This window comes from Quercus suber, unplaced genomic scaffold, assembly GCF_002906115.3.
Source record: "Quercus suber isolate HL8 unplaced genomic scaffold, Cork oak 2.0 scaffold_787, whole genome shotgun sequence".
Lineage (NCBI taxonomy): Eukaryota > Viridiplantae > Streptophyta > Magnoliopsida > Fagales > Fagaceae > Quercus > Quercus suber.
Window position 1 is genome coordinate 89,579 of NW_027070223.1, and position 72,089 is coordinate 161,667.

At 33.8% G+C, this 72,089-nt stretch overlaps 6 protein-coding genes and 1 long non-coding RNA gene across 7 annotated transcripts; 3 read left to right on the plus strand and 4 right to left on the minus strand.

The window, feature by feature from the left end:
* Positions 1-1,925: 1,925 nt before the first annotated feature.
* LOC111987171 (heavy metal-associated isoprenylated plant protein 46) lies at positions 1,926-2,952 on the plus strand. The gene is made up of 3 exons (XM_024018878.2): positions 1,926-2,084; positions 2,187-2,271; positions 2,370-2,952. The coding sequence occupies exons 1-3, from the start codon at positions 2,079-2,081 to the stop codon at positions 2,657-2,659; spliced, it is 381 nt and encodes a 126-aa protein (XP_023874646.2). The 5' UTR covers positions 1,926-2,078; the 3' UTR covers positions 2,660-2,952.
* A 4,382-nt stretch (positions 2,953-7,334) lies between these two features.
* On the minus strand, positions 7,335-10,966 carry LOC111987162 (uncharacterized). The gene is made up of 3 exons (XM_024018865.2): positions 10,707-10,966; positions 9,502-9,700; positions 7,335-8,917 (listed from the first exon to the last, which is right to left on the minus strand). Exons 1-3 carry the CDS (start codon positions 10,897-10,899, stop codon positions 7,639-7,641), a joined length of 1,671 nt encoding a protein of 556 aa, XP_023874633.1. The 5' UTR covers positions 10,900-10,966; the 3' UTR covers positions 7,335-7,638.
* A 3,040-nt stretch (positions 10,967-14,006) lies between these two features.
* LOC136064870 (uncharacterized) lies at positions 14,007-16,143 on the plus strand. The gene is made up of 2 exons (XR_010626524.1): positions 14,007-15,391; positions 15,474-16,143. It is a non-coding gene; the product is annotated as an uncharacterized LOC136064870 (long non-coding RNA).
* Positions 16,144-24,127: 7,984 nt separating this feature from the next.
* LOC111987155 (uncharacterized) lies at positions 24,128-27,667 on the minus strand. Its single transcript, XM_024018858.1, has one exon. The coding sequence runs from the start codon at positions 27,665-27,667 to the stop codon at positions 24,128-24,130; it is 3,540 nt and encodes a 1,179-aa protein (XP_023874626.1).
* An 815-nt stretch (positions 27,668-28,482) lies between these two features.
* LOC111987156 (heavy metal-associated isoprenylated plant protein 41-like) lies at positions 28,483-31,877 on the minus strand. The gene is given in 4 exon segments (XM_065767259.1): positions 28,483-28,589; positions 29,751-30,013; positions 30,848-31,046; positions 31,685-31,877. Coding segments are annotated over 4 exon segments (762 nt in total).
* A 16,366-nt stretch (positions 31,878-48,243) lies between these two features.
* On the plus strand, positions 48,244-64,817 carry LOC111987157 (TMV resistance protein N-like). Its single transcript, XM_024018860.2, is given in 10 exon segments — positions 48,244-48,422; positions 48,516-48,589; positions 50,696-51,278; positions 59,776-60,466; positions 60,469-60,716; positions 61,795-62,079; positions 62,294-63,298; positions 63,403-63,993; positions 64,211-64,239; positions 64,542-64,817. Coding segments are annotated over 7 exon segments (3,426 nt in total). The 5' UTR covers positions 48,244-48,422; positions 48,516-48,560; the 3' UTR covers positions 63,988-63,993; positions 64,211-64,239; positions 64,542-64,817.
* A 4,188-nt stretch (positions 64,818-69,005) lies between these two features.
* On the minus strand, positions 69,006-70,338 carry LOC111987161 (thaumatin-like protein 1). Its single transcript, XM_024018864.2, has 2 exons — positions 70,045-70,338; positions 69,006-69,868 (listed from the first exon to the last, which is right to left on the minus strand). Exons 1-2 carry the CDS (start codon positions 70,094-70,096, stop codon positions 69,186-69,188), a joined length of 735 nt encoding a protein of 244 aa, XP_023874632.1. The 5' UTR covers positions 70,097-70,338; the 3' UTR covers positions 69,006-69,185.
* Positions 70,339-72,089: the final 1,751 nt, after the last annotated feature.

The following is a 72,089-nucleotide window of genomic DNA, read 5'->3' on the forward strand; positions in this document are numbered from 1 at the left end:
TTTAACCTTGGAATAGGGAGATTTTTTTTTTTTTATGTATTTCACATTTTGCACACCAAAATTATCCTAATTGTGGTTTGACCTTCTTCCCATAATACCAACTTGTCGTTGTATCAACGTTGCTTGTTGCAATACCATAGCATTTCACATATCTTACAATAAACTTTGAAGTTAATATGAATTTTTTAAAATGTAAATAGTATGATGTATTATTATTTTTTCAAGTAAATGATGAGTATAATTTGAAATGATTAATAAACTTGTTTCGTAGGATCCCGTTCAATGCATTTGATCTCTTTTATTGTCTTCATATTCTTTAAAGATAAATCCCCCTATGAAAATTGTTTTGCACGTATTTTTTATCATTCTTGTATAGAATCATGTTTTTGACCATTCCTATCTTTAAATTTTTTTTTTAAAAGAAAATATTATGTAAATGGCATTTTGTGAGATAATATATGCTATTTATCCAAAAAAAAAATGTTATTAATAATTTTTAAATATGCATCTGTCAATTATTTCATTAACCTCAGGAATCTCAAGATTTATATACATATATATATATATATATATATTTTGCACTGGTCAATGACAAAGAGAATTTTCTTGCATAAATTGCATAGACATGCTTTCATGAGCATGAGATTTACTAGAAGTATCATTTACATGTGGGAGAGGCAAAACATTGTTTGTAAGTGGGTAAGGATTTTGGCTTTCATCTACACGTAGGAAGGATCAGATATCTAGGTCATAATATGTAAAGCAATAATTGGGCTTGGGCTTTTTATAAGGTTTAGTTTGTTTTTAAAAGGTAACCCATTTTGTAGAGAATAACATTTGGTCTAATTGTTAAGAGTAGCTCATATTTTTATATAAAAGTAAAAAAAAAAAAAAAAGTTATTGTAATCTATTAGGTAACAGTAAAAAAGACTTAATAAAAAGATATTAAAAAAACTAAATGCAAAATTAGAGTGTCACATAGCAAGACCTCATACACTCCCGCACGAGGTCTCTACTATTATATATACTAGCTTGTAACCTCATATATATGCATGGATCCACTTAAAAATATACAAAAAGATGGATAGTATAATTCCTATATATATATATATATATATACTATTAATAGTCATTCTAATATTTTGTTAACTTTTTAAAAAGTCTTGTAGGAATATTATTAGGTATAAAATATAAATTGTCCATTTTTTTTAATTACTTCTTAATTTTTGTTATTGTGAAGCACTTTTTTTTAACAATTCATTCACTGTAAACTCTTGGTTTTTATACTCAATAACTCATTTGAATTAATATTTATAATGTGGTCTCACATTTAATTCTAAAATTAAAAAATAAAACTCTCTTTAAAAATATTTAGTTTAGGACACATGATGCAAAATTGGATTGTAATTTGAAATTTGCCTATATATATATATATGTATATATATATTGATTGATGAGAAAATTATTGAAATGTATAAAACTACGATATTATTCCTCTAAAATGACAAACAAATGAAAATTAAAAAAAAAAAAAAAAAAAAAAAAAAAAAAAAAAAAAAAAAAAAAAAAAAAGAAAAAAAAAAAAGAAGAAGAAGGAGAGAGAGAGAGAGAGAAGTAAATGGATTATCATGTGATGTGACAACTTATCATCTTAGAATTTGAAGTGAAATAGATCCAGTACAAACTTCAGTCCACACAAATTGTGACGGTCCATATCTTTGGATTTGACCTCGTTAACTATAAGTCAAGCAAACCATACAATTCATTGGCTTTCATAAAGAAACCGCGTGCAAGCCGCATCTAGTAGACCAAAAAAGGTAGTAAACCAAACTTTCTGGACAGGACAAACAAAAGGCTGTTCCGAGTGTAAGTGTGAACTTAAGCTTTCCACCTATATATATTAGCTACCTAAACACACTTTGCTCACAGATAAGATTTTGAACTCTAGCATATATCCCTTCCTTTTTCTTTTTTTTCTTTTTTTGTTTGTGACATTAAGCAACAACACCCAGACTTAGCTAGCTAAACAGAGAACCGTGCAGCTCCCTGATAAGTATTTGAACTCTCTGACCAAGAAAATGAAGGTAATGATGAATACCATGCTCAACAATTATTTAAAAGTTCTGTCTCTTATGTACTTCCAAGCCTTTTATGTCATTAATTGACACTACTAAACTCTATTGCAGCAAAAGGTAGTGATCAAAGTCACCTTAAATAATGGCAAAAAGAATGCTCGGTCCAAGGCCATGCAGATTGCAGTTGGTCTACAAGGTACTCATTTTTTTTTTTATCTTTTATTCTGATTATTGTTAAAATTGATTAGGAATTTAAAACTAATGATCATATTGTTTTTGTTTTGGGTTCTTAAGGTGTGGAATCAGTCTCTCTACAAGGTGAGGACAGTAGTCAGATTGTTGTTGTTGGGGATGGCATTGATTCAGTCAACTTGACATCTTTGCTGAGGAAGAAAGTTGGATTTGCTGAGTTAACGAGTGTCTCGCCAGTCAGTACTGAGGAGACCAAACCCAGTGAATCTGGAATACAATCAATGATTTGGCCAACTTATCAAGCTGGTGTGCCATATTATTATCAACCTAGTGTGCCATATTATGCATATGATGTCACGGGTTACAACCAGAACTCTTGCACTATTATGTGACCTATGGGTAGGAATTATTTGATGGCTAAAACTTGGGTAGAGTTTCTTAGGTGCCTTAACTTAGATTCTACACATGGTTCTTGAGATTGAATTTATTTTAAGAATCTAAAGTAAGAGCACTTAAGTATAGACAAGTGTAGGAAGTGTGGATTGATTTTCTATGGTTCGCATTCAATTGAGAAGCGAAAATTTTGTCTAAAAGCATGATATGAAGTGACAATAAAATTATAGAAAAGAGTGTTGTTGAATAAGAAATTATATTCATGTAATGGGAAAATGATTTGTTGTTGAAATTTATTTCTTCAATATAGCATCAACGAAAATTCTTTAAACTGAGCAATTGCTGAAAAATGGACCTCTAATTAAGCCTCCAAGTCAACCACAAAATATCTAATAAAGCGGGGATAAGGAGTTCAAAATTCCAATTCTCATTCAATCCCAAGTTATTTACTAAATAAAATTTAAAATTTCTTAAAACTTCATACTTTATAGGAAGGACGTTTTTTGCACATCTTTGGGTTTTGATCATACTTATCTTAAAAAATAGACAAAACCCAAAATCCATTATTTTAGCCATAATACTGACAAAATTCAGTCCACAAAATCAGCTAAACTTAGGCTCATGAAGTTTTGCCAAAAACCCATGATATAACCCATCGAGTTCATGAGGCCAGTGAACAAGATTGATCAACTCAGGCTCACAAAGTCAATTTATTAAGATTGACACAAAACTAGGCCAAGTTAAGGCCATATTAGGGATTGATCATCATAAGGGACCCAACACCATAGAGTGCTTATTTTTCGTCGTCTAATAATTTTCATGGAATCCTGTCTTATTATTTGTGAGATTTGTTCTATTTTGGATGCTTATATATATATATATATATAAACAAAATAAAAATTCTACTCTAGTTTAATCTAAGTGTATATATGTGTGAAACTCTCTCTTAGAGGCTTAAACCGCAATCTTTACTCCCTATACCCCCACAACCACTTACACTCATATATGAATTTATAAATGAAAGCTAATTGTATTTTTTTTTTTAATCTTTTGTGTTTAATTTGAAACGTAAAACGAATCAATTTCAACAATTAAGATATTATTTGTTATACTTAATAGTATACATGTTACATTAATTTAAAACTTTTAAACGACGTAACACTATATATATACACGCTTCTCTCTCTCTCTCTCTCTCCTCCACCGCAAGTTTCTCTCTGCTCTCTCTCTCCTCCATCGCTCTTCCACATCCATTGCCCATAGGGTTCCACCTCTACAGCCAAGTCACTGGCAACAACCAAAAAAAAAAAAAAGCCAAGAAATCAGTGACTTATTCTAGAAGTCTGGAGGACTCAACTCATATTCATTTCATTCCTTATATTTGTTTGTCCTGACAAGTGCATATTATCCCATGCTTAACCTTTGTTCATGTGGTTTTTGTACGAAAATCATTAACTAATTGTATTGAGAAAATGCAATGGCTATGTGCTATGAAATTATTTGATCGCTTAATTAACAAAGGATTGTATCGTAAATCAGAAGTAATGGTTAAAATTAATTATTTGTAAAAGTTTTATCTATTATGCTTTTGGGTTCAATGGGTAATGCAATGTCAAATACCGTTGTTAAGCTACTTTCGTGATGGTGGAGTTGATATGGTAAATATTCTTCATTTGTTTGGAATTGTGCTTCATTATGCTTTTTGCCTTTTTGTGAACTTTGTGGGAGGAGAGAAATCATTGTGCTTTTGAAGGTGTAGATGCGTTTTTGACGATAGCTAGAATTGTCTTTATTAGAACCTTGTTTGAACGTTCTCATGTTTTGGGCCGTGGTGACATATATTCTATTATTGACTTCATTGGTTCTTTTCTAGCAGGATCTTAGATTCATCCTGTTTTGGACAAAAGTTGACCTGATAATGTCCTAGTAATGGAAACAAATGGCAGTGAAGGAGAGAGAGTGAGAGAAATGTATACTTTTTTTTTTTCTTTTTTCCTTTTTTGGTTTAGAGATGGGTAAGTGAATGTCATAAATAAAAAATAATAAATGTGATCCTAATTAGGATATCAGCATTAATGAGTGTTTTTTTTTACTATTAAATCTACTTAAATTCTTGATATAAAATTTATTTTCTATTTTCCAAAATAAGTTTTATATGAGTGTTGTGAGTACTTAAAAAAAAACATAACTACAATGGCTTAAGCTTGACTCTAGAATAAAGTAATTGGTTTAATAAATAGATTACATCCACTGGTCGATTCATAATATGAAACCGATCAATAAAATAACGTAACACAATTTACACTATCTAAGTATAACAAATAAAATTTATGACTAATGCTAGAGATATAAACTATTTTACAAACTGCTAATATGATGAGTAATTATTGATAAATAAAAATATGATATTAATTGTGGGCCTAGATGAAAACTAATAAGAGATTGGCCACATCAACATTTTGTAAAAATATTGTAGAATAATTTGTGACTGTAGCATTACTCAAAATTTATTCTAGAAGCTTAAAATGAAATATAGAAGATTCTCTTTAAAATACAATTACTTGTTTCATTTATAGAAAAACAAACTATTTTACAAAAAAATTTATAAACAGTTGATGTGATGAGTAATTATTAGTAAATGAAAAAGTGATATTAATGGTGGGTTTAGATGAAAACCAATAAGAGGTTAGCCATATCAACATTTTGTAAAAATATTGTAAAATAATTTGTGACTGTAGCATTACTCAAAATTTATTGTGGAAGCTTAAAATGAAATATAGAAGATTCTCTTTAAAATACAATTACCTGTTTCATTTATAAATCCATAAATGGGCATTTAGTTAGTATATTGGTTCAAGCATCCAAAATAGAAAAGATCTCTCAAAGAATATGATAAGATTCAACAAAAATGAAATTTTCATCAGGAATATTTACTTTTAATTTTTGTCTGCAAACGTGTGTCAATCTAATACAAATCTTTCCATGTATTAACAAAAAATGGTTTTCTTTCCTTCATTTTTTTTTTTTCCTTTTACAAACAGGTAAATTAAAACATTGATAATAGACATCTCTAAAATTGGAAACCAACTGCTTTTGTCATTTGTGAAAAAAAAAAAAAAAGTTTGCACAGTTAATATGCTTGGTTTTCTTTTTCTTTTTTTTGTGGAAACCAGCCAATCCGATTGGGCCTTTATCAAATTTATAAGAATGCTTCAAGGAACATCAAAATCAGCTAACTGGGAAATGTCTGTAGGTAAGTCACCCAACCATTCCCGATACCCGGCCAAACATTTGGCCGCCAAGAACTCTTGTAGCAGGTTACAAGCCAACAGGTTAATGTTTGTAATAGGCTGCACTTGACGCCCAAAGTGAAGGGCATTTCGCCGGTTCCATAAACACCAAGCAGCTACTGCAAAGATTTCCTTCCTGAAATCATCCGTTACCTGCCAAAAATTGGTTGACAGAAGAGAAAAGTATAAGAATAGAAAATACAGAAATGATGGAAAAGTGAACAATTGAAAAATTTTCAGTTTTCCATCATGATTCATTTAATTGAGAAGAAAAATGAAACGATAAAAAAGGTAATTTATATCACTTCACTATTACACTCTTATTATATAAGAAATCATTTTCTATTATTATTTGAAAATTAATTTTTTCTGCTCTTGTATAAGAAAAAAAAATACATTATCAAGTAAATTAATAGAGATGAACACAATACAGTTTATTTATTTTCCTATCCATTTTATATAAAACAAATGTGATTAACTTGATTAAATATAATGACATCATATAAAAAGATAGAATTTTTCTCACAATCATACTCCTTGTAGACTTCTTGTTACAAGTTTCCAAAAAATACACATTTAAATAATAATAATAATAAAAGATTATATCTAAAAGGAGAAAAATAGTAAACTACATGAAAAACTACATTTCTCTCAATGTTTTTCTAAGAACTTTGGTGGGCTTGAGTAGAAAATCAAAATTCCCACCAACACCATTTTCCTTTCTTCCTACTTTCTCTTCAACCAAAATAATGTAAAATGCCAATGACCCAATTGGTCTAAAGCTTAAGAGATTTCTAACCATTTCAAAAAATAATAACAGGGGAAAACTTTCATCTGTCCTTCATTTTCATATCCCCTTTCCCATTCTCTATCTTTCAAGTTTCAAATAGGAATTATTTTCTCCTAAATGTAAGTTTCAACATACTAATTTCTCAATAAATTGATATAGTTTATATAATCCACAGAATTACTCTAAAAATTATAGCGGATTTTATTCCGTTATCCTAAAGCTTGGGGCACATCATGAGCCAGAAATTATACCCCCTGAAATGGATAATGGTCTTCCTTGATTTCCTTTTCTAATGGTTTTAATTTTTGTGAATAGCTATAGAGGTTTTGGTTTTCTTTAAAATAATGGCAAGCAAAGCATTGTCACAGAAAACGGAAAACCACTGTTATACTTTGTAAACTTGGAGTGCAGCAGCTAGGTATTTTGAGTTTTCTAACTAGTTTGTTTCATTTTTTTTTTTTTTTTTAATTACTGTTTAACTTTATAGTTTATTCTGGTCACTTTTTCCTCTACTCTCCCATCCTCCAAACATAGAGTTCGGGTGAATGGGAAGCCCAACAAACATAAAAAAAAATTAACAATGACCAATGAAAGTAACTTTTGTGTCTAATGCATAGGCAGTGCTCTCGTTTTCTAAAGCTGGCAATACCATTACAGGTAGCAATGCTACTTTCCGAAGGCAACCTGTTACAGCTTAAGTAAATAAGCACAACCCATTTTTCCCAGAAAGGTTTAAACCATAACATCTAACCAGAATGTAAGTTTGGATGTTGGAAAAAGATCAGCTTTCAAAGTAAAACTTGGCAGAATATACAATCACAGAGCTTCAAAAGTCCTAATCACCACTTCTTCACAAATATACTTCAAATAACCAACACAAAGACTAAACCTATGGTAGTCACCTGTACTCCAATCGCTGTTCATCACTTTCATTCAACTGGTGATCATGACCCAACAACCTTTTCAGCCGCATCAAACTCATGCGGATACGATGATGCTCACGCAAAGCATACATGTCGCCATTCAAGGTTCTTCCTGTCATTGCTGCACAGTCTCTCACAAAATTAGGCCTAGGTGCATGATAGGAGTGTCTTAAATCATTATTGGTTCCTCCAAATGCTTCTGTAGAATTAATCGAGTGCCCATCAGTCATCCTAGAGAATGAATTTCCAATGTTGCTTGGTAATGGAAAACTCACATGCTGTGAAGTTTGTTCCATATTTGTTAAGTGACTTGCTCGAGAACTGAATTTAATTGAAGGTGACCACTGCTGCATTTGAATAGGATTCCCCTGAATAGCAGGCCTAGGAGTGTGAAAGGAGTGTCTTAAATCATGATTGGTTCCTCCAAATGTTATTGTAGGATTGATCAAGTGCCCATCATTCATCCCAGAGAATGAATTTCCAGTGCTGCTTGTTAATGGAAAACTCACATGCTGTGAAGTTTGTTCCATATTTGTTAAGTGACCTACTCGAGAACTGAATTTAATTGAAGGTGACCACTGCTGCATTTGAACAGGATTCCCCTGAATATCAGGCCCTGCTCGAGAACTGAATTTAATAGAAGGTGACCACTGCTGCATTTGAACAGGATTCCCCTGAATATCAGGCCTAGGAGTGTGAAAGGAGTGTCTTAAATCATGATTGGTTCCTCCAAATGTTACTGTAGGATTGATCAAGTGCCCATCATCCATCCCAGAGAATGAATTTCCAGTGCTGCTTGTTAATGGAAAACTCACATGCTGTGAAGTTTGTTCCATATTTGTTAAGTGACCTGCTCGAGAACTGAATTTTATTGAAGACGACCACTGCTGCATTTGCATTGGAATCCTCTGAAATTGCAGAGGTCTTTCACGCATTGATGCAAACATACTTGTTATCCCAGTATGCAACCTTTTGGTTGTAGGGGACAATCTGAACTTAAAGGTGCTGCACTCACCCAAAGGAAATGGTTCATCACATCTCCAACCATCCCCTCTTTTGTTGTGATAACCTGGGTAGTCTTCTTTCTTGAAATCAACACACTCAATCAATACCAAACAGTTCTTTAAACCAAGTTCCGTTATATTCCAATGGCAAAATGGAGCTGTAGCTTTGTGGTTCACATGAATTTCACCATCTGCTCGAAGCATCCCTATTGCGTTATGGAAGAAGCCGTGCACAAGATTTCTATGCATGCTGTAGGTAACAAATTACAACAGTATTAGATCTCTGCAATGAATCGAAAATTTCCACAAAGAGCCCTTGGACATAAGCATGGAGAAAACGCTTCATGCGAACTAAGATGCCCAATGAAGGACTCTTCCAGATACCAACACCCTACATCAAGAAGACTCAGCAGTGTGGTTCTTTTAAGAACCAAGAATCATTTGACTTGCTTCATAACTTTGCAAAAATGGAATGTCATATGTGAATAACATTCCAGACCCCAAAACCGAGTTCACAATTCATTTTTCATTTCATAGCTACACATTCCCAAAAACAAAAATTGGGGCTTTCAATTTTGATATAGAAATGACACCAATGTCTATTACTATTTATAATGCCTATGCAAATGAGGTTTATCTGAATAAAGTTGAACAGGTAGTTAAAATAAAATGGATTTACGACATTGCTCATTCATAATCCCCTATTAAACATACAAGAACTACAATGACTTCAATTCCAACACATGAGGTTTCCATATCAACAATTATATCATTCAGGAAGGGACAAGGATATTAGGAGACAAAATCAATACAAATTACAAAATACAAACTTACTTAACCACATGTGCATGATCTTCCTTTCCATGAAACCCGGCATGAGGAAAGTTAAAAATAATCCTATCGAATTTCCACCATCTCAGATCACTATGAAGCTTCATTTTAGTTGCATCCACTCCATGTAAGAGGGATGCCCCGAGCTTTTCTAAATTTTCCAAATTCAATTTTGCTTCCTTGTATTTCTTGATCAACACGTCTAATTCAGCATAGAAGCATTGACAATATTATTAGAATATTCACTTAATAACTCTACCTCCAATTTAAAATGTTGAATAATCTCACATGTTAGACCCACTTATCAAGGGGCAGTTGGGCCCACATGTAAGAGGAAGTGTTAGGATAATAATTAAAAGCTATTCTCATCATTTTGTATATGCTTTAGCTTTTGGAACAAAAGTAATTTATCAAATATCATAACTTGGCCAAAAGATAAAAACATAAAAAAGGAAGACTTGAAACATCTATCTTTAACATAACTGTCAAGTCCAAGTTAAAAATTGCAACACTTACATAAATGGCATGAACAAATTTTCTTTCTAAATTTATCAAGAAAAAAAAAAGTGGTTCTAACTGTGATATAAACTCACTTAATCCCTGCCACTGATCATAAACTCTAATGTGTTTTTTTTTTTTTTGATACATAACTAAACATCATGACAAGAACATAGTTTTATATATTTATAATTTGATATTTGGGAAAAGGGGGATTTGAACCCCGGCAGTTAATACATAAGAAATTTTGCTATTAAAACCTTGTACTCAACTGCCAAGTGGAGATTCAAAAGTAGTACATTCTGCTTAATTACTCTGTTCCATAAACTATTAGTATATCAAATTCACCAAAATAAACAAGTAAATGCAATAACATATACTAAACTGACAGATATAGAACCATCACATATCCCCAAAACTATTTCTCTTTACCCTTTCTTAACAAAAAAAATGGCAGCTTGAAATGCAAACAGAAAAGTGTCAAACAAACCCAACCATCCAAAGATTACACCCAAAAAAAAAAAAAAAAAACAGGTAACAAACCCTTTAGTTAGAAGAACGAGTAAAAAAAATGGGAAATTTCTTTACATAAAAAAACAACGTTCATAAACACAAAAACACTGAACACATGCATAGACTTTGTCACATTGATATGTACAGCTTGAACAAAAATGATATACACAGAAAGAGAGAGAGAGAGAGAAATATACCATAAGGGTCGAGAGAGGAAGCGAGAATGTTGGAAGCAGAGCCAAAAGAGTTGGCCAAACTCAGAGAGAAAGAGAAATCTCCCTCACCCACCAACAGTATTTGGTGATTAGACGAATAATGCTTCGCCCATTTCTCTTCTTCATCTTCTTCATCAACACCTACTTGCTTCTCTTCATTTTGATGATTTGACATTGCAGCTTTCTCTGTATGTTTGCACAGAGAGAGAGAGAGAGAGAGAGAGAGAGAGATGAAAACTTGTAGAAGAAGAGACACTGAACGGGCATGGCCCTTTTGTAAGTGAGAGGTGTTTATTTTCAAGAGAAGTACCCTGCAGTTGGGGTTTTATAACGAGTGTGCCACCATCATGTAGAAGTAATTTTATACTTTTATTTTTGGTAAAGTTTTTTTTTTTTTTTTTTTAATCTTTATTTTTGGTAAAGTTAGAAACCTGCAGGCATGCAACTTAAATGCTTAATTTGAAATTTCAAGTTTCTTGTGTTTCCAAGGTAAATATTAAGTTCCCTAATTTAAATTCAAACTACTAATTGTATTTACTATTTAACTTTAAACATTAAAACACAAATAATTTTATCATTTTAAATAACAATTAAATTCTTCTTTTTTTTAGAAAAACAACAACTAAATTAAATGTAGTTATATACTACTACGTTTTAATTTAATTAGGAAATCAATGAATTGCATCTAAAATACTGAACCTATGTTCTACCCATAAAATATTAGAAAAATATAACATATGGGTAAAACTAGGGATGGCAATTCGTGTTCACGTATCGGATTCGTATCGTATCAACTCATGAGTATTCAACTATATATATATCAACACTAATCCAATATGTTTATTAAACGGGTCAAGATTCCTCAACCCGAACACAACTCATTTATTAAACGAGTCAGTCGTGTCAACATGTTTATTAGATTTTATCAAAATGAAAAATAAAATTTATGAAAAACTAACAAATAAATATTTTTAATATAAAAATTAGAACTAGCGAGTAACTACATCACAAATAATTATTCAAGACTAAAACATATCCCAATATCACAAAATAATCAATCATAATATGTCAAAGAAAATAAATTACAACAACTAATAAATTTATATACCTAAAGCTTGAAAAGTATATTGGTAAAATGTCATTTAATTAAACGGGTCAGATGGGTCAAACGGGTTCTATATGTTGAATACTAACTCAACCCATTTATTAAACAGGTCAGTTAGTCAATCCGAATATGACACGAACCCATTAAGCCTTAACCCATTACTTGCTAATTTCATGTCGTGTCGTGTTGGGTTTGTGAGTCGTGTCCAATTTTGCCACTCCTAGATAAAACAACATTAGGTTCAATAGAATGTACATTAGGTTCTCTAATTATATTTAAATATTTTGGTGAATTTCCTTTAAAAAGACAACACTATTAATGTTTTATTGGTTCATATGTTTGAATTTAATTACAAAATCTAATGTATTGCACCTAAGACAATATACCCAAATTTTATGCAACATTTACATGTTTTTTATTTCCACTCCTTTATTGGTAAAAGGCACATATTTGTATTATGTGTGTCGGGGACGTTTTTGCGACAAGGGCCAAAAATGTGAAAACAGCCCAAATCTCCCCTTGGGTTCTTTAGAAGTGTTTGTTTATGGAGAATCAAGCCCAAAATTCACAATGTATAAAAAAACAAAGGCTAATGGTGCTTTGACAAGAGAGAATCAAAATGCTAACAACAAAAGTGCAGAAAAGCATAAAAACATAACAGGTCTGAAACTTCGACCCGCTGTCACACAAAAGAGGGAATTGAGGGAGGTTGTGAGGAAGAGAGGGAAGGTTCCACTGTACCCATATTTCCACCCCTAAGGTTCATATTTGTGAGATTGTTGACTGGCTAAATGGGTTTTTGCTTTGAAGTTTTAGGTCTCTAAGTAGAATGTGGCTGGTTGTTTTTTTAGTTGAAGAAAGACTCTTGTATTGAGCTTGGGGTGTTGCTTCTAGAGTAAAACATCCTCCTTTGTTTTGAGTCTGATTGTGGAATTTATATTGAGTTTAGGGTGCTCTAAGTGACTGGTTTTTAGTCAATAGAAAAGGCTTTCGACCCCCAAGGTGTTAAGCAAGGAGTTATTTTCAAGTTTGCTTTTGTTTGGATAAAGAAAGGATTACTTTTATCATCATTAAGGTAAAGCTTGACTAAACCCTCATTGGCTCCTCATTATCAGTTGTTTCAAACTATTGGAAAGCTTAACTAGATGAGAGCTAGCAGCTGAAGTTGGCCAATGAGAGCCAACCATTTTTAAAGGAAAAAAAAGGTTCGAACATAAACTTTGGGCCACAGTCACATAGAGCATAACAGTTGTTTTGGGGTGAAAATTTTGGATACAAGACCTCCTCCATGAGCCTGAAGTGCTACCAGTGTCCCTTGCCCACTTGGTAGCACGCATGGGCTAGGCTCATGTAAAAGGTCCGAAAGGAACCGACCCATACCCTCCAAACCACACTTCCTCAATTTTCTCCATAAGTCACATGGGTTTGGGCCATGCTTAAAAGAATAAAATAAAATAAAATACATGAATTGAGCCCACAAAGAAGTCGGGCTTAAGTTGAATCAAGCTTGTACGAAATGTGTCGTGAAAATAGGTATCAACATTAGCCCCCCGAGCATGCGTGGTGCTTGCGGCATGTGTGTAAGTAGTTGATATTTCCCATTACTTGTAGATGTTGTGGTTTTGGGAATTAGTTTACCCAAACGCTCTATTTTTTGTTGAGATGTCATGGATCGCGAAGCCAATCTTGCATAAAGACATTAGGTTGAAGAAGTCCGCTTGTAGAGATGTCGTGGTCACGAGTCCAAGAAAGTTGAGTTGTAACCCAGTGATAGGTCCAACATGAAATGCTCCTTGATTTTTATGTCCACATGTAGCTTTAGAATATATATATATATATATATTTTTTAATTGGTCTTTCTTTTCATACTTGCAATGGTAACTTTAGCATTTACCATAGGAACTTTCACTTCCTTGACACCTTGGTGACTTTGACTTTCCTCCTTTGCATCTTTTGACTTTCATACTACATAGGTGGCTTTAGCATTTTTTTCTATTAAAGCCTTGGCCTTTCACGCCACTTGCTTTAGTTTTGCATCAGGTAACTTTTCTTTCATATAGGATTTACCCAACACATCATTTGCTTCTTCCTTGTCTCTTTTCTTCTCATTTTTAGTGGCCTTCACGCCACTTTGCTTCAGTAGGCCCCCCCCCCCCCATTTTTTTTTTTTTTTTTTTTTTTTTTTTTTTTTTTTTTTGTGGAGATCATAAATTTGAAGAGCCCAACACCATCCACTGTTCAAAATGTCGGGATTTGGGTGGGACAAAGTGCTGCTGTTGAAGAAGAGAGGGAACCCAATAATATGAAGCAAGGAAACTTTGCCGACGATGACCAAAGAAGGTCCGCGGCAGCCCGCTACCCATGGCCACGAGCTCGTTGGTACCAATGGTGATGGAGCGGTGCCTTGGTGAGTTGATTTGTTCATTGTGGCTATCTCTTGCTTGTGCTTGCTGATATGTTGAACAAATTATTCAAATAAATTTGTAAAGTGGCTTTTCTTTAGAAAAATGATAGTCCCATTGTGTCGATTCATAAGGTTGAGCCCCTTCTTTTTTCTTTTTTCTTTTTTAATTTATTGAAGCCAAAAGCTCATGCTGAAGCTAATTTCCATTGATTCTAATAGTCGCAAGGCATGGAACTTAGTTTTGCAATGTGGCTATGCTTGACTTTGAGTTGACCATCGTGTTGGAAGTAGAATGAGTCAATAACTTACTGCAATTTTGACTTGGGCACATAGGGGAAAATGATGATGAATGAGAGACCATCTTGAACCTCTATACAAATTGGACCACCATGATGCTTCAATATTTGAGTTGCTTGATTGTTGATAAATTTGGTGAGATTGTGTTTGCCAAGATTAGTTTTGACAAGTCCGCAATCATGAGCGATGAGCGATATTGCTGCCTGCCTTGGGGTAGCATATTTGAGGTGGAATTGAGCGAAGATATCACTTGCCGATGTAGTATAGAGATAAGGCATAGCCATTATGTGGGCATGGTAGCCCCCTGTATCGCGTCCTCGTGACAAATGCAATCAGAAGATACAGCCACTAGTTGTTGCTTTGTGCTTGTTATAATGATGAGGAGATAGTGTTAGTGAAACCATTATTGATGTTTCCATAGAGTGTCTGTTATTTTATCGTGATATTGCCCATCCATAACAGCCTTCACGTCTTGGGCCTTGATAGGAACAGATTGGCCATGATAGCATGAGAGGTTGCCTTGTAAAATTGTTGTTGTATACGCTAAAATGATGAATGGCGTAACTTGTGAGCAAGTAGGAGATTCCGCTTTGTTGCGTGGCTATATAAAAAAAAATGTTCAATGAAATGTTGTTATGTCGAGATGCTTTCACTTATAGTAATGTCGCAGCTCCATTTGTTTAAGAATGAAGCCGCAAATTTCTTTGGCAACATAAAATCTATTGTGGGAAGTCAAAACTCATTGCCAACCCCTTTTCATACCAATAGGGATTATTGAGTGCGCCACATTGCCGTCTTGCATATAATAAGTGTACTTTGGGAGAGACACCATTGTTGAGCGGGAACTTTGTAACTCACTTGGTAAGTCACATATCTTCTTCATTTTCTTTTCTTGATTGCATATAATAGTATATTGAGCGAGCCGTGCTATGGTTTCTTGTAGGATGACTTTGGCTTAGAGAATTGTGGAGCTGTCGTTGGGACTTTCATCCACGAGGCCAATCTCATTACCAATGCATCATTTTCTAAGGTTAAAGCTACTGCGGACAGCAACATAGAGCTACAATAGATGGAATCACGGCTGCCATTAGTAACTTTGAACCATTTTGGTCCGTCTCTCACTAGTGCCTTTGAAGTAAAGAAGAGAGTGACTGCAAGCCAATGTCCCAAAGATGGTGACATTGGATGGGGACTACGACATTGCTTCAACTTTTTCCTTCGCCACCGTTCTTGCTTTCCATTTTTTTTTTTCCCGATTGTCTTGTATTAAGCCCCAAGCTTTGAAATTTCAAACTAGTTGAATTGCGTAATATGGGCTGCTGCCTTGGAGACAATTTCTCTTGTATTTCACCCTTGTGGACAAACCACTTATGTATACAGCAACTCCTATCTAGTTGTATTGGTGCCACTTTGAATTTGTACTGTCATGGTTAGTATGCACAATTTGCATTTTGTACAAAGCAAACATATATGACATTTGGATGTAAATTTTGTATTTTGGAATGAAAAAAAATTATTTGTAACTCAAGGATGTGAATAGTTTGTATTTTGTACCTTGAGAATGAGCTTGTACCTTTCTTTGATAAGCTATGAGCATGTTTTTGCTGCGAAAACAGCTCTTGTATGACTATGAGCATTTGAGTATGTTAAGAACAGCTTGCTTGGAAGGGTCGAGTGCACCTTGCAATTAAGTAGCATAATTTTGATAGATCATATGCACTTAGTCTTTTGAAGATTACTTGTGCTTGATTGGATAGCTCGTGAATGTGGCTTTGCCTTTGCAAGGACAAGTTAGTAGACATCTTGCTTGGTTGTCACGCCTTTGCGAAAAGGTTTTGGCTAAGTGCACGTCTCACTGCTTGTGCACCATTTTTCAACGCTCTATTGACGGACAGATTTGGTTTCATATATAGCACCTCATATATATTGAAGCTTGGCTCGTCATTTGGTAGTCGGCTTATTCTCGACATATATTAGGTTGCTATTTCGTTAGCTTCAAGAAGCCCCCACATATGGGTTGCGTTTGCGCATGCTGCGACTCATGGTGCACTTGTTTGTCACCGTTTCATAGAGGCAATCACGTTCTCACATACATAGGCTTGCTAATTTCTTAAGGAAGGATTTTATCCTCACGTATAGCAAATTACCATGTGGCAATGAGATAGTAATTTGTTGCGTTGATTTTCCCATAATGTTTTAGGGATGATTATGTCCACCATGTAATGGACTGCTATGCTCGAATTATAAGATATTGTGTTGGTTTAAATACCGCTTCGTAAGGCTTGCCATTAAGAAAATGTTGGCTTTCCCTACTTTGTCGAGGGTATTGCATCCTCGCAAGTAGGGGTCTTACCACATATGAATGATATGACATCTCACTGGCTTCCTAATCATTTGGTAGAGATTTCCTTTTGAGGATGCATTGGCTTTCCTACCTTGTCGAGGGCTAGTCGTGCCCTCACAAGTAGGGGTATCGCCATAATAAAACGTCTAATTGGCTTTCTAGCCATTTGATAAGGCTTACCATTGAGAGAGTATGTGTTTGGCCTTCCCTACCTTATTGAGAGTATTTTTACCCTCGCATGTAGAGGCTTTGCCATAAGAGTAATTTGTTGGTTTTCTTGCGCTTCACAAGGTTTCTCATTGAAAGAAAACTTTGGCTTTCCCTACCTTATTGAGAGTATTTTTTACCCTCGCATATAGAGGCTTTGCCGTAGGAGTAATTTGTTGGTTTTCTTGCCACTTCGCAAGGTTTCTCATTAGAAGAAAGCATTGGCTTTCCCTACCTTATTGAAGGCATTACACCTTCGCATGTAGGGATCTCACCATGCTTCGATAACATGATAGTTTGTCGGCTTTCTAGTATTTCATAGGGCTTGCCTTCGAAAATTGGTATAAGTGAGATGTATTGTTGTCGCTTATGAATGAGATGTCAAAGCGACAAATAATATACTTCTTGATGAGTTTGGCTACAAGCATTCCCATCGCTTTTCTTGAATGCAATTGCTTCCGCCTACTTAGTGAACTATTTAGTGGCGGCAAAGACCTGAATGTACTCATTCAAGGGTGAATGGATAGGTCCAATGAGTTCAAGCCCCTGAGTATAAAAGGCTATGGAGCGCTCATGTCTTGAAGGCTTATATGGTGTGTGCGTATAAGCTTGGAGTGTACTTAAAAGTCTGGCGACTTTAGCGAATTTGGTTATGCCAAACCAATGGTATCCTATCACCAAGAGTTGTTGGTAGGATTTATTCCTCCCTTAGTATTCACCATATTCCTCCAAAATGAATTCCAAAAATGGGGTTTCTCATTTGCTATATAAAGGGCAGAATATAATTCCTCTTTGTTGAAGATTTGTTGTGCCGCAGACAGCGTCTCCATACTCAGCTAACTTGGCTTCTAATTTTGAGACAATGATAAGCTAAGCATCGGAGATGTCGATATAGGGTTGTTTCATTCTCAGCACAGCAATTTTTCTCCCACACTTCGGTTAGCCTATTTGTCGAAGATACATGGTACCACAGACAGCAGTTCCATACTTTGCTTGCTTGGCTTCTAACTTTCGGACAATGATGGGCTAAGCATTAGAGACGTCGGTATAGGGTTACCGCATCCCTAGCACAACAATTTTTCTCATCTGCCTCTATGCCGCTTATACCGAGCTTTCACATCAATACTAAGATTCCACTTGAAAATCTTTGGAATGGATTTCTAGCAACTAGCTTGTGATTTTTGAGTTGTTTAACATCAATGTTTAGAGCAAGCTCTAGTGAAGCATTCTTCAAAGGTGAGCGCAAACTTTCCTTATTAGTTGGCTTGGCCGTGGATTTCAATTGCAAGAATTGAGTGACAAGAACAATTTTCTTGATGATGGCAACGTTTGAACTTCCCTCTTCATGTATAATCTCAAATTCAAAAAGGATTAAGGCGTTTTCATGGCTTAGAATGCACGCGCTTATCATGACTTGAGATATATGAACATGCCATGGCTTGGCGTGCGCGGATCAACTAAGATTTTGGATGCGTGCGCTCATCATAGCTTAGCGTTCATGAGCGTGTCACAGCTTCAGTGAAAGGGAATTGAGTTCGGATTTTCTTTGTTGTTGGGTGCTCCGAGAAGGTTTCCGTTTCACCCTAAGTGCAAATGTGATTTATATTAGTAAGCGATAGTCATGGCCAAGCGAAGTAACATAAACGACTTATAAAAAATATTTTGATTAAAAATTTGAAAAATTAAATGGTTTAAACGATATGTATAAAAAAAATGAATTAGCGAAGAGAGTACTCGAGAGTCTTAGCTTAAGCGTGCTTTAAACGATAGTATGTTGCTCGTATGACTTCAAACTTGGCTTATGAAACGTCGCTTCTTAAAGACTTGATGTATGGTGTGTCGCAACCTCAAGGCTTGGTGCATGGAATATCTAGCGCTTTGCGGTGGGCCATTTAGCTATGGCCTTTAGCTATTTGGTGAAGACTTCGTTCAGCGGTGATGCCAAAAATATTTAGCTACGAAGGGTTGCACACAGTAACAATTGTTGTTGTACCAAAATAATTTAGTCACCTGTGGCAGCCCCTATATACTTGGCGCTAACTCAGTAACAATACAACTTGATGTATGGTATGTCGCTACCTTAATGCTTGGTTTATGGAATATCTAGCGCCTTGCGGTGGGCCATTTAGCTATGGCCTTTAGCTATTTGGTGAAGACTTCATTCAGCAGTGACGCCAAAAATATTTAGCTGCGAAGGGTCGCACACAGCAGCGATTATTGTTATGCCAAAATGAGTCAATCACCCGCGGCTCCATATGCTCAGCGCGTGAGGGGTTCTTGGTTTTGAAATTGATGTTTAGAGATTTGCATTGTTGATTATTGGTTGGAACCATCATTCCCTTCGCGATTGGATATCTGGTTCGCCATTTTTGCATTTTCAAGCTATAACAAAAATTTTCACAAATATCATGTAAAGCAAGAGATATATGATGATTCATCCATAAGAATGATAGCTAAAAAATAATAATATAGATGAGTGGAAGATTTTTTTTTTTTCTTGAATAAGAAAGTTGATTCTCCCTCCATCCTTCACTTCTTGGATGGCTTCCGGAGGTTGGAGCGATTTTGTCACATGATTTGGAACATCTCTAGTAGCTTAATGAGCTAAGGATAGAACTTTTTCAAGCTCAACTTCACAATGCTCTTCTTGCGCGGTAAAGCATGATACAGTTTCCCTTGGAATGACAAGTTGGTGTGAGAAACACCATCTCTTTGCTGGTTCCACACCTTTGGAGGCACCATTTCTCTTGTGTCAGTTGCTTGACTCCCCAGCGGAGTCACCAAAATGTCGGGGACGTTTTTACGACAAGGGCCAAAAATGCGAAAACAGCCCAAATCTCCCCTTGGGTTCTTTAGAAGTGTTTGTTTATGGAGAATGAAGCCCAAAATTCACAATGTATAAAAACAAAGGCTAATGGTGCTTTGACAAGAGAGAATCAAAATGCTAACAACAAAAGTGCAGAAAAGCATAAAAACATAATAGGTCTGAAACTTCGACCCGCAGTCACACAGAAGAGGGAATTAAGGGAGGTCATGAGGAAGAGAGGGAAGGTTCCCCTATACCCATATTTCCACCCCTAAGGTTCGGATTTGTGAGATTGTTAACTGGCTAAATGGGTTTTTGCTTTGAAGTTTCAGGTCTCTAGGTAGAACGTAGCTGGTTGTTTTTTTAGTTGAAGAAAGACTCTTGTATTGAGTTTGGGGTGTTGCTTCCAGAGTAAAACGTCCTCCTTTGTTTTGAATCTGATTGTGGAATTTATATTAAGTTTGGGGTGCTCTAAGTGACTGGTTTTTAGTCAATAGAAAAGGCTTTGGACCCCGAGGTGTTAAGCAAGGAGTGATTTTCAGGTTTGCTTTTGTTTGGATAAAAGGAAGGATTACTTTTATCATCATTAAGGGAAAGCTTGACTAAACCCTCATTGGCTCCTCATTTTCAGTTGTTTCAGACTATTGGGAAGCTTAACTAGATGAAAGCTAGCAGCTGAAGTTGGCCAATGAGAGCCAATCATTTTTAAAGGAAAAAAAAGGTTCGGACAGAAACTTTGGGCCACAGTCACACAGAGCATAAAAGCTGTTTTGGGGTGAAAATTTTGGATACAAGACCTCCTCCATGAGCCTGAGGTGCTACCAGTGTCCCTTGCCTACTTGGTAGCACGCATGGGGTAGGCTCATGTAAAAGGTCCGAAAGGAACCGACCCATACCCTCCAAACCACACTTCCTCAATTTTTCCCATAAGTCACATGGGCTTGGGCCATACTTAAAAGAATAAAATAAAATAAAATGCATGAATTGAGCTCACAAAGAAGTCGGGCTTAGTTGAATCAGGCTTGTACGAAATGTGTCGTGAAAATGGGTATCAACAATGTGTATATTTTAGGTATAGTTTTCAAGTGTTGTATCTTAAATTTCATAATTGATTCAATCACATAGTTGTATTAAACCAAGTAATAAGAAAAGTGTTGGATTTATTGGTCAATATAGCCACATTGTTATATTTTATTGGAGAACTTAAAATGCAACACTTAAAAAATTGTACCAAAATTTCATACTAACTGATGACTATCATTGTATACAAATGGGCCAAAATTTTTGGCACTTGCTCCAACCATGCGTGAAATACGCTTTAGGTAATCAACATGTTGGGATAGGGACCACCTAAGGAGGTGACCTAATGGTAAGAAGTTTTTATGACCTATCACACCTTTGTGTCCAAGATTTGTGGGTTCAAATTGTGACAAGTTCTAATAGTACTCAAGCAGTTTTATACCATAATGGAATGCAAGGATTAAAATGGTGCAAGGCAATGACTAAACTTATTATGAGCCTCTTTTTCTATTCATTAAAAAAATTATGAGAATTACATCTTTTCATTTATGCATGTAATCTTATATATGATCATAGAATTCAGCTAGTCTATCATTATGAAGCTTTATACATTTGAAATACTATCATATCTATAATAATAACAAAAAAAATAAAAAATTGGCCAACCTTGTCTATGACAATATGAGTTGATCTCAACTCAAGCACTGCATCCTCGATGCTCAACTCACTTGCAAAACTAGGGGATTGAGGGGAAAAGGAGGGAGAGTGGAGTAGAATTGGTTAAAAATAGGCTAATTTTGGGCAAAAATCTATTGTACCCTACTCCCCGTCAATCCAAATGGACCATAAGTACTGCAAGGACATGCATCTCAAGTTCCTAATAACAATCCCATTTCTAGTGCACTCAGCCTTCCCTCCTATGTGATGAAATAATAACACAATGTCATTTTGTTAAAAATGTTTTTGGTTAATAACATCATTACTAATGACTAATGAGTGTATAATTTATTTCCAGGAAAAAAAATGTATAATTTAAATTGAAACATTTTGGAAGTTTAATTTGAAACTTCTAATTATGTATGTCTAATTTGAGACCATTTTTTCCCTATAAAAAATGGGTAAATTACATATTTGGTCTCTAACGTTTACATTATGTGTTCATTTAATCCCTAACATTTCAAATATATCAATTTAGTTCTTAACATTTTGGTATTGTGTCAAAATAATCTCTGTCATTAAGTAATGAATGAAAAATGTTGATGTGACTACTAGCTAAAATAATAATTTTTATTTATGCCACTTTGGATGCCATGTGTACTACCACGTGGACTCAACTTCAAACTTGAAAAAAAAAAAAAAAAAAAAAAAAAAAAAAAAAAAAAAAAAAAAAACCTGCTTAAACCTCCGAAGGAATCAGTTTCTCTTCTCCCACCTCAACCTTTTTAATCCCTTTACTGTAGTTTTTAGTATCATATCATATCATCATTTACAAAAAGTTCCATATTTTAAATGCATATCATAAGTACTCATGCATCGCATGATACATAGGTGTGTATCGTATCATATCATATCATTGAATCATAAAATACATAGATATGGGAGTTTAAAATGAGTTTTTTTTTTTAGGGGGGTAAAATTTGTGGTTTCATTTGATTTAAAAAAGTTGTTAGACTTTTTTTTAATACAAAATTATTGGAATGCTTAATTGAGTCCAATAAAATAACATGTCCGTGAGTTTTTTTTTTTTTTCTTCTATAAAATATGGACTACACACTTGACACTTCACTTTCATATTTGCAAATTTGTTTTCTAAGCTACGAACAATGTATTAAATGAAAATATATATATATATATATACATATTTTTTGATGCTATATATTTGTATAAGTCTAAGAAGCTAAAATGCCAGAAAGAAATATAAAGAAAAAATTATTAGAATAAAAGAACAATAAAAGAGATAGTAAATGTTGATAATGAAGAAGAAAATGTCAATGAAAAAATAATTTTCCAAGATGAAGAACATGATGATAACATTAACTTTGATGGAGTTAATTAGGCAACATGATTAAAAGAAATTATTATTTTGGCGTATATATCATGTACTATCACTTATGAGTTTAATCAATATGAATGTGTATCTTATAAACATGTGTTAATTTGATTTATTTACTTAGTTGTGTTAAATACTATTATATATAAGTAATTATTTAATTAGTTATTAATCAAATATATTCCAAATTTATAATAAATAAATATATATTATACATATAATTTTATTAGGTATTTATATGTCTTATAATATACTGTACATAATAAAATAAAATAAAAATCATAATCAACATAATTCATATTTTAGACAACTACGCCCTTTAGTCTCGAGCCTAGACCGAATCTTTTAAAGGATTTTTGGTCTTCTCCTCTTGAACTAAGCCCCAGTGGGCTCATCAATCATCATTGTCCGAATCTTTTCTTGGACCCACACATCTTATCATGCCTCCATTGTGGTTATGGAAATCCCCAATTAGACCCCTTAAACCTAGACCACCTTCAATGCCCAAATCAGCATACAACAATCTTAAATACGATTATACGAACCATAACCCTCCATTTCTCTATCACCAAAAAGAAAAAAAAAAAAAAAAAATCGAATATTAAGAAAATCAATAATAACCAAATATCCCAATAGTTGTCACAATGTAGCTATTCATAAATAAGAGTTTGTTTGGTTAGACATCTTGAGAGATTAAAAGAACATTTTTAAAATTCAAAATTCAGTTTTACAACTATAACTTCTCATAACTTTTTTACAAACATTTATTATAAACTCAGAACACAGTTTTCCAACAGCTTATACAAATGCACCCTAAATCAAGCAATTACTATTATTTATCTGTTATAAGGCAAGTGTTGTCAATGGCTTTTCTTAGTTATAAGAAAACAAAAATAAATGAATCAAAGCCCTACAGTGTTTTTAATAGAATGACTAAGCCCTACATGCAAAGAAAGTAAAGAGAGAGAGATTGGGGCTTTCATTATGCTAAGTGCTAACTACTAAGTGGATGGGTTGGTGAAACACTGAACTAATTCCTTCCTCTTATATATATATATATATATATTTTAATCCACGTTGCAACCTAAGTGGCATAAACATAATTTTGTATTCTAGCCACTAGCCACATTAGTATTTTTTTTTTTTGATATCCAACAGAAACATCTAACATTAAACTGAACTGAAGTTCAAAAGATACATATCGTGCTGCACAAGAGCAGCAATTAAGGGAGGAGTATCCTCCACCCAAATAATACAATCTGTGACTGACTTGGCATATTTTGCCATAACATGAGCCGCAGAGTTTCCACTCCTACGGGTGTGGGAAATATCCCACTCATCAAAACAACAAAGCTCTAGCCTTGTACCTTCAACCACTTTTAGAATGCTGCTTGGAGACAAACTGGGCACGCGTACTGCATTGACCACAGACAATGAATCACTTTCAAGAACAATCTTCTTAAGGCCGAGATCCCACGCCAAACGGACCCCCTCTTCCACTGCTCTGGCTTCGACTTCCAGCGCTCCAAGAGGCATATCAATCATCTTACTCATAGCCCCCATGAGAAGGCCTCTCTCGTTCCTAATAACCACACCAATACCGCAGCTTCCCATCTCACTGAACACTGCACCATCAGTGTTAATTTTATACCAGCCGTTGTGTGGAGGTAACCAAGGGCAGTTAGGGAGGGAGGGATGAGAAGGACCAAGTCTTGGTGGTCTTACTGACTTGATTTCCTCCACGTACTCCCTCGCAGCCTTGATAAGCGCCCCCTGCCCTTTACACTGGCCACCGAAAGTCAAAGTGTTCCTGTTGTTCCATAAACTCCACGCTGTAACCGCAAACACCACCCAATCTATAGAAGGTCGCGCTTCCAAAATTTCCCAAACTACATCCACGAACTCCCTTGATGAAGTTGGAACAACAGGCAGCTTAATTTTCGTGTCACGCCACACCATTTCAGCATAACCACAACCCCACAGAATATGCCCAGATGTTTCACTTCCGCCACACAGAATGCATCCATCCTCCTTCCCCACCCCTCTACTTAACAGCCGGTTCTTTGTAGGAAGGATGTCCTTACACGCGCGCCACAAGAAATGTTTAATTTTACTTGGACAATGCAGCTGCCAAACCACCTTCCAGATGGCTTTCATTTTGGAATTATCAGAGCAGCTACCAAACTCGGGTCTCCTGCTGTCTTCCTTCAACCACTTCAAAGCTACACCATATGCGCTTCTAACGGAGAATCTACCGTTGGGAGTGCACCCCCATATGACAGAGTCGTCCGGTAAGCGAGGACTGATCGGGATGCTAAAAACTGATGCAGCTTCATGGGAGAGGAAGGTTCGCGCCACCAGCTCAGCATTCCACCCCCTCTTCACCGGGTCAATCAAGTCCGACACCATTTCAACCTCTCCTTGGTACCTTCTTGGGCTGGTCACTCTAAATGAATCCATCTTTGGAAGCCACCGATCCTTCCAAATATGGACTTTACTCCCATTCCCAATGCACCACCTCGAACCTTTCTCAATAATCCCTCTTGCAGCCATAATACTCCTCCAGGCGAATGATGGTTTTTTACCCAGTTGAGCTTGCCCAAAAGAGCTCTTAGCAAAGTATTTCGCTTTATACACTCTATGAACCAGCGAGTTAGGATTCTGTTGTAGTCTCCAGGCTTGTTTAGCGAGAAGCGCCAAATTGAAAGCCTTAAGGTCCCTAAACCCCAAGCCCCCCTCCTTCTTCGGTACACAAAGTTTCTCCCACGAAACCCATGCTAATTTCCTCTCTTTTTCTTTTTGTCCCCACCAGAAATTGCTCATCATGGAATTCAACTCCTTACATAATGTTTCCGGAAGCTTAAACACGCTCATAGTGTATGTTGGTGTAGCTTGAGCAACGGCTTTGATGAGGATTTCTCTACCCGCATTAGATAATAGTTTACCTTTCCACCCCGCTATTCTCCTCCCCACTTGGTCTTTAATGCGGTTGAACGCTTTCCTCTTCCCCTTGCCTACCATTGGAGGAAGCCCTAAGTATTTCTCGTGGTGTTTAATGATTTCCGCCCCAAATTTCAGCTTCACATGACGCTGAACCTCTTCCTTAGTGTTCTTGCTAAAAAATAAGGAAGTTTTCTCCTTATTAAGTTTCTGCCCCGAATCAGTTTCGTAGTCCTCTAGAATCTGGATCACCCTATCACAATCTTCAACAGAGGCTCTACAAAAGATAATGCTATCGTCCGCAAAAAGAAGGTGTGAAACTCTTGGAGCTCCTCTACTCACCGCGACTCCCTTTAGGTTACCCAAACACTCCTCCTTTTTTAGCATTGCCGACAAGCCTTCCGCACACAATAAGAAGAGATATGGCGAGATAGGGTCCCCTTGCCTAAGGCCCCTTGAAGGAACAATCTTGCCTTTTGGTTCGCCGTTAACTAGGACTGAGTAGGTAACCGTACTCACACACATCATCATTAAAGCAATCCATTTCTCATGAAATCCCAATTTCCTCAATATGGCTTCAAGGTACGACCACTCGACCCGATCATACGCCTTGCTCATATCGAGCTTCACCGCCATAAGAGCTTCTTTTCCCTTCTTTCTTTGGCCAATGTAATGCATTGTTTCGAAGGCAACCAATACATTGTCTATAATCGATCTACCAGGCACAAATGCACTTTGAGACTCATCAATCACCTCCTTAAGGACCCCTTTGAGCCTATTTGCAAGAACTTTAGAGATAATTTTGTATACTACGTTACAAAGACTTATAGGCCTAAATTCAGTAATTTTTTGGGGAGAATGGACCTTCGGAATGAGGCAAATATAAGTTTCATTAATACCACATGGCAGTACACCCGAGTTTAAGACAGCCAGCACGCACTCAATAACATCAGGATCGACAATTTCCCAATACTTTTGATAAAAAATAGGAGACATACCGTCGGGGCCAGGTGCTTTTGTGGGATGCATCTGTTGGAGGGCTACACGAACTTCCTCTGCCTTGAACACTGCTAACAAATCCCCATTCATCTCCTCAGACACCCGACTAGAGATTGCACTCAAACTCTTGTCAAAGCTTGAAGGGTTTCCGGACTTAAAAATAGTAGAAAAATAATCCAGAATGATTCTGTCTATACCTTCTTGGTCTTCAACCCAAACCCCCTGATCATTTAGCAAACCACCAATCCTATTTTTTCTACGCCTTTGACTAGCTGTGGCGTGAAAAAACTTCGTATTGCGATCTCCCGACTCAAGCCACAGAGCCCTCGACCTCTGTTTCCACATGATTTCCTCCTTAGTAAGGGTTTCATTAATCTCCTTCTTCAAAGTTTTGATTTCCATTGCCTTATCCAGCATTCCATCAATGATTTCCAATTGCTGGAGCTGGTCCTGTTTCTGCCTTAGGATTTTGTTGACATTCCCAAACACGCTCCTATTCCATCTTTGCAGGCTTTCTTTACAACTTCTCAGTCTATCCGAGAGCCTAAATTCAGGTTCTCTCCTCAACGGGTCCCAAGCTTCCTCAATTACCTCCCTACACCTCTCTTCCCTAGTCCACATAGCCTCGAAGAAAAACCTCCTTCTTACCGGTTTTTGCGGCTGGTGCCGCCGGAGAAACAAAGTTAGCAGACAGTGATCCGAAATAGACATTGCATAGTGGTGCACTCTAGCATCCGGGAACTTCTCCCACCAACTCTCGTTAGCCACCATACGATCAAGTCGGAGTTTTATTTTGATTACTTAAATGGTAAAGATTGTTTTAATACAATACCAAAAGTTAAGAATTAAACTACATTTAAGTAGGGGTGGCAATTTGTGTCGTATCAACTTATAAGTATCCGACTATACGAGTTAACACTAACCTGACATAGTTATTAAATGGGTCAAGATTCCTCAATCCTAACATGACTCATTTATTAAACGGGTCAATAATGTCGACCTGTTTATCAAATTTTATCAACAAAAAAAAAAAAAACTGAAAAATAAAAAAAATTATATGTTTTTAATATAAAATTTAGAACTAATGAGTAACTCCATTATAAATAATCATTCAAAACTAAATCATATCTCAATATTACAAAATATCAATCATAATGTGTTAAAGAAAATAAACCACAACAACTAATAAATTTATAAATGGGTCAAATGAATTCCATGGGTTAAACACTAACCCAATCTATTTATTAAATTGGCCAGTTGTGTTAATTGGAATATGATATTAACTCATTAAGTTTTAACTCATAATCTGCTTATATATTGTGTCGTGTCAGATTTGCAGTTCATAAAAAGAAAACATTAGGAATTTAGGATTATAAAAGGAAGTGCAATCAGCCATTAACATTTAAATAAGCTTGGGACATGTGTCAAGTTTGCTCCTTGGCTTCGGTGAATGGTTCAGAGGAAAAAGTAAGGCACTCCCTTGTGAACATAATCCCTAGGAACTTTCCCTTCATTCGCTTGCTTAGATATTTGGACAAGTCTGCGACAATTAGCCATAATCATAAATGCCCATCTTGGGATGTGCCTCATTTGAATATAAATATTCCCCCATTTTCAACCATAGAAGGAATAGCCAAACATGTGAAACTTTTAGGTACGAAATAAGACTATGGGCTATGGTATAAAAGAAAACCTTGAACTACATGAAAAAGAGTTCTGGAGAGCTTGAGAAAGTTGTGCTTGAGGTTGCTGTGCCATCCGCCCTCTAAAGCCACTACTAATGTTCCGTTTGATACATGTAAAGATCCAGTGTGATTCAAGAGGGCACTAGAAGTCGTGGACAGAAGATTCGCAAGGAACACTCCATAATTGAAAAAGTTCATGAATTCAGAGCTGGATTGGATAACATTAGTAATTTTTACTAGGAATTGCTTATTTGATTTGAAAAACTTCATTCAGTTGGTACTAAATCTGTTTTGCCTTAGGGTTGGTGAGGTCAAGCCCTTTCAATGGTTTTTATTTTAGAATTTTTATGCCATTGGTTTTCCCTCAACATATTGGTGTTTTAGTTATTTACGTGGCCTTCAGTTTTGCACAATATTGTTGATTGATTTCACAACCATTGACCATTTATAATTGGAGAAAGCTAACGAATATCTTAAGCACATTAGTTTAAGAAATATTTTAAAAAATTTTTAACGGGAAAAGAAAAAAAAATTAATTTTTTAATAACTTTTTATATTCCCCGTTCAAATTATATCAAAATTTACTTAAAATAGTTTATTAATAATTATCCTAAAAGCATCCGTTAACAGATTCCTTTATAATTTAACTTAGTAATAACTTGGACTTAAAAAACTTTGTCAGGGTTAAAAAATTAATAATTACAAGAAGTAGCATGGCTACTTTCAAAGGCAACTCGTTCGGGCTTATGTAAATAAGTACACCCCATTCTGCATAGTAAAGTTAAATTATAACATTCAACCAGAATGTAAGTTAATTTATATTCTAGCAAAAGATCAGCTCCCAACATTAAACTCGGCTGATATATACAATAACACAGCTTCAAAAGTCCTAATCACTAGTGATTCACTACGGCTTCACTAATATACTTAAAAAAAACCAACACAAATACAAAACATATGGTAGTCACCAGTACTGTAATTGCTGTGCATCACTTGCATTCAACTCGTGATCATGACTCAACAAGAAGTGAAATTAAGTGACGGTGACCACTGCTGCATTTGGACAGGAGTCTCATGAAATGACCGAGATCTTTCATGTCCTACTACAACCATACAGCATTGTTAAAATGAACTTGAGGGTGCTATCCCTCTAGCTGTAGGGGACAATCTGAATTCAAACGTACTGCACTCACCCAAAGGAAATGATTCATCACATCTTGAACCATCCCCTCTTTTGTTGTTATAACCTGGGTAGTCTTCTTTCTTGAAATCAACACACCCAATCAAAACTAACCAGTTCTTCGAAGCAAGTTCCCTTATATTCCAGTGGCAGAATGGAGCAGTAGTTTTGTGGTTCACATGAATTTCACCATCTGCTCGAAGCATGCCTCTTGCGCAACTAAAGAAGCCATGAACAAGATTTCTATGCATCCTGTAGGCACCAGATTATGAAATTAAAACATAGTATTAGATCCCTGAAATAAATAGAAAATTCCAGAGAGCCCTTGGACATAAGCATTGTCAAACAATTACAAATAACTCTTAATGCAGCAATGTTTCACATATTTTAACATCATTTTGATTAATGCACGCCAAGATGCCCAATGAAGGACTTCCAAATAGCAACGTTCTACTTCAAGATGACTCAGCAATATGGATCTTGTAAGAATCATTTAAATTGCTTCGCAACTTTTCATAAAATGTAATGTCGACAAACATGTTAATAACATTCAACATTTTTCATTTAAAAGCTATACATTCCCATATCAAGAGTTATGCTCTTGTCACAACTTGTACCACAACCTGTTCACGTGGCAAGTTATGAGTGGTGGAGGGGTCTCCCTACATGGACCCTCCATCACCCCTCCACTACTCACAACTCGTCACGTGGACAAGTTGTGGTACAAATTGTGCAACAAGTTATGACACCAGCATAACTCTCATACCAACAAGTTTCCAGACACCTAGACAATATGCTCATTACACAATGGTTAAATTCAGAACAGCAAATAGAGGATTTCAATTTTGATATATATGCCAAGGTCTATTACTAAATTTCATGCCTATGCAACTGAGATTTATCAAAATTAACTTTAATAGGTAGTTAAAAGCAAATGGATTTATAGTATTACTTGTTCATAATCCTAATAAACTTGCAATAATTAAAATGACTTCATTGCCAAACATGAAGTTGAAATATCAACAATTACATTTTTCAGAAAGGGATAAGAATTTTAAGACACAAAATTACTATACAACAACTTACTTAATCACACGTGTGTGGGCTTCATTTCCATGGTACCCTGCATGAGGAAAGTTAAAGATGATCCTATCGAATTTCCGCCACCTAAGATCACTATGAAGCTTCAATTTAGTTGCATCCACTCCATGTAAGAGGGATGCTCCCAGCTTCTCTAAATTTTCCAAATTCCATTTCGCATCCTCGTAGTTTTCCATCAAGACATCTAATTCAACAGAGAAGCATTGACAAAATCATAACTTGGCCAAAAGCTAAAATGGCATGACCAACTTAAAAATTGCAATACTTGCATAAATGGTATGACCAACTTTTCCTTGTAACACTAAAATAATCTCACTTAAACCTTGTCATTGAACATAAACCCTGATACTTTGTTTGGATACTATGAAAAGAATATAAAAAATAAAAAGTAAGGAATTTTGCAATTAAATCACCAAGTGGAGACTCAAACGTACAACATTCTGCTTTAATTATTAGGTTCCATAAATGATCAGAATATCAAATTCACCAAAATATACGAGTGAGTAGCAGCAAATTTCCTCTCAAACATAAATGCAATAACATAAATTAAAATGACATATATACCATCATAACATATCACAAAAACCTTTTCTCTTTTACTTTTGTTAACAAAAAAAAAAAAATGGAAGCTTGAAATGGAAACAGAGAAGTGAAAAACAAAAACCCAATTTCCCAAAGATTACAAACACAAGAAAACAAACAAGTAACAAGGCCTTTTATTAATAAAAGACCAAGATTTTTTTTTTTTTTTTTTTGACATTTACATAAAAGAACAACGTGAACATGTGCATAGACATAGATTCATGCAACATGAACACATACCATAAGGGTCGAGAGAGGAAGCGAGAATGTTGGAAGCAGAGCCAAAAGAGTGAGCTAAGCTCAAAGAGAAAGAGAAATCTCCCTCACCCACCAACAGTATTTGGTGATTAGACGAATAATTCTTCACCCATTTCTCTTCTTCTTCTTCATCAACATCCACTTCCCACTCTTCATTTTGATAATAATAAGACATTAAAGATTTCTTTGTCTACTTGCAGAGAGAGAGAGAGTGAGAGAGAGAAATGAAAACTTGTAGAAGTAGTTACACAGGGAAGGTGTGGCCTTTGTACAGGAGAGCGGTTTTATTACAAGCGTGCCACTTCTGACTTTACACAAAAATATCAAATCAAATTGGCTTTAATTTGATATTTTTTTTTAAAAAAAAATAATAGGATCACAGTTTTTTGATATAATTTTTGTGTGTTATGAGTGACAGTCACGTAGATCCACCACTTTTATTTTACTGTTTATAATTTATTTTTAACTTTTGTTTTACTGTTTATAACTTATTATAAAAATAAGTCGTAATAAAAATTGTGATAAAAATTATGTCTTAGCATTTTTTTTATCTTTAAAAAAACTTGGAAAAACACTAGAAAAACATCAAAGAGGTACTGGATAATAAGGATTTTCATTAAACTCTACGAGAAAATGAAGAAATTGTTTGCCTTAACGCGTGTTGTACTTCCTTGAGAATTTGTTGAATTTTGATTTGAGATTTAGTTGATTTTAATTTTTTTTTTAATTCAATAGTTAGAAGTTGAGAATCTAAACTTTAAATGCTTTCAATAAAAATATCTAAAAGATACAAATTAGTTAAGCTAAAAGTCTCTAATCAAAATTTGTGTGATTTATTGTTAAATGAAGGAAAATTATGTTTTTTACATTTACAAATGATACGTACACTTTACATTGTCAAATAAATAAAAATGTATATCATGTGTACACATTTGCATGAATAATATACAATATTGTATATTGTGCATTGTTCAGGCAAACGAGTACAATTGTGTGTGGTTCATTTGGATAAGATTGTTGAAGCTGCCCAGATTTTTTGCTCTCATTTTAAGACTAATTTGATAGAGCCATTTTTGAGGAGTCTGATGAAGGCGGTATAGGTGTAGAGTATAATGGTCCGAAATTCAAAGGGTGAAGTTATGGCTTCTCTAGCAGAAAAAATTCCAAAGGCCTTCTGTGACTGTCTTGGAGCTGTTAGCGGCTCAGCGTGCAGTTTAGTTTGTTCATGAAATTGATATTGGTTAATCAACAATTTCGAAGGTGATTATGAAATGGTTATCAACTTCCTTAAGTCTACTGATAAACTTCGATCTGCCTATGGGTACCTGGTTAGAGACATTCTTTTCTGTGTAAACTCTTTGCAGAGTTGGTTTTTTTTTTTTTTTTTTTTTTTTTAATATTTATAGGCGAGTTAATGTTGTACTACATGCCTTAACAAAGAAAGCTAAATTCAACTAGTTTGGATGGAAAGTGTATCTCCTGTTATTGACATTTTTATTTTAGCTAATTTACTAGCAATTTGATAAAATTATTAGGCCGTCTTGTTTTTCAAAGAAAATTAAAAAAATTAAAAAAAAAAAAAAAACTTGAACTACGAAGGTAAACATATAAGAGTTTAATAAATTACTTTTAAAAATTTTTTATATTATTTTTATAAAAGAAAATATATAAAATATCGTTAAAAAATTATTATTTTTATTTTTTTAATATAAAATTTTTAAAGATATCTCCTATGCCCATGTTCTTGAACGTCCGGTAACTTTTCCACTGTCGGGTTAATAGAATTATTAAGATTTTGAAAGACGTGCAATCAGCAAATTAATGACATATATGTCATTGATAATGTCAAGATTGCAGCCTGGCTTCAGTGAATGGGACAGAGCGGAAAAACGAGGTTATCAAAAAAGCGTTCCCTTCTTCTTCTTCTTCTTCTTATTATTATTATTATTATTAGAGGTTTATTAATGTATGTGTTTTTAAGGTATATATTAGTAAATTATTTTTTAAAAAAGTTTATAAGAAAATAAAAAAATAATTCACAATTTTGAAAATTTTGAAAATTTTCATAAATTTCTTTTCAAAATATATAGTTAAAGACAATTTTATTATTATTATTATGTACATAATCCCCAGGAGCTTTCTTGCTGAGATATTTGGACAAGTCTGCCACAATTAGCTGTAATCATAAGCGCCCAAATCTTGGGATGTGCCTCATTTTTATCAGGAGTCAAGACACAACATAGGATATTTTCAAAAAAAAAAAATTTCTTTTTGATTGAGATATTTTCAATTTTAGATATAGATGAAAAGAGATCTGATTAGTTAGCCTAACTAAATTACTTTTGTGGGTAAAAAACCAAATTACTACTCAATTAACCCTAGCCACAACAACCAAGCAAGCAACCCTCCAAACTTAAAAAGCTTTTTTTTTTTTTTTTGGGGAAACATTCAACTTATAAACAAAACAAAACAAAGCATTGAGAGAAATAATACAAAGCTTCTGACCAGACTGCATTGCCCCCATCAATCAACAAAGAAGAGGATAAAATTATCAAGAAAAAACCAAGTTACCCAGTTACCCCCAGTGAATGTTTATTATTTAAATATTTAATATACAATTTTCAAAATAAAAGGCTATGGTGAAATAATTAACAGGAAAAGGCAATAATAAGAGAGGATGACCGTGTTATAATCCTTTAATATTATTTTAAAAATAATTATAAATATCTCATTTTATAATCAGACTAAGATTTAAATTTCTCAAAAACCTTGCTCTAGGGGAAATTAATATTGTCATTTCACAAATTTCAAGGGTAAAAATTGAAAAAAAAATGTCATTTCATGCAATCTCAAGGCTTGAGAACTTAGAATTTCCAAAGATACTAAAACAATCACTTTTCATATAGGAAATCAAAACTCTATATTGAAAATACTGAAGAATTAAATATCATTAATTGAAAAATATCCTTGAAATGGACTAGAATGCAGACAATTAAAGGGTAATTGATTTTAATTGGTCTTTTAAATAGAAAAAAAAAAAAAAAATCACCTAAAATTCTCATTGGTCCAATCAAATAAAGGATGAACATATATGCATGGAATGATAATTTAGATCATAATTGAGAATTTAAATTTATAAATTAATTATTCCTTTTCACAAATGAATAATTAATTTGATAATTTGAAAACCTAGTCTCTTTTAATTGGGATCATCACCCTACTCATATGATGGGTTAATTTAATTAGAATAAAAATAATTAAATTATCCCTTAAAAATATTTAATAAATACTAAAATAAAATAGTTAAAAATGAAATGTCAAACTATCAAAATGTCGATTGGCATTTTGACCACAAGTTAAAGTGTTGAATGATTTTTTATTTATTTAATCCCAATTGGCAGAATATTAGAAAGCCCATTTCAACGGTTTGATGACAGGGCATCACATGTTCCTTTTTTTTTACTTTTTCTTTTTTTTTTTGGCCAAACTTAGGTTTTAGACTTTTAGTTATCTTAATTAAAAATAAACACATAATTTCATTGACTAATAAAATACAAATAATATTATCATTTAATTTTAATGTATCTACATGTTTAAATTCGATTGTAGATCCTAATATTAAGATCATTTGGAGTTTCCTTACGGATTCAGATTCTCTAAAGTTCCTATGATACCCTACCAAATAATTTAAAGAAAGCTATTAATAGAGTATCCTAGGAATTCTAGAGGACCTGAATCCATTCGAGATATGGTAGAGCCTACCTTTATAATTCTTATCAATAGGCAATCAAATTTTAACAAGGTAGATCCATGGACATTAGTTTCTCTTCAACAATTTCTTTTTTCCGTAATAGTAAATAATGTAAACCCTTTAATATTAATATACCATTGTAATATATAAATAATCAAGTGTGATTGTGTTTCAAGGTTTGTCAAGTTTACAAAATATGTTATCCGTATATAGTTTGATACAAATACCAAAAATAAATGATTTTAGAATCTATAGACATGTAGCTCTATAATATGCATATATATATATATATATATATGCATGTGAGGTATGTGACGCTCTTGGATAAGTGGCACATTCATGTGCGATCAAGATCAAATAGCGATTTTCTATTTTATTAACATAAAATGGGATGCATTAGATCATAATCCGTAAAAGTTTTTATCTAATACAAAATAATTGATTTTTAAAAGATAATTGTCTTTTAGGCCTATATCATACACAATTTTAGAAAGAAATTCTGTTAAAATGAAACTGATACTGGGAAGGAATTTGAGAGTGTTGGGGTGAGATTTAACTATTTAAGCCATCTGTTCAAAAAGGGGCTATTCTGGATGTTCAAATGCATATTGAACAAGGCCTAGATGGGATTTGGAAGGTTTTATGGCCCAATAGAGGTGAAGATTCAGTTCTTCACCCAAGAAAACTTCATGAAAAAATTGGTTTGGAAGCCCAAACATTCTATTACTCTTTAACCCCAAGCCCATATCTTNTAGTAAATAATGTAAACCCTTTAATATTAATATACCATTGTAATATATAAATAATCAAGTGTGATTGTGTTTCAAGGTTTGTCAAGTTTACAAAATATGTTATCCGTATATAGTTTGATACAAATACCAAAAATAAATGATTTTAGAATCTATAGACATGTAGCTCTATAATATGCATATATATATATATATATATATGCATGTGAGGTATGTGACGCTCTTGGATAAGTGGCACATTCATGTGCGATCAAGATCAAATAGCGATTTTCTATTTTATTAACATAAAATGGGATGCATTAGATCATAATCCGTAAAAGTTTTTATCTAATACAAAATAATTGATTTTTAAAAGATAATTGTCTTTTAGGCCTATATCATACACAATTTTAGAAAGAAATTCTGTTAAAATGAAACTGATACTGGGAAGGAATTTGAGAGTGTTGGGGTGAGATTTAACTATTTAAGCCATCTGTTCAAAAAGGGGCTATTCTGGATGTTCAAATGCATATTGAACAAGGCCTAGATGGGATTTGGAAGGTTTTATGGCCCAATAGAGGTGAAGATTCAGTTCTTCAACCCAAGAAAACTTCATGAAAAAATTGGTTTGGAAGCCCAAACATTCTAATACTCTTTAACCCCAAGCCCATATCTTTTTCAAAACCCAACATCACCCAAATCCAAACCCACACACAAAACCCAACTCCTTAGCTTACACAAAACTCACATCCTTTAAGCCCAACTCCTCTCAAATCTCAACCAACACCTTCATTCACTACAACTAAGCCTTTTACCGTACCAAGTCAGGTGAAGGACCTTTAGAGGGCCAAAATAGGTATTTAATTTTTTTTTTCTAATTATCTAGTTAGTAGTTATAGTTTCTAAACTATATTATTTAATAGTATCTCGAGTCTAAGAGACTCGATTTTAGTCCATAAATCGAGTCTTAAAGACTCGATTTTTATGGTCTGATGTGGCATCTTTTTCCACATGGAGACCACCTGAAAATCGAGTCTTAGAGACTCGATTTACAAACCAAAAAAATTTGAAAAAATTTCAAGTATTCAAGTCCCTCATGTACAAGCCAAAATACCAAACAAAACAAAAAAATAAAAACAATCAGATCACAGAAGAGAAAAAACCCATATATGTGTCCATCATAAAAAATAAAAAATAAAAAAATAAAAACCAAAAACCCAGAAATCGCGCGCGGCCTGCACAACCTGGGTTGCCTGGGGACCCCTGGGTCGCATTGCGACCCGGATCACAGTCGCGCGGCTACCTCTAGGTCGCGCTGTGACCCGGATCGCGGTCCCGCGGCGACCTGGGTTGCGCACAGCCCAGGTCGCGCTGGTGTAGGGCTCGCCGGCGTGGGGCTGTTTCTGGGTTTTTTTTTTTTTTTCTTCTTCTGGCTTTCGGCTTCTTCCCTTCTTCTTAGAGTTTTTTTTTTTTCTTCTGGCTGTGATTTCTTTTTTTTTTTTGGCTATGATTTCTTTTTTGTTGGTGCTGCTATTGTTTTATATATGGGCTTATAAATCGAGTGTTATAGACTCGATTTCCAGGTGGTCTCCACGTGGAAAAAGATGCCACATCATACCATGAAAATCGAGTCTTTAAGACTCGATTTATAGGCCAAAATCGACTCTCTTAAACTTGAGATGCTAGTAAATAATATAGTTTGGAAACTGGAACTACTAACTAGATAGTTAGAAAAAAAAATTAATTACCTATTTTGGCCCCTTTAGAACCTCTGAATGTTGGAACTTAACGCCTTTTTCTAAGCCATTGGGGGACACAGTTAGTTCTTCTGATAGGACATACTTCTGAATGGTTCCAGAGTAGATTTAACAATTTTGATGAGTTTTTTAGGACATCTTTCAAAGGATTTACAGGAGAGGGCTTTTGAAGCTAATAAACAGAAAAATGGGATGAAGCCAGGAGGCAAAGGGATAAGGGAGTTGAAGGGTTTATTCAGCTCCAACAATTATGGTGAATCATCGGCAAAACGTCAAAGATCTGATAGGGATAGGGTTTTGATTATTTCTCAATGAATTTGGAGATTTTATCATGGAATGTAAGAGATTTGAATGAGAAAGATAAAAGACTTCAAATTAAAAAATTGTTGCACACATGGTGGATATTGTTTTTTTGCTAGAGACAAAATTGGAGTGGATTACAAAGAGGATTGGCATTTGGGGTTGTCCTTACGTAGATTGGTTATATTTGGACTCTGAAGGTGTCTCAAGTGGAATTTTGAATATGTGGAATTTTAAGGTGGTAGAAAAAGCGAAAGAAGCAGTCGGTCTGTATTTGGTGTCTTGAAGATTTAGAAATGTTGGTGATTAGCTTGAGTGGGCTTTTACCAGTGTTTATGGTCCAAACTTAGATAGGATGCGGCACCTGATGTGGGAGGAATTGGCTGGCATTTTAAGTTGGTGGAATCTGCCATGGGTGGTGGGTGGAGATTTTAATGTAGTCCAATTTCCTTTAGAGAGAATGGGAGCTGATAGTTTCACCTAGGCTATGCATAATTTCTCTGATATCATTTCATATCATGGTTATCAGGGGGTGCCCTTTAAAGTTGGCCTTTATGTGTCTTATCTGCCTCTGTGCTTCTCCAAAAACATGTAGATAGAAAAAGTTATTAAGAATGCACAAGGCTCTAGAAGCTGAGTTTTATCTATTTTCTGTATATCAACTTAACAATTATAATTATCTAAAATCCATAATAAATTACTGTGTTTAAACAAATGATCGATAAAAACACTTTTGAACATTTTTTAATACCAAAAAGACTTTTTCTAATTAAAAAAAAAAAGATTATTTGTTTCCTTTGGTTCAACTTTTCAAGGATTTTATTTCTCTCTCTCTCTCTCTCTCTCTCTCTCTCTCTCTCTCTCTCTCTCTCTCTCTCTCTCTCTCTCTCTCTCTCTCTCTCTCTCAAAACTCTTTGCATTTCAATTCATTTTGTTCACCTCTTGCACTTCTACTCTTTTATGTCCAGCTACTCATAACCCTCCATGCCATCTCATTTAAAAATACACCCAAATCGAGAACGATGTCATTTACGTTTAACTTTTCAATGACACCTACCTAGCTCTAACTCTGTTATCTCCTTTAATCGTAACACATATTAGTTGGTTACAACCACAGAAGGGGACTTGCATTTTATATTAAGTCACAGTGACTTACAATTTTGATATTGAAGTTGGACATTGTGGATTTTGTGAAGATTGTGACTGGCTATGGGTGTTTTGGACGTTGATGTGGGAAAACCATAAATGTATTTTGTTTTAGAACTCCAAATTTATAAGTTTCTTTGTAGTTTTTTTATTGCTATTTAGTGCAATATCGGTATGAGCTACGACGATAGAAGTAAAAGAGTGTCTTCTTCTTTTTTCCTTTTTATTTTTATTTTTTATTTTTTTTAAGGATATGGAAGCCCAACTAAAGGCAATTAAATCTTGATAAATGGAAATGTTTTTATCCAATTTTTCTTTGTTTGATTGAATTCTCTTTATGGTGATACAATGATTTCCTTTAGTTGAGATAATGAAATGGGTGTTTGACATCGAGGTCTTGATATTTGGTTGTGAGAAAGGACTAATTGAGAAATTATTTTGAAGGTTGCTTGAATTTCTATACTTTTAAGATATAAACATTCTTTATGCTTTAAATTGTCATCATTAGATTTTAAAATCATTTAATCATTTTAAAAAATAAAGTATATATTTTGTAGTAAATATTATAATCTATACTATTAATAATAGGATTCCCTGTTTGGGTTTTATCATTTTGTGTACTAAAATATCCTCACACAAATTCTTAAATTCACAAAAATACCCTTATCATTTAGTTAAATAATTTTAAATTTGAAAACACAAATGGGTGGAAAGAGTAATTTACTATTTTTTTAAAAAGTTCCTAAGTTTTTTTAGGCTTTTTCCCTTCTCACGCACAAATAACTAATTAGAATTCTATATATATATATATATATAACTCAATATGGAAAGATTCTAAAAATTAGGACACTATCTTTATCTAATTTTTAAACATTATGACACTAAACCAAAAAATAATAATAATAAAAAGAGCCTCATCGCATGTGCAAACCATGTGTGATGAGGCTAGTATGTTATAATATTCTAGAAATGTAAAAAAACAAGGCAGTTCCAACCTTAGAAATCTAGATTAGTAAAAAAATTCCACTTAATATTAGAAACCAATTTTAGGACCAAAAAAATTAGAAAATATGAATTAAATGATTGAGCTTCAAAACATTAAACAATATTGTGGAAAAACATAAATATTGTACATAGAATTAGTATTATAGATAGGTATTAAAAATGTAAAAATTATTTCAAATGAAATTAAAAAGTATCCATGTATCGCGTGGGATATCATATAGTCTATATCTATATATATTTAAAAGATGAAGCGTAGCATTTATTGTTATTACACTCCAGATGAGCCACATCATCCCCTATTTCCAACATTTTGCCTCTCCTTTTTAATATTTTTTCTCTTTATTAATTTCTCACCTTACAATTACACTTCTTCCAACATTTTCCCTCTATTTTTACTTTTTTATCTCCCCATTACTCTATATCTTAACATTACAATTCCTTTATCACTTCATCTTCCTTTTATTTTGACTATTATTCTTCTATTTTATTTACTTTAAAGTTTTGTTATTCTCTCTTCCATTTAGTCCATATTTTTCCTTCTTGTTTTGGTGGATTATTAATTCTTTATTGCATATCTATTTTAGGTTGATGAATTTTTGTGTTGAACTCTACTTTAGCTTGTTGCGATTTGGTTGTATTTTAATTTGTTATCTTTTCTCTTTTTCTTTTCTTTAATTGATAGATGTTATCCTATATAATGTTATTCTATTACGTGTCATGACTTAGATAATTTGCAATTTACATCTATACATTTTCTTTTTAGTATTCTTTTACTCATCTTCTTTTATATAAACTAGAGTGTAATCTCGTGCACATGCACGCGTACATTTAAAAACAATTACAATTACATATATATATATATATACACACAGACACACACACTTTAATTGAGTAATATACTTTAATTAAGTAATAAAATAGTAATTTGTTGAAAAAGTACTTTAATTGAGTAATATATGTGTAATCTAATTATCTATTATCTATTAACTAATATTTATTGAGATTTAAAATTAATATATAAAAAAAAAACTTATTTTGGAACCATAATTAAATACATTACAATTAGAAAAGAAGCTTGAAAGTCATTTTATTTTTTTACACTTTTTTGACACATGAAATATAAATTGTACACATAACAATAAATTGTAAGCATCATTCTCCTAACTTTTAGTTTTTGATGTTATTTATTTTTTTTTTTTACACAAAGGTGTGTGTGTGTGCACGCACGCATGTGTCTATATATATATATATATATGCTTTAGGTACTGATAGGAAGTGATTTTTCTTTTATATCACATCATTCTCCTAACTTTTAGTTTTTTATGTTATTTTTTTTTTTTACACAAAGTTGTGTCTGTGTGCACGCACACATGTGTCTATATATATATGTATATATATGCTTTAGGTACTGGTAGGAAGTGATTTTTCTTTTATATCACATCATTATTTTAGAAATTACATTTACTTCAATTATCTACATATATAATGTTTCATCATCTGCCCAAACCTGTCATCTTCCTCATCCCTTATTTTTTAGTGAATAAATTTCATTTCCTTCTCCCCCTCAATATTTTTAGATATAAATATGTTCTCTCTTTAACTCTCTTATAACCAACAAGCTTAGGAATTTTCAATGAGAAATTTGTTTCACAATTGCAATTTTGTTTTTGTTCTCCACTTTCGAGGTCTCTCTCTCTCTCTCTCTCTCCCCCCCCCCCCCCCCCCCCCCCCCCCACACACACACATTTTGCTATTACTCTCTGGACAAAGTTTAGCTACAAAATTGATTGTACCCTAAAATTACAATCTTACTCAATAAAATAAATATTACTATATATTTGAAAATCTTACCGTTGAATTATATGTTCTTTATGCGCTTAATACACATGTCAAACTTTGTGTCAATTGGATATTATTTACTATATAATCTATAAGCTTATATTTTATGCATAATTTTTAATTACAAAAACTTGCAATTTAAACAATTTATTAATGACATAACTATTGATCTTTAATTTTCTAGAAATTTTGCTAGCATGGATGATATAATAAGAAAATGCAATTCAATGATAGTTTTGTCAAAATTCACATACAATAAAAAATATTGAGTAAGGTTGTAGTCTAAAATTATAATTAATTTTGTAGCTAAACTTCGTCATTAATCTCTAACCTTATTCTCATATTTATTTTAATACTTTCATTTTACATATTGTTTTTTGTATATGGAATTCAAGATTGAATGATATTTGAGGCAAAAGATTGATTTATGTATTTTTAATTTTTAAAATTTTTTGTTATTATTTTGATTTTAATGCAAATATCTTTTCTTTTGATGTTTTGATTAGTGGGTGTTTTGTTTTTTTGGAGAATTAATTAGTGGGTGATATTCAATTTTGTTATTTCATATAACTTTTGTCTAGTAGTGATCCAAATGTTTATTTGTATTTCACGAATGAGGAATTCGTTGTGTATATGAAAGCTTGTAATAGTTATGTCAACATTTTTGTATCCAATATTTATAATAGTATAATGACATATAACATAGACTTTCCTGGAGTATAAAGACCAGTATATGGTTTTACTCAATGGCAGGGAAAATATATTTTCAGTAATGAAAAACAAAAAGCTCTCAATTCTTCTCAGAAGGAGCAGACTAGATTAAGGAAAACTTCCTTCACCAGTTCAGCTTTCCCTTCAAACACCCCCACAACAGAGACAACAGAGACAAAAACAAAACTGACAAACTTCACGGGTTACTACCCACCCCAATACACACCCCAAAATGTCAACTGCATAAATTAAAATATAAGTATATGAACATAACTTAATAGCTGGTCACCGGCAAGTTACTCTGTCCTTTTCTGTCGTTATAACGAGATGATTATTGTCCTTTGTTAAAGGAATGGTGGCAAGAAGATGAGAAAAGAATGACACAAGATTCCTCACCTTCCCAGAATATGAACTGAAAGTGTAGAACCGTTGCTCATCCCCTGTTTTCTTCATTGACACGGCCACAATATTATATTTTTAGTCAGGTATAAACTTGTTCTACCGAAGCCGGCTAAGTTCAAATTGAGTTAGTAATTAGTAGCATTTTTTCTATTCTATTGGATAATTAAATTTTTGGAGAGGGCAATAAAAATGACTTACTACCCACCCCGATACACACTCCAAAATGTCAATTGAATGAACTAAAATATATGTATATGAACATAACAACACCCCAAAACGTTCCATTTTAGCCTTCGTTGTATACTGAAGAGGTAAATGCCTTGAGATCAGATTATCAATAGGGTCTATTGTACAAACATTTCTGCTTCGTTGTATACTAAAAAGCTCTTTGTCTCTATTTCTTCCAATTTCCACCAAAACCAATTGCCAGTTGGACAATCAACCCAAACTGCATAGTTGCCTCTCTTTGGTCGACGGTGGGTCTCATTTTCTGCCACTCAACGAGATTAAGTTGAGTATAGTTTGAGTACAAAATTGACTCGATTAGACCCGTAGACTGTTAGGATTAGTGCTCTTAAATCCTATTGTATGATATTATATATGACATTATGTTATGATTAATAAAGTTTTTATTATTATTATCTAAAACAATGGTAATATGAATATTTGAACATTATCATACAGTCCATGAGATGTATAATATGTGATTTATTCACAGAAGATACAAATCACAAATTCTTTATAAATTCAGAATTTTAGTTCGTAGTCAGTGATGAAATTGGGCATTTCATCTGCGAAGACTATAACATATCAATTAAGATGATTTGTCTTGATCATGGAAGTGGAAACTTCTAGTTGATATGTTGATATGCTTTAAGAATTAAGACATATTGAACTGGACCGCTATGAGATTTATTATTCTCCTAATGACTGTCAAATGAATAATAAATCTCACGACTTCTATTTACACCAACACTTAATCTTGAGAGAATAATGAACCTGATCATGAAGTGTAGGTTGCTTTGATATATCAGGAGTGAGATTTAAAGTAATGACCAAAACCTCAGTATGTTGAGCAGCCACGTTTAGTGTTGATGGAACATATATTCTCAAGATGAAATTCATAATATCTTAATGGAGATATAAAATATTCATTTGAAATTAGATTTCATAAGTATATGATGAATAACTTAAATGATTAAACTGAGTACTCAAGGATTAAGATGTAGTAATCTTCAAAGTGGCAGTCAACCTACATAACTTTGTATTACTATGAATATTTTATGAAGGGGTTGCATGTACAATAAAGTCTTGGGATATAATTTATTAATAAGGTCTAGAGTGTAATTATATTTATAAAGTGGTATTAAATATAATTAATGGTAACTTTGGACTTGTCAAGAGTTGACAAAAAAGCCCAAGGCCCATTGGAGCTAGTGTCTTATTTGTTCCCTTTTGGTCCCACTCTAAGCCACATATTAAAGCCAAATTGGAATGGCCCAATAGGCTAGCCCAATTAAATAATTAGTTACAAGGAGAGAAATATACAGAATTTTAAAAGAGAATGAAATAGTTTGTATGTGAGTGTTGGACACTTTTTTATTCTCCCTTGAACACACATATATAAACTGATTGAGAGACCACTTTTTTGGGCACAAATAGAATTGGTGTGAAGATTAAAAGTGTTTTTAAATATTTCTAATCTTTGGTTTTGAATTTTACCGCACCAAGGTACACTCTCTTGTTCTTATATTCTGAAATTTACATAGAACATGTTATCAATTGCGAATGAAGTAGATTCGTTAATTTTCCGCTGTGTATATTTTGTATGCGATACAAACATGTGTTTTCCAACATAGACACTCTTACCAACCACCCTGCAGGGCCGGCTGAACCATATAAGCAATTGATGCAATTGCTTAAGGCCCTCAAATAAAAAAAGGCCCCCACTTGTAAAAAAAAAAAAATTTATATATATAATATATTTATCTATATATTTTAATTACAAAAAAAAAATATTTTAGGTATTTTTATTGGTCAATAAAATGCATTAAAAAATCCACATTGTATCTTAAATTCCAGTATACTGCACAACAACAATGCACATAACTTGATAGGATAAGACTGTACAATGCACATAGCACTGTGCAGTCTTGTCCATGAGCCCTAACACATCACAAGGCCTAAACTAAGTTGGCCCCCACACGACCCCATACTAATTAATAAGTTATCACATTTTTTTAATGCAGACTCTTACTTTATCAATTATTATAAATCATCACATCAATTAATTATTTGATGTATATTATATCAACTTATTTGTATTATAGTAATACTAATTTATTGAACCAAATAATAAATTAATTTTTATTTGTACAAATTTAGACTTTAAAGTTAAAAAAAGAATCCACTTAAAATTTTTGCCTAAGGCCTCCAAAATTGTTGAGCCGGCCCTGCCACCCTGCCCCTACGTGAATACTCTTTTAGTCTTTAACTATTGTCCATCCATGCACATTAAGGCTTCATCCCTGGCATGAATAGCCATTCTCTGGCTGTAGTGGCTAACATGTTCCACTGGGTCTGTTCGACCATTATAAATGGTGAACACAGGCTGGTGGAATCGCCGAGGAAGACTAGCGTCCTCAATATGTCGCGTGAAGGGCGACTTAGAGACCTGATCCAAAGCCTTGTTCAAGGCATCATTCCCCTGACCCTGGCGAGTCGGGCTCTTATTTCTTCGCCCACGGTGGTACTCCTCCTCACACGAAAAAGATTCGCTGGGTGGAGTTCTCGACCTTTGCCTGTAATTGGTGTCATCCGACTCCTCAGAGGAGTGCCTAGAGTTACGAGCCTTACGCCTTCGTCGCTCATATCGCAATTCCCTCTTCAACTTGTTAATCTCACGCTGCAAATTTTCTCCGCTCTTTACAGGAGAAGCATGGCCTTTCCCCCGAGAGCGGCTTCTATCTGTACGGGTTGTTCGGGTACTCCCCTCATGATCCCCCCCGGGTTCGTGGTCTACCAACGGATTACTATGCTGAGAGCCCCTAGACTCTGCTTGGTGCTGATTAGCATCTGCCTGTTGCGGGCCCGTCAATGGTTGTTGCGGTACTCCCTCTTCCATCGTGAGTATCACACCTGCCCTTCCTTCTCAACAGATCAAGTTCTTCCCACAAACGGTGCCAATTGTAGGGACTCAATTTGGATTTGACCTTGAGTATGAATGGGTTTTCAGCCCAACAAGCCCAAACAATAAATTTTTAGAGCATGGGTACAAGAACTAGTGTTGTTTGACAGGAAAGGTTATACTCATCAAGTAACAAGGGATATTTTAGGTTCATTCCTTGAGAAAAACTCTCCTCGGCTTTTTGTCAGTCCGTCTCTCTTTTTTCTTCTTTCTTTCTCTTTTTTTATCCAGAGTCCTCTCCTTCAATTTCATTCGTTTCTATATTATATACTCCGTTCTCCCCTCCGTTTCCATTGTACACGTGTAGTTCTTATCGTGGGAGCTCCTTTTTGTCCCATCCAGCACCTACCGGAACGTTCTGCTTAGTGGCCATAAAGCTGCTTAGTCACTGTTCAGGTATCACCTCCACATTAATGAGGCCAGAGGGTTAGCTGGAAAGCATTTAATGTGGATGTGATGGCCTTGGAAGATATTTGATACCTTCCCCGACTCCCCCATAGGTCTATACCCAATTTCCAGTTCAGATACAACTTAGCGGAGTCTCCTCAATAAAACAAAAGTTACATTCACCTCGGACTTTGGCGTCCTCGGACGTACGTTATGCCGCTATATACAATATCCACTTCTTTCTCCTATATTATCCATTTAATGATAATTAAACTTTTTTAGGCTATCCTCGGATAATTAAGCGTCCTCGAATTGGGCCGTTGGGCCCCGAGCCCACTTCTGAGAATTACTATATCTTTTTAACCAACAGGCCCTATAAATATATATATATATATATATATGAGAGAGAGAGAGAGAGAGAGAGAGAGAGAGTTTAGTTTTCTCGTACTATATTTAAAAAATTAATCTACAACTTCTATATATAAAGTTATATCTATTAAGTATCAAATTAAGTCCAATAAAATAAATCAAATTAACCATAGATAATAACAAAGTAGTAGGCTCTCTTTGCAACTCAATGGTTTGACTACTTATAATGAGTATCCTTTTTTTTTTTTTGCTAAACACTTATATATAATGAGTATCAGGTCTTGTTTTATTTAGTACTTATATAAAATTATTTGGTTACTCCCACTGTTTGTATTTTTCTTTTAATCGGGTGTTGTAGACTAGTGTTGTGGTTATTTAGGAGCGCCATGCAAATAATGAGCTATAAAGTAACGTGGGTATCTAGTTCTAGGAAGTAGAAAGAAAAAAAAAAAGTAGCTGTTCATCACCGTCATGAAATTACTGTCCTTTTCTATTTCTATCTATTTGTATTACCGATACAGAAAGTGCAAATGAGCTTGTGGATATGGCTTTGTCGAGTACCTTGCTTGGTTATTTGGTGTTTAAATAATTTACGGCCACGCTACGGACAATGGCCAGTAATAGTATGCTAGAGAGAAGAAGAATGCTAGAGAAAATGGTGCGTGATATTAGAGAGAAATGAGAAGAAATAATTATATCCGATTACGTATAAAATATAAGTTTATAGACTATATAGTAAATAATATTTGATTAATATAAAATTTAACATTTATATTAAGAGCATCTAAAATTAAATAAGATTATAATTTTAAAATACAACTAATTGTGTATCTAAATTTTGTCATAAAAAATTTGGGTTGGTTTGTTGTGTGTAAATAAATTTACACTTTTATCCATAATTTTTTTTCTTTTTAATTTGAACAGCAACAGAGCGTGGGCTCTATCTTACTTGATCTTAATATTATATCTTTGTTAACTTTTTGGGTCAGCCATGACATGAGCATGAGAGAGAGAGAAAAAAAAGAAAAGAAAAAAGTCAACCATGAGCCCGCTAAAGAAAAAGGTGCGTGATTTTCATTTGGAGAAGAAGAATTCTAGAGAAATTGTTGCGTGATATTAGAGAGAAACCAGAAGAAAAGTAAGCCATCTTTCTCTCTTTCTTTCAATTAGGCTCTCTTTCCTTTGAATGGGTTTGGGTTTTGATGCTCTGATTTCCATTCATTTTACCAAGAACCAATTACTATCTAATAGGAACTGAATCCGGCCTTGTTTCAAGATGAGTATCATCGACGACGACGACTCTGTGTAAGTTCCCATTTCTCACTCTTTAATTTCTTTCCTTTCACTTCCTCCCTGAAATTAAAAGATCTACATATCAAATCGTTTTCTTCTTCCTAATATTTTTCTCCAGTTTGAATTGAATTTGAATATACTACTTTTTAACGTTTTTTTTTTTTTTTTTTTTTTTTTTTTTTTTTTTTTTTTTTTTTTTTTTTTTTTTTTTTTTTTTTTTTTTTTTTTTTTTTGTCTTCGACGTAATTGTATTCTAAAAATTGAGTTTTTTTAATGAAAAATAAGCCATATTTTTTTCTTGTTGACCAAATAAGGTTTTCTTTTTACTAATTTTTTTCTGACACTATCAAACAGATTGTTTTCTCTATCGCCTTCTCTACGACGTGCCATGTGCAGTACAGTTTGAATTGAATTTGGAAATACATTTTTTTAACGTTTATTTTTTTGTTTCGAACATAAATGTTTTATAAAATTGAGTTATTTAAAAAAAAATTTTAATAAAAAAATTTTATTTTTCATAATAACCTTAAATAAGTTGAACAACAATTTCTTAAATTTTCTTATTTAGCTGGTTGTTTGTTTTCGGAAAACAAAAATCAATGGAAAATAATTAGCCATATTTCTTCTATTGACCAAATAAAGTTTTCATTTGACCGATTTTTTTATTATTTTTATATACTATTAAAGTCTAGAAAATGCGAAAAGCTATCCAGGGCTTCTAGCCGATGTACTCTAGAGCAGGAGTGTAGTTAGAAATTTTTACATAGGGGGCCGATTCGAACCATGGATGTTGAAATCGACGACGATTTGTATGGATAGTCTATATTTTTAAGTTGATATGGACCTTCTTTGAGATAAACTTGTCAGATTTCATCTTGTTTGTTGATAGAGAATTTACATATTTGTTTACGTAATCTTGGATCATGATCTATCTCTTTATATTGAATTCTTAAATATTTAGAGGGGTTAGGGTGTTCATCAGGCATTAAAGTATCAATATTTGTTTCTACAGCCTCAGGTGTCCTAATTTCTGAATTACTAACATATTTTTTCTTAAAAAATGTATCAATTGTTTTTTGTTTGCTCATAATTCTTTTAGTTTTAAGAATATGACTAAAAAATTAACCTGAAAAGAAGTTTAAAAAATAAAATTTTAATTAAAAATTTTTACTTAGTTATATGGATATTATTCATACTCAAGAAAAAACAAAATTTCCACTATAATTTAAACATACAACCTATTTTTAATACGATTTTAATTAATAATAACCCCTCAAACAAAAACACAAATTAAACACACAAATATTAGTACACAATATAAACCAAACAATTTAACAACACACAGCCACATGATATCTAACTAATAAAAAATAGGTAATAAATCAAAACAATTTTACCTTAGAAATTTAGTCTTCACAAAGCGCAAAGATGGGTTACCCGTGTGGCAATATCTACTGCCTCTGCCTAACTGCCTCCAACTTTAGATCTTTTCTTCAAGACTCATCACAAACAATCTCCCTATGCCTTCAGTCATGTATTTTTCTAAAAATCTATGAAAATATAAAGAACATGTGAATATTTAGGTGTATATAGTTGAGAAAATAAAAAAAAAGACACTAAAAAGAGATGAATGTCTAATGCTTAAGAAAGAGAAGAAAACTTACCAGTCACCAAGTAGTCACCAAGTTCCAAAACTAAAGCTGATGAAGAAAGAAAAAATTGATCAAGAATTTTTTTTTTTCTCGGACTATGAGTACAGAGGACTGGAGTTTTGGGGGCTGGTAAGTAGGCAACGGTACTAGTGCAAATGAAAGTGTATCAAAGAAGACAAAACAAAAGAATAAGAAGTAAAGAAAGAGTTTCCGTGGGTGAATTTTTTGATATGAAGAGAAAGTGAAGTTTTGTTTTTAGTGTTTGGACTTGAGCGGACCAACTTGTTTTATTTGGAGTATATAAGGTGATAAGGCCTAAAACTAAAGTTGACTTGGGAGAATATTTGAGCTGGGCTTGGGAAAATAGTTGAGAATTGGGCATGGGAGGGCTAGCTGTCCAATATTGGGGGGCCCAAATTTTTTTTGCTACCTACTCTAATGGAATTTTTTTTTTTTTTTTTGACAGGGGCTATCGCTTCCCTAAGGTATGTAATCGCTCCATCCTTATTCGAGCGGGTGCTAGATTTCGGATTCCAACGAATTCTGTGAGCCATCAAGGATTGTCAACATCATCACCATATTGTTCTTCAACACCTAGGTGGAAATATGATGTCTTTCTCAGTTTTAGAGGAGAGGACACTCGTAGAAGTTTTACAGATCATCTATATGATGCTTTGAAACGGAAGGGTGTTTTGACCTTTAGGGACGATGAAAAACTTGAGAGAGGAAAATCAATTTCACAAGAGCTCTTGAATGCCATAGAAGAATCCAGATTTGCTATTATCATTTTCTCAGAAAACTATGCATCTTCAACATGGTGCTTAAATGAGCTTGAAAAGATCGTTAGAACCATGAAAGAGACAAGATTGACAATTCTGCCGGTTTTTTATGATGTGAATGCATCTGATGTACGAAATCAGACAGGACCTTTTCAAAATGCATTCCATGATCTCAAAGATCAATTTAAGGAAAATATGGAGAAAGTTGAAATATGGAGAGCTGCTTTGAGAGAAGTGGCCAATCTCGCTGGTTGGCCTTTACAAAATAGGTAATTTTCATGACAAACTTATTTCTTTTGATATATTAAGTTATAAACGACAATAATTCTTTTACATACAAAGAAGTATATAAATAGCTATTGGAATGTATCATAAAATGCTTGATTGAAATATTACATATAGTAGTTAAAATTCTGTTGTATTTTGGAAGTCTGTGCTTCTGTTATTTTTCATTCTTCCCTTTTGTTTTTGTTATTTTTATTATTTTAAATCAAAAGGAACAGAATGCAGTGCAAATTAAAGCATGGAAAATTATGAATGCATATGCAAAAACTAAACGTGTATGCGTTTCATTCTTCCCTTTTGTTTTTGTTATTTTTATTATTTTAAATCAAGGAACAGAATGCAGTGCAAATTAAAGCATGGAAAATTATGAATGCATATGCAAAAATTAAACGTGTATGTGCATACACTGTTTGAATTTGAAAGTTCAATATGGGTATGAACCACCCTTGAACGTTTAGACCCCAAATTATAAAAATACTAATTCAAGTTTTATATCAAACAATTAATGTGCGGAACATGATAATAAGCCAATACCAGAATTGATAGACAATCTAAGCCAAATATAAACACATCTACAGCAGTAAATATAAGGCAAAGATAAAGGGAAGAACGATGCAAATACACGAACAACACACGATGTGTTATCGAAGAGGAAACCGAAGTCCTCGACGTAAAACCTCTCCACTGCCCTCCAAGCGATGATAAAATCCACTAAAGAATGTAGTTGGGATACATGAACAACAGAAGACCCTCCAAGCCTAATCTACCCAAGTACCTAAGCCCTCCAAGCTTCTTACTCCAATGAGGTTACGCCGAACCTATTTCTTCTTTAGCTTCCCAGATTCCGCTACTTGACCATAGCATCAACCAATGTATATTGGTTCCTTCCAAACTGCTTCCCTCAGCACCAAATAAACCTCCTCACAGACGTGAGTGTGGTGAGATAAGGATTTTGTAAACGACCTCTCAAGGGTATAACGATGGAGAGGAAGAGAGTAGAGAAATTTGTAGAGTTTCTTAGATGAAGATTGGGGATGAGACAATTTTGTTTTTTTCTAGGGTTTTCTCTCACAAAATTCTCTCTGGAAGCTCTCTACATTTAGTGGGTATAAGGGTCTATATATAGTGAGGTGAGATGAGAATACGAAGAGATATTTTTGCCAAAGGTATAACGATGGAGAGGAAGAGAGTAGAGAAATTTGTAGAGTTTCTTAGATGAAGATTGGGGATGAGACAATTTTGTTTTTTTCTAGGGTTTTCTCTCACAAAATTCTCTCTGGAAGCTCTCTACATTTAGTAGGTATAAGGGTCTATATATAGTGAGGTGAGATGAGAATACGAAGAGATATATTTTTGCCAAACAGGGTAAATTGGCAGCTTGGTCTCGCGGCTTGTCCAAGTCGTGAAATCAAGTCGCGATGTAACGGCCTGGTCAGCCTGGGACTTTTGTCCTGTAGTGCGACAGTTGGCGCGACCCTTCAGCTTCCCTGCATGCATCTCACGTGCCTGAAGTTGGCGACTTGCAGCTGCAAGCCACCCGCAAGTTCTAGCCGCAGAGCTCTGCTTCTTTGCACATACTTGAGCTTTTCTTCACAACTTCTCACACACTACCTTTACAATAATCCCACCTAAATACAGGGTTATTAAGTACTTAAATTACAAGCAAATTGGCACGGAATAAAGACAACAAGATGGTTGATAATTTTCAACCTTACAATCTCTCCCTTTAGCTATTCCGTGACAAAACTCTAAAACAAACTCTAGACTTAACGCGTGAGTTGGGAATAATTGGAAAACTCACTCACACCTAACTCTAGAATCTGCGAAACTTTAGAACTATAAGAACAAGTAACTCCTGAAACACAACAATACAATAAGTTCATTGTATACAGAAACTTGTAATGCATATGGAGCAAGCACAATGCGATCATGCATAATGTGATCATGCACAAAGGAATAAAGCAGTAAACCATGGCAAGACCAAAACAGGTAATCACTATAGCCAAGTGATCACAATACTCATTCACACTTGGAATGAACATCCGGACATTCAACCGGATATTCAAGACAATAAACACAAGGTAAATTGCTTGAATAACCAACACTCAACCAATGCACAGTACATGAAGTATGTGCATCTAGGAAAAATCCTACAAGGGCACAAGAGTGACAGTACTTAGAGGAAAATGCAAGACATTTAGTTGGAAGTACTGATTAAACTAAGCACAAAGGCTGCATAAAGCATGGCACAAACCACAAAGGCCTACAAACTGTGCATAAGAACAAACCCTTAAAGCTTACAGAAACAACATGGGTACAAAACAGAACCATACAAAATATAAAATACTTCCCTTATTATATCACTCCTCCTATCATGAATCATAGGAGCTGTGATGAACTTGAAACATATATACTTGTAACCTAAAACACTTGCACAAAATACATTAGACTCTCAAGGTAAAACAAGTAATAAACGGACAAGTATAATGTAATAAGTAAATTATGATCAAGTAAACATGACGAGAAACATGTGAGCAACTTGACCAAACAATGTCTTCTCCCCCTTGGTATATGCATCTCCCCTATGGAATATCTCTCCCCCTACGAATGTACACGAGAAATAGAATTTCTTCCCTTAAGAATGTGCACAAGAGTCATATAGAAATGACAACACTCTCCGGTATACTACTCTAGAGTATACTCTCCCCCTTTTTGACACGAATAGACAAAGGGGTCAAGGAGAAAAGAGGGCAAGTGATGAAAGTATGAACAATGATAATAATGCATGAAGGTGCAATGATGCATGAGGGGTGCGAGATAAATGAGAAAATGAAGCTCAATCCTAAGACATGACATGCTAGGATGAAGAAATAATCTATGAACCAATACATGACAAAGGTAGTAAGGTGTGTGCAAGAGGTGGCAAGTGCAATGCATAACCAATGCATAGAAAATGCACATGTGAGGCAAGGTGTGTTAAATACACAACCAATGAACCAAACATGTTCCTAATGAGAAAATATGAGAAACCCTAAAGTTTGATACTCATCGGAGTCCAAACAAGTGAGAAAATGCCTAAGAGACATTTTATCAAACACCTAGCATGCACACTATGAACAACAATATGAAACAATGCATGAACATCATGAAATCCATCCTTAATACATGCTCTTTTTGCCACAAGGGGCCAACATCCAAAGAAAATCATCAAAAGAAACCAATCCCATACAGAAATTTTGAGAAAAAAATTAAGTTTTCCCAACCCCTATGATGAAAATCCCAACCAAGAGCACAAAACTCACTAAAACAAAATCCAAGGATCCAAATCAATGAAAAGAGTTTAGAATTACCTTAGAGATGTTAAAGGAATGAAAAACATTCAAATTGGTTGGATTTTGATGTAAAAGTATTGAAAGAGGGGTTTAAAAGAGGATGGGAGAGGTTAAAAACAAGTTTCAAACAAAAAGCCCTTTAAAAAGCTGTTTCTGGGCATTTCGCGACTAGGCGAGTCGCGAGTGAGTCGCCAAAGCTTCTGGATGAACTCACGACTGGGCTCGCGACTGGGCAAGTCGCCAAAACGAGTCGCCAAAACTCGTGACTGTAACTCGCGACTGGTCAAGTCGCCAAAATGAGTCGCCAAAACTCGCGACTGTAACTCGCAACTGGTCAAGTCGCCAAAACTTGCAACTGTAACTCACGACTGATCAAGTCGCCAAAACGAGTCACTAAAAATTCTGACACTAGTTTTTTTAACACAAAACATGTTTAAACACTGTAAAACAATGTAAGCATTAAACAATAACACAAATAGTGATAAAAATCACTTCCAAAAACATATAAAATGATCAAAAATCTTTTTGGATTGATCCATATAAAGTTGAGCTCACACACATCACATTTAAACAAGTACAATCAAACAAATGAATAAGACATTCATTGAACATTAGGCATGTGTGTTGTGTGTGTATATCAAGCGTGGAATAGTCCTTAGTCTAGAATGAAGGTTCAATGATCAATTCAATCAAGTTATACACAACTAGTACTAAGTCAAGTGGTTTATCTCAATTATAGAAATGAACCACCCTTGAGCGTTTAGACCCCAAATTATAAAAATACCAATTCAAACTTTATATCAAACAATTAATGTGTGGAACATGATAATAAGCCAATAACAGAATTGATAGACAATCTAAGCCAAATATAAACACATCCACAGCAGTAAATATAAGGCAAAGATAAAGGGAAGAACGATGCAAACACACGGACAACACACGATGTGTTATCGAAGAGGAAACCGAAGTCCTCGGCGTAAAACCTCTCTACTGCCCTCTAGGCGGTGATAAAATCCACTAAAGAATGTAGTTGGGATACATGAACAGCAGAAGACCCTCCAAGCCTAATCTACCCAGGTACGTAAGCCCTCCAAGTTTCTTACTCCAACGAGGTTACACCGAACCTATTTCTTCTTTAGCTTCCTGGATTCCGCTACTTGACCATAACATCAACCAATGTATATTGGTTCCTTCCAAACTGCTTCCCTCAGTACCAAATAAACCTCCTTACAGACGTGGGTGTGGTGAGATAAGGATTTGGTAAACGACTTCTCAAGGGTATAACGATGGAGAGGAAGAGAGTAGAGGAATTTGTAGAGTTTCTTAGATAAAGATTGGGGATGAGGCAATCTTGTTTTTCTCTAAGGTTTTCTCTCACAAAATTCTCTCTGGAAGTTCTCTACATTTAGTGGGTATAAGGGTCTATATATAGTGAGGTGAGATAAGAATACGAAAAGACATATTTTTGCCAAACAGGGTAAATTGGCGGCTTGGTCTCGCGGCATGTCCAAGTCGCGAAATCAAGTCGCGACGTAACGGCTTGGCCAGCTTGGGACTTTTGTCCTGTAGTGCGACAGCTAGCGCGACCCTTTAGCTTCCCTGCATGCATTTCACATGCCTGAAGTTGGCGACTTGCAGCTGCGAGCCACCCGTGAGTCCTAGCCGCGAAGCTCTGCTTCTTTGCACATACTTGAGCTTTTCTTCACAACTTCTCACACACTACCCTTACAATAATCCCACCTAAATACAAGGTTACTAAGTACTTAAATTACAAGCAAATTGGCACGGAATAAAGCTAACAAGATAGTTGATAATTTTCAACCTTACAGAATTTTACAATTTCATATGTAAAACCCCCTTTTCTTTTCCCATTAGTTTTATTCAACCACCAATGTCATCAGAGAAATCAAAATACAATATCTTATTACATATAATCATAGTCATTAAACCTAGACCGGATGTTGACCTGGTGTATGAGCTGGGTCATTGGTTCAACTAGTGGGTCACCAGTTGAACTGCAAGGTCAAATAAAAAATTCTTCAATATATATATATATATATATTAAATTAAAAAAATTAGACATTTGCCTAAATTGAACTCGCCATTATAATTCAAAATCAATGTTTCACAAGCAATAGCTTTAGAAATTCTATAAAATTCACAAGCCAAATAAACGAATGTCATAAGATTGCAACAAAGTCTTTGCTAAATAAAATCTTGTTACATATCTTAAACTTCTGTATTTAAAAAAAAAAAAAAAAAAAAAGGCAAATCTCAAACTCTAATCCGTGTTGGTTTCATTCTCTCACTAGTTGGTCCAATGACTCCATTCACATGGATTACGATTTGGGCATAAAATTGAAGCTCTATCTTCATTGAAACCTCCAACATCAACTTCGTTATTAGATCCTCTTTTTCATTTGGCTCCTCACTCCTAGCTTCATATTGGCTACTAGGATCTCCATCATCATTGTCATCATCTTCAACCAACTCTTACAAGTTTAAGTTATCTACATACATTTAAACTCTTGTATAAGGCCACTAATGAAATAAAAAGAAAATACATGCACCAGCATAAGTGAATTTGCAATTAATGTAACAAACTAAGCAATATCATTTTGGTTGTCTCGGATTGTACAAGCTGCTAATTCATTTTGGAATGTCTCCAATTCCTCCATTGTCCAATTTGTTGGCTCATCCTCTAATACCCAATTGGTATTCTCATGAAAAACTTCAAACTTAATAGGATCATAGTTTCGATGCTTGAAGTAATTTCTACACAAATTTATTATACACTTGTTAAAAGTTAGAATTTGAAAGCAATGGAAATTGGAAGGAAGCAATTTAACAATTAGAGAGTTGCATGTAAATAATAATGATTAGTACCTTTGTTGCAATCTTAGGTTGAATTGAACATAGAGTAGATCATTAAGGCGTTGGTGTTCCAATCTATTCCATTTTTTTAAAGTGAATGTGTTAAAAAATACTCCAATTATAACCAGAAGATATAACAATTGTCCAACATTATACAACAACAACAACAAATGTAAACTACAAGTAAAATAAAAATAATAACTAAGAGAATTTACCCAAAAAAAAAAATTTCTTAAATATTTTTAAACATTAAAAGTTTTTAGGGGGGTGGCTCACTAATGTAGTAACTAAATCACTACCTACAACTCTCTAGCTGTATCATAATTGAGCTACACGTACAACACCAAAATTCACAATTAGTATTCGTAAAATTCTACCAAACACAAGTTACACAATACATAATAGATTAATTAATTGGTCTAATGTTTATCTCATAAACACTAACTACAAAGGTGCTAAGAGCCTTATAACTAAATTGATATTTCTTTGTGTCCAGGTTCAAAGGAAGCAAACATAGCATGTAAACTAAGTTAGAACATAGCACAATTTAGAAATTCAGAGAAAGCAAAGTGAGTAAAATAAATCAAATATTGTTAAAGTAAGAAGGCAAACATGAATGAAAAAAATGTAAAATAAAGGCCCTCAAAATGAAGTACCCAAACAACCAAACAACAAAATATGAACAAGAGAGCCACGATTGAGAGTTTCAATAGGGCTTAGACTGCAACAGCTGATTGAGAGAATTGTGTTGGTTTTCTAGGAGAAACACTTTTAGGGCTGGGGGGTTTAGGTTAGGCTTAAATTTTCATTTTATCTTAAAATTAAATTTTCATGGTGGACATGTCTCTATTTTTTAATTATTATAATTTTTTTAACTTTACCTTTGTCATTGATTTCTAACATTTTCTGGAGAAAAAAAATTGGAGAGTGGAATGTTGTATCTGTGAGGGGTATTTTCATTACGTCAGCCTCATAAAATTACTCACACGTGTCACATATGTGAAAAAACTCTAGGACAACGCCCAAAAGAATTTATTTTAGTGGAAACTTTAATGATTTAGATGTAGTAATAGATACTTTGTGTACTAAATTGTGAAAGGACCAAACTATAAGGGTAAATTATAATTACCCTATATATTTTGACTTGCTTTGGTAAGATAAGTTTACACACTAAATTCTCTGGTCAAAGTCTAACTCTAATTTTTTTTTTTTTTTTTTTAAAGAAACAGTATGTAGTATGTACTGGTTTTATTCATGAAACTGGAACATTAGCAACAATAAAATGTAAAATATTTGGTGGAACAGACTTCATCCAGACTAGTAAAGGAAAAAAAAGTCTAGCTCTAAAATTATATGATTGGGCAATCATGGACAACCATTCAATGATTCCTGTAGACTAGCCCCCACGAGAGTTTAAGTTAAACAAACACCACTTTTGAAGACATTTATAACACTTTAGTAACTCAATATGATGTTTTAACGATCCAAAATTACCTTTCATCTCCAAAAAATAATAACAAAAAAGAAACGATCCAAAATTACCCTAAGCCAAGTTATAGATTGGATTAAGTTCATGGTGAACATGTCAGCCGTTTTCAGAATGATTTAGCTATGGCTGAATTGCCTTTTTTGTGTTAAATAAAATCCTTAAAAGCACATTTTAACCATTTTATTCACAAACCAATTGTTTGCATAAGTATTATTCTAATTTATGGTCAATCAATGCTAACCTAAGCAATGCTATTAACTTGCTTTCCCATACTGATATTTTTGCCGCTAATAATATGTCCTGCTTCTCTCCATCTTTTGCTGCCTTTTCAAGTTACTTTTTGGTTCGATAATTGGGAAGGCCCTTAATTGTTTCTTGGGAAAGAATAACAATTGCCTATAAGTTATCAACAAGAATCTGTTTAAACTGAATATAACATAAACTATAGCTCCCTACCAGCTGTCCATTTGACATGTATATACAATTATTTTACGGGTGGTTCTATCCATGTTGCTTGAGCTAGCGAATTCATATTTATTTGACCACGGAGTATTATTGGCCAACATTTTCTTCCTTCCACAGGCTTTTATGATTGGTTTGGACCATCAAGTAATTATTGTTCTATCTTTCCTGTAGGCATGAAGCAGAATTTATCCAACACATTGTGGAAGTGATATTACATAAATTGAGTTCAGGTTTTTTAAGCATTCCCACCAACTTGGTAGGAATAGATTCTTCAGTGTAGGAATTGTTGACTTCATATTTAGGTTTTATGAACAATGTTTAGATGATAGGGATTTCTGGTATGGGGGGACTGGGGAAGACAACTCTTGCTAGAGTTGTTTATGATAAGTTTCGTAGTCATTTTGAAGCTTCTAGCTTCATTGCTAATGTTAGGGAAGAGTCAGAAAAACATGGTTTGCTTCCCCTACAAAAGCAGCTACTTGCGCAAATTTTGGAGGAAAGAAATGTAGATATATGGAATGATCACGAGGGAGCTGACATGATCAAGAAAAGGATACATAATAAGAAAGTTCTGCTTGTCCTCGATGATGTTGATCAATTGAAACAATTAAAAATTTTGGCTGGAGAGCATGGCTGGTTTGGATTGGGGAGTTGGATCATCATAACAACTAGAGATCAGCATTTGTTGGTCCAACATGGGGTGCATAAAATATATAAGCCTAATGGACTAAACCATGATGATGCCTTAAAACTTTTTTGTTTGAAAGCCTTCAAAAATGAGCAACCCCAAGAAGGTTACATGCGGCTCTCCCAAGATATTGTATTCTATACTAAAGGCCTTCCATTAGCTCTTGAAACTTTGGGTTCTTTTTTGGTTGGAAGAACAATAGAAGAATGGCTAAGTGCATTGGAAAATTTTAAAAAAATTCCTAAAAGAGAAATATTTGACATACTTAAGGTAAGTTACGATGGACTAGAAAGAATGTGGCAAAATATATTTTTGGATATTGCGTGTTATTTAAAGGGGAGAGAAAAGATCGCGTTATAGAGATATTAGAGAATTGTGGTTTTGATGCACGAATTGGTATAAGTGTACTCATAGATAAATCTCTCCTAAGCATAGAAAATAAAAAATTGTGGATGCATGATCTTCTACAAGAAATGGGTAGAGAAATTATTTGTCGAGAATCACCTGACGAACCTGGAGAGCGTAGCAGACTGTGGCTTTGTAAGGATTTGTTTCATGTATTGACAAATGCCACGGTAAGAATAATAGAAAAACTAGAATTTTATTTCAGTTACATGATTATAATAACATAAATTCATTCATTAAATTAGTTTTTTTTTTTTAAATGATCCAATAGATAAGCAGTTACCTAAGTAGTTAGGTAATGAAATATAAAATACTAATTTTCATTTAAGATGCTAATATTAACAAATTGTCTTTGACGATTTCTTTTATTTTACTCTGAAGACATAATGTGTGTCATTGATTAAAGATTCGAATTCAATTTCGTGATTCAATCAACCAATCTTTCAATCTATAAATGAAAGGCTTTTTCTTCTTCTTCTTCTTCTTCTTATTTTTTTTTTTTTTTTTTTTTTTTTTTTTTTTTTTTTTTTTTTTTTTTTTTTTTTTTTTTTTTTTTTCAAAACATCGTTTATGGCCTTCATTTCTTTTTGTTTTTTTCCTTATCATTTTAAAAGAAATGTTGTAATTTCCTATATAGATTTTTTTTTTTGGCTCTAAAAGGCACCTTTTAGTTTTAATGTATAACTATAAGAATAATATATAACAATTTTAATATATGAATTTTAAACACCATTCTGATGTAAACTTTTAATAAATCTGTCTTAATAACTTTTCTGCTAATAGGGCTCGTAGTACACTTTCCTTTTTTATTTTTTATTATTATTATTTTTTTTATTGTTAGATTAGAAGTTGGTCCCACCATTTGAGGGCTTCTTTTGGTTGAGGCGGAGAGGGGAAAATTCTTAGGTACTCTAAAGAAATGGTGCCCATTCCACTCACATTTGTGCTAGATCCTAACATGAATTTAATGTGTACCATGAATGTGAGAGGAGGGAGCACTATTCTCTGAGAGTACCTAAGAATTACTCTTGGAGAGGAGGGGATTCAAAAAAGAAATTGTTTCTCAAAGGCTCAAATAAACAGCAATTTCCCAAGGGTCCACCAATGGTTAAGAGGAGGTTATACATTTGGAAAACACAGGGTGTAGCTACTTTCATCTCTTTTAACACAATATAAACATGAGTAATTCTAGTTTTCTTATCTTTTGTTGTGCAATTAATTCACTGATTGTTTGCTTTTGATTCTCAGGCAACAAAAACAATTCAAGCCATAGTCCTAAACAGTTATGAATGTGAAAGAGACTGGAATTTTGAAGAGTTTCCTGAAGTTTTTTCAAAGATGTATAATCTTAGATTGCTTAAAATTCACAATGTGCACATCCCGAATGGCCTCAATCATGTTTCTAACGGCCCAAGATTTCTCCAATGGATTGGGTATTCTTCAAAAAGTTTGCCATCCAGTTTCCAACCAAAAGAGCTTGTTGAACTTAATTTACAGTATAGCAAAATTAAATATCTTTGGAAAGGAGTCAAGGTAATTTTATTCATTAAGCTGCCTTTCTTCTTCTTCTACTACTACTACTACTACTTATAATTATTTCTTTTCTTTAGGAGTAGCTTCAATGCACTCCCATCCTATTTGAGACTTTGAGTTTCCTCCTTTCATTAATAAAATTTCCTTATTATGAAAAATTTATTCATCTTATTAAAATAAATTCTATGTTTAATGGATTTTTCCTTTTAAACAGTATTTGGACAAGCTAAAATGCATCAATCTTCAAGATTCCTATGACCTTATTCAAACACCTGACTTCTCAGGGGTTCCGAGACTTGAGAGACTAAATCTCACATGCTGTAGAAATTTGGTTGAGATCCACCCATCTATTGGACGACTTAGTAAGCTTAATGTTTTAGATCTTCAAAGTTGCAAATCTCTTACCAATCTTCCGAGCATGACTTCTAAAATGGAGTCCCTTACAATTCTTAATCTTTCTGGCTGTTCAAATATCAAGAAGATTCCGGAATTTAAGGGGATTATGAAAAGCCTATCAGAACTTTATTTGGGTTGTACTGCTATAGAGAAACTACCCTCATCAATTGAGTGCTTGACTTCCCTTACTTTACTAAATCTAGAATACTGCAGAAATCTCGAATGTCTTCCAAAAAACATAACTAGTTTGAGGTTACTTGAAGTACTCATTCTTTCCGAATGCTCATGCCTTACCAACCTGCCTGATAGCCTTTGGAAAATGAAGTGTTTGAAGGAACTTGATTTGAGTGGAACTGCCATTAGAGAAATTCCCTCTTCCATTATTGATTTGAAAGATTGTGGATGTGGAGAGCCATTAGAGAGTAATTTTTCTGTGAGGCCTGAGTTTTCCCTAAAACAACTTAAACTGAGTAGGATGTCTCAACTTGAAGGAATAGGGCTTAATGGTATTGGCTGCTTCTCCTCATTAAAGTATTTAACACTAAGTGGAAACAGTTTTGTCAACCTACCTGCAAGCATTAGTCAACTTTCGAAATTGGAAGCTCTTGATTTGAGCAACTGCAGTATGCTTCGATCATTGTCAGGCCTTCCATCAACTGTGAGATATATAAATGCTCAATGTTGTTATTCCCTAGAACCATCACTAACTAAACCACTAGTACTGTTTGAAAAGAGCATTTTTCCACCACCTAACTCCAAATGGTATCCAGATAATGAGAGTGTAAGCAGTGTGGCATATACAATATTGAACCGTTACTTACAGGTAATGTCTTTTCTCTCATGCATCTGATGCATAGTATTAGTATATACCACCTCCTCTCTCTCAATGTTAAATGGAGTAACATATATATATTTTTAATGGTACAGGGAATTCGTCTAAAAACTGGAAATGAAACTCCTACCAGAAGGGAAGAGGATAGATCTGGAACTGAATTTCAGATAATTATTCCCAGAAATGAAATTCCGCAGTTCTTAATGCATCAGAGCTTAGGCAAATCAGTATTCATAAAGCTGCCTCCACTTTGGTGTTATAGTAGGTGGATGGGATTCGTTCTCTGCCTCCAAATTTCATATTCTCTGAATTCTGTTGATGAGTTTGATGTTTCCGGTGAAACATTTGGTTTTAGAGCTAATGTGATAAGCCTTGGTGATAGGTCTTGCGGTCATTATGCCTCTGAAATTTTCTTTAAGGTTTCATTTAGTTTGGACCACATTTGGCTATTGTATTTGTCTCGTGATGATTGGCTTGCTGCTGTTCCAAATGGTTATCGATGCAGTCAGATTGAGGTTAAATTTGAGACCTCTAGCCCACACACTGAGGTGCTGATGTGTGGAGCCCGTTTGGTATATGAAGAAGATGTGGAAGAGATTAACTCAGAAATTGCACAAGAAGCACAAGGTAGTCATGCTTCTGAAACAAAAAAGAGAAAAAGAAAAGGAAAGATTCTCTAATGAAGGGTAATGACTCTCAAAACATCCTTCCTGTTACGAGTCTTTAATAAAAAACAACAAAAAAAGAGACTGCTTTTTCTTTTGTTCTTTCGAGCTGTACAGTTGGTTTCCTTGCTGACAAGTACAATCCAATCCTTTTTCTTTTTAACAATCCTAGGACACATCCAATTTACACCCAGAGTGTGAAGATTTTTGCTTACAATTTTTTTTTTTTTTGTCTCAGGTTTTTTGCTTCAGTGATTTTGCTGTAAGGTAGATGGTTCAGTCCTATTTTGGCATCCAATTTTAAGTTTCAGAGTATTATGCTATTTTTTATATTCACCTTGTGCTCGCAAATGTTGGACATTTTTTCCTTATAAATTTTTGAACTGCCAAAACTAGAGACTTATTTTCTTCTCTACATGTCATTGGTGTGATGCCTAAGCAGGCAAGAAGCAACTCCAATTGCTCACTCAACAGTGTGAGCGAATTATTAATTGCTTTATTTTCGTTTCTAGTTTTTTTTTTTTTTTGGTTAAAGTGTCATAATAACTCAAGCTCTCACATATTTGTAGATGATGATGATGAAGATTGGCATTTCTGCAGAATATGACGATCAGTTTCTGTTTATACTTCAACTGGCTGCTAAATAAGGAGGATTTTGATAGCATGAATTCCAAATGAGCCTACTGCTATTGGATGTGCAGCTGCATATATTTCAGTCAGCCAGACCATGTTTTGGAATTTTTTCTCTCTAAATCATAGTATGTTTTAATGAATTTGTATATCATTTCAGTCATAATGGTTTAAATTATTCAAATGCAATGTCCATGCGTCTTGTTTGATAATGTCAGTGGAATCAGGTTATATATATATATATATATTTTTTTTTTTTCAGGGGATCTATTACCTCATAGATTGTGAATTATATTGTTTTAGTTAACAATGATTTTCATAGGCTAAATTTCAAGTGAGGCTAGTTCTATTGGATGACTTACAAGTAAAGTGTCCCTCACTTATCTAATGTAAGTGGCTTTGAGTTAATGTCTATGAGACAATGAGTTGGGAACTTGAGACAAAACTTTAGAAGTTATCTGTTTTTATGAATCTAGCTATAGTATCAAATAAGCATTAATTTTATTGTTTAGTCTTGAGCATTTTCCTTGCAATTCAAAGTTGAATGTTTCAACAAAGTTTCTTCTTTAGAATATAACCTGTTAATGGTTATGCTTGCCATTAAACTGTGTTATATTCTACTATGCATCAGGGGTTGTTAGAAGATGAGGCTGGCATCATTTAGGACCCCATGTCAATCTTGGGGCATGTGGTATCTGGGTGGGAGTCTAGACTGTGTAGTATGTGTCTTGTGGCCTTCGTTGTACAATTCAGGGGGAAAGGCCTTTGGATCAGATTATTGACAGGATCTACAGTACATGCATTTTACCTGTTCTTGGGTCAAGTTACACTAACAGGCAAAAACAGATTATTAGTTAAAAAAGTCTTCATTTCTACAAAATTGACCCCACCCCCTCTCTTTCTGTGCAATTTATGATCGCATAGCATACAAATTTGGAACCTTAGAGCATTTACATCAATTAGTCTAAAATTTTCTTTTTATTTTAGCATAAAAATCTACTTTTTCTATTTTATACAGTCACTTTTATAAAACACCAACATCAGGAAAAACTGGTTAAGGGAAACATTCTATATTCTTAGACCAAACCAGTTTTGAATGCTTAGTTCGATTTATGATATTTCAGCCTTTCAAACATCAAAAACAAGAGAGAATATTTGAGAATACCGAGTAGGATGGGAAAAAAATTTATTTGTAAGTTTTTTCCCAGGACTCAATTTTGCATGAAACCACTTTTTGTTTAATACTTCAATTCATTACATTTGTATTCATATTGAGAGTTAAAAAGGGGCCAAATACTCATTAATCACTCTTTATTTTGATAATTACAAGACATTAAAAGTTTTCTTTGTCTACTTGCAAAGAGAGTGAGAAAGAGAGAGAAATGAAAACTTATATAAGAAGTTACACGGGAAGGTGTGGCTTTAATTTTATATTTTTGTTTTATTATCTTAAAAAGACACGGGAAGACACTAGAAAGCATCAAAGGTACTGGTTAACAAGGATTGTCATTGATAAAATGAAGAAATTATTTGCCTTAATTTCCCTAATGCCTGTTGTACTTCCTTGAGAATTTGCTTGAAGTTTGATTTGAGCTTTGTGTGATTTTAGTTTTTATATTTATAAATTTGACAGTTGGAACCTAGGCGTTTAAACTTTAAACGCCTTCAATAAGAATATTTAGAAGATAAGAACTAGTTAAGTTAAAAAGTCTAAGAAAAATTTGTGTGATTTATTGTTAAATGGAAGGAAAATTATTATTATTATTATTATTATTTTTTATTTTTTTTTACATTTACAAATGATAATATACACTTTACATTGTCGATTAAATAAATATGTACACTATTATACACAATTGTATGAATAATATACAATATTGCATATTGTGTATTGCTAATACAAATGTGTACACTTTACTTGAACCATAAATGTAAACATATAGAGGTTAATAAATCGGAAGTTTTAATATTAAAATTAACCATTTTTTTTATTTTTATAAAAAACTTTTAAAAATATTTTTTCCATTATCCTGGATTAAATGAAATTATTAAGATTTTAAAAGATGTGCAATCAGCTAATAACATATGTCAAGATTGGGAGAAAGAGCTGGCTTCAGTGAATGGGACACAGAGGAAAAGTGAAGTTATTAAAAAGCATAATAAGCCGTAATCATAAATGCCCAAATTTTGAAATGTGCCTCATTAGTCATTTTTACCAAAATTTAGTAATTTGGTGTTTTCAATTTCAATCATAGATGAAAAGAGATCTGATTAGTTAGCCTAACTAAATTACTTTTGTGGGTAAAAAAACCAAATTAACCTTTTGGACATATTCAACTTATAAAACAAGCTTGATCATCGTTAGTTCTTAGTACAAAACAAAACAAAGCACTGAGAGAAATAGTACAAATTATCAAGAAAAAAGCACGTTACCCACGGACCACAGTGAATGTTTATTATTTAAAGAGTGAGTTGGTGCCACAACTATTTTTACAATTTTACTACGGTTTGTTCATGTGGTAACTTGTGAGTGATGGAATTATTAACCTACATAAACTTGTTATTCTCTCTCACTACTTACAACTCGTAACATCTGCGAGTTATGACCAAATCTGTAAAAATTGTTGTGATAGTAGACTTACTCTTATTTAAGGAGTATTAATAAATACTCTTTTTAAATATTTAATATACAATTTTCAAAATAAAAGGCAATGGTGAAATAATTACCATGAAAAGGCAATGGTGAGAGAGGATGACCGTGATATAATCATCTAATCTTATTTTAAAAAATCATTATAAAATATAAATACCTCATTTTATAATCAGACTAAAATTTAAATTTCTCAAAAACCTTGGTGTAGGGGGTAATATTGTCATTTCACAAATTTCAAGGATAAAAATTGGAAAAAAAAAAAATGTCATTTCATGCAATCACAAGGCTTGAGAATTTCACCCAATGGACAATTAGAATTTCCAAAGATATTAAAACAATCACTTTACATATAGGAAATCGAAACTCTAGATTGAAAATACTGAAGAATAAAATATCATTAATTGAAAAATATCCATGAAATGGACTAGAATGCAGACGATTGTAATTGTTTTTTTTTTTTTTTTTTAAAAGGGTAATTGATTTTAATTGGTTTTTTAAATAGAAACTATAATCAATCACCTAAAATTCTCATTGGTCCAATCAAAATAAAGGATAAGCATTTATGCATGGAATGAAAATTTAGAACATAATTGAGAATTTAAATTTATAAATTAATTATTCCTTTTCACAAATGAATAATGTGGGTACCTAGGATGTACGGATCTTCGGGCCAAGGGCTTTTTGCCTTGTAGCCTTTTACACCGCATCCTCGGCATGTCCTTCAACGTCCTAGGACGTCCTCGGACGGTTTCGCAACGTCCTAAGCATACATGGCAACGTCCTCGGACGGTGTCCTAGGAGTCCCACATCGAAGGAAAACCCCCCCACTTGCTGCCTTATAAGCTGTGAAGCGAAGGGAGTAGTGTACCATCGGTTTATAGTTATTCACTAAACCGATAGTACACTACTCCCTTCGCTTTGTAAAAGGCTACAAGGCAGTGTAAAAGGCTACAAGGCAAAAAGCCATTGGCCCGAAGATCCGTACATCCTAGGTACCCACAAATAATTAATTTGATAATTTGAAAACCTAGTCTCATTTAATTAGAAAGCCCATTTCAACATTTTGATGACAGGGCATCACATCTTAAAAACATTGTCTTATCAAATAAAAAATAAAATCTTAAAAACATTGAGTAATGTCTTCTCGATAAAGCAAAACAAACAAACAAAAAATTGATCAATTTTTTGTTTGTTTGTTTTGCTTTATCGAGAAGACATTAAGATTTTAAGATTTTTTTTTTTTCATAAGACAATGTTTTTAAGATTAAATACATGGTTGGTTTTTTTTTTTTTTTTTAAAGCCCAAACTTAGGTTTTAGTTATCTTAATTAAAAATAAACGCATAATTGCATTGACTAATAAAATACAAGTAATGTTATCATTTAATTTTAATGTACCTACGTATTTAAATTTTATTGTAGAACTAAATATTACCACAACTGTTAAGGATAAGAATGTCTTCAAATGATACAAATAATATGGAGACATGGTAGAACCTACCTTTCTAATTCTTATCAATAGGCAATCAACTTTTAACAAGGTAGACGCATGGACATTACTTTCTCTTCTTGAACAGTTTCTTTTTTCCCTTTTGCTAGTAATAAGTCTTTTGGTCCTTTAAGATTCTAAATCAAAAGCTAAGGAACCTAAATTCTACCACTTAAGAAGTATACTCCGGTTTCTAGATGACTTTTTCTAGTGAGTATGAAAGCTCAAACCCCCACCAATAATTAATTACATATTTAAATAACACAATTATTTGTTGCCATATATGCAAGAAATGTTTTTGACAGCTGAAAAACATGAAAAGAAATTATAGCAATACATTTATCAATCAGCCAGAATTTCTTTTTGACTTATTGGATCCTTGTTCATAAAGCTTTTCGACATTTTTTCTTCCAAGGGGTCGGCTGTTAACTTATTATATGTATTAAGGACAGAAAGTTATGGCATAGTCAGCCCCACCAGTGCAAGTAAAGATGCTAGATTTATCATCATAAGCATAGCTATAAGCTTGTGGGCATTGGTCCTTGAAAATCCTTGAATAGTTAGATGGCGAGCATGTATTTGGCGAACCAAAATCACCTGTACAACAGTATTGTGGCTGATTGAATGCCAAACATGCACTCTTGCAAGCAATTACACTACCATCTGATGCTTTCACAGCCAACTCGAGAGGACAAACTGTGTTCACATTAGCTCTGCAGCTCGTGGTATTACAACCTTCTTTTCCACCATGGGGGGTTACTGAGATTGGCAAATTAAAGCCATCCACAAGACTAACATCATAGAAATCTCGTCCACCATTTGTTGCAACTGTGAATTCCACTAGGGATGCTGGTGGAATTGCACCAGCACCATTGCATGCTATTTGACCTGATCCACAGTCTCCACTGCTGCAACTAAATTTTCCAGAGTGGTCCATAGAACATTGATATCGTGCCCAAAACCGACCAGACCATGGGGGATGGACATTAAGAGAGGATGAAGCACCGGAAGCTAACTCCAAACCGGTTAATAGAGATAACTGAGGACCGCCGGAGCCAGTTAAGGTTCCTGGCCAGATTGTGAATGGGCAGTTGTTTGTGATTGCAAATGTAGCTGAGTGAGCCCCTATATGCACAAAGAGGGGAGGGGGGTTGGTGAGTTCACGTATTGCATGCATTAATTAAAATCATTGTATCTTATAGTCAACAGAATATCATAGTTGGTTAATTTATGTGAAAATGTACTTAAATTGATGTAAAGTATGATGGAAAAAAAGAGAGATAAAAATTGAAATAGCTTGCCTGAAAAGTATAAGGAGGCCAAAGTGAGGAGAAAGACCACTCGAATCCCCATTGATGAATGTTTTGATTTATCTAGAGGTTTATAAGAGCTAGTATAGATAGAGGATAGAAAGAGGTGGTGGTATATATAGAGGGATCTGATCACAGATCTAATAGTAAATAATGTAAACCCTTTGATATTAATTTACTATTGTAATATAGATATAATCAAGTGTGTTTTACGGCTTATCTCATATTGAAAGTTTACAAAATATGTTGTCGGCATACGGTGTAATACAAATACCAATAAATAAAATGATTTAGAGAATCTATAGATACATAGCTAGCTCTAAAATATATATGATTATTTATGCTTGCAAGGCATATATATGCAGATTTATGCTTGCAAGGCATGTGAAACTTGGATGCACGTATGATCAGGATCATATTGTAATTTCCTATTTTATTAACATAAGATGGGATGCATTAGATCATAATCCGTAAAAAATTTTATCTAATACAAAATAATTGATTTTTAAAAGATAATTGTTTTATAAGCCAACATCATTCACAATTTAGTAAGAAATTCTGTTAAAATGAAATTTTATATTTGTTACTTTGCAGTGAATAGATTTGTTGTAATCTAGAGGTAAATTACTCTTAACTAGACAACAAGCTATTTCAAGTGTGGACACTTATTCCCTAAAAAGCAGAGTGTGTTCAACACGTCTCAAAGACATATCATTTTTTATTCATTATCAATTTCCTCAATGATATGTCTAATACACAGCCTAATATTCCACGAATTTTCCATGACGTTACATCATTATATATGAACTTTTTGGTCTGATTTGTTAGTATATATAACATCCCCCAATGCTTTTATTCAATGAACTAAAGGGACATGTACGTTGTCACGTGTAAGTAGAAATATGCACATGTTTTTAAATGACCATAAGATAAATTATGTATATTTTGTTTTGTTTTTTTTTTTTTTTTTTGAGAATCAATTATGTATATTTTGTAGACTAGTTTTTAAATGACCATAAGATAAATTATGTATTTTTTGTTTTGTTTTTTTTTTTTTTTTTTGAGAATCAATTATGTATATTTTGTAGACTCCAAATAATGTTCAGTGAAAAGTTTGGTACAACAACCATTTAATAGACAAACTATGTTTTCGGTCCTTAAACTTCCAATAACATGTTCAAATAGTTCCTATTTTAAAAAAGAGAGATGCTACGTCTACAATAATTTTACAACAAATTACAGGTGGTTAGTTATTATTGGTTCAAAATTGAAACTAACACTAAGATTACTTTTTTATCCTAATAATAACAACTAGTAACAACCTGCCACTTAAGATTTGTTGTAAATATGTTGTAGAAATGTTGTAGACATATCATTTCTCTTTAAAAAAAAGAAATGATATGTCCACAATATTTTTACAATAAATCCTAAGTGGCAGGTTGCTACTGGTTGTTATTGTTGGGGCAAAAAAATAATCTTAATGTTAGGCTCAAATTTGAACTAATAATAACTAACAACTTATAATTTTTAAAATTACAATGATGTGCCTTATCTTCGCAAATTGTTTCTGTTAGAGATATAGATCATTTTTTTTTGGTTAGAGGTATAGATCAAATGGTCTTCGAAACCCAAGAATTGTTTCCTAGTCAAGAGGTAGAATTGAGACCCCAATCCTTTGTATTATCGTAGTCTAAATTGTGTTAGGAATTCTTCTTGAGAAAAAGGTTGTAACTCTCGTTAAGACAAATTCACCAAATCAGCTAAGATTACATCATTAAGATGTGTGGAATATCTTCTATCCACACCGATAAACCTCAAAAATTTCTTGCATGTCTAGCTAGCTAAGTTGTGAACCACGTAATTACCTTGTCTTTTAATATGGAAAAAACTAATGACAGCAAAGGTTTCTACAAGGAATCCTAATTTTGATTTTACAAATAGTCTGGGATTAACAATGAAGTTAAGTTAGTCTGAATTAACATAGGATTATTGTCCAAAATTGTTCCACCATCAGATGAGCTCCTTCTTGGTCCACC

Excerpts from the sequence above, each read along its gene's own strand:
- LOC111987162 (XM_024018865.2), bottom strand. The coding sequence starts at position 10,899 with ATGTCAAATCATCAAAATGAAGAGAAGCAAGTAGGTGTTGATGAAGAA. Across the intron at positions 9,701-10,706 it reads TTCCTCTCTCGACCCTTATG|ACGTGTTGATCAAGAAATAC; the intron begins GTATATTTCTCT and ends ATGCTGAATTAG. Across the intron at positions 8,918-9,501 it reads GATCATGCACATGTGGTTAA|CATGCATAGAAATCTTGTGC; the intron begins GTAAGTTTGTAT and ends TGTTACCTACAG.
- LOC111987171 (XM_024018878.2), top strand. Across the intron at positions 2,272-2,369 it reads GATTGCAGTTGGTCTACAAG|GTGTGGAATCAGTCTCTCTA; the intron begins GTACTCATTTTT and ends TGGGTTCTTAAG.
- LOC111987155 (XM_024018858.1), bottom strand. The coding sequence starts at position 27,667 with ATGGTGGCTAACGAGAGTTGGTGGGAGAAGTTCCCGGATGCTAGAGTG.
- LOC111987161 (XM_024018864.2), bottom strand. The coding sequence starts at position 70,096 with ATGGGGATTCGAGTGGTCTTTCTCCTCACTTTGGCCTCCTTATACTTT. Across the intron at positions 69,869-70,044 it reads GGCCTCCTTATACTTTTCAG|GGGCTCACTCAGCTACATTT; the intron begins GCAAGCTATTTC and ends TTGTGCATATAG.